The sequence below is a fragment of the Aegilops tauschii genome, chromosome 1 (assembly GCF_002575655.3).
Source record: "Aegilops tauschii subsp. strangulata cultivar AL8/78 chromosome 1, Aet v6.0, whole genome shotgun sequence".
NCBI lineage: Eukaryota > Viridiplantae > Streptophyta > Magnoliopsida > Poales > Poaceae > Aegilops > Aegilops tauschii.
In genome coordinates, this window is record NC_053035.3 from 265,899,479 (window position 1) to 265,971,567 (window position 72,089).

Here is a 72,089-nt window from a genome sequence, read left to right on the forward strand (position 1 = left end):
ATATGATATCACAATTGGTTGTTTAAATAGTGATCAATTGGTTGCTTAAATAGTAATATGACAACATGGAGAAAGTTGAAAGGACACTAACCTCGATCAGACTTTGATCGGCTGATGACGTTGGGGAAGTAAACATCCATGTTAATTAGACCAGGATGTGGTGCATGCACTAGAATTTTATTGCGAGCTTTCAGTTCATAACACTTAGACATTTTTCTCCAAAGGTCCGCATTAAAATAGGAGTGACCATCTGTATCAAGTTTTACGCTAACCGTCATTGTAAATCCATGTTGTGTTGTCAATATGACATCCTGGGAGTCATCAGCAAAGTAAAGCCCAAGATTTCCTTCTACTCCTGTTCTTGCAAAGCAACGGGTGTACTGCTTAAAATGAAAATTAAGATCGTAAATTAGATATATTGAAATAACTGAGCAAGATGCAAATATGGGAGTAACTGATAGAACATATCCATATATAGATGCAAGCAAAGTACAAAAAATGTAGAATAAAAAATAGATAATGTAACAAAGTTTTGATGCAAATATATAGATAATGTAGCAACAGACGGTATATGTTCACAAATTTAGGCCATGCCGACCGTGGTAGGTTGAGATTGAACATACCGAGCGCTCCCTGAAGTCATCCGGAATGGTGAGATAGAACTTCGTTTTCGACTGGCCACGACCACAGTTGCCCGATTTGTGCTCGTACTGTGCACACATGAATGAACACCCACGAATCACCTAGAAAAAAAATGATTCTATGGTGATTTCCGCCGGTTGATTAAGAGCGACGGACGGATTGCGATAAGAGATGAGTGAATATTTCGCTAATTAAGTTGATTACCTTCTCCATGAGAAAAATCCCCGGCCCAATCCCGCAGAAAACCCCAGTCGACCAGAGTCTAGAATGTCGGTGCAGATAGGCGGCGGAAAGCGGTGGAGGCGAAATCCGGTGCCGTTTGGAGCGCGACCTACGCCCGCCGCCAACAGCCGTCGAGCTTAGGGTGCAGAGTTGCGGAGGAGTCCGCGGCGAGTGAGTGGGGACGAAGTGGGCGAGGGTTTTCTTTTCCTTTTGCATCTGTGAGTGAACACACACGGTTCGCAGAGGCGACGAAGATGAATCGTGTGCGATAGTAAATCACCGAGATTGAATGGGAATCCAAATTTCCTTTGTCCTTCATCCATGAGTTTTTTTCTACGATGAACATAAACCGTGCTAATCACCGTGTTCAAATTTGACACTTTTCCGGATTCATTTACAATATTTAGGGGATTATGTGCATTTTGTAAGCATTAATGCACGTAATTCAAATTCAAACAATTGGTGCATGAAAGGGTGCACAAGAATGGTATGGAAAAACCATACTCGTGGTATTTAGTAATTTCTCAAGCCTTTTACAAGGAATGGGCAGTGATTTCAATGGAATGCATGGCAATAGTCAACCACAAACGCGTCATTTACTGGGTTATCAACTATAGAACAATGAAATATGTGCTTGAAAAACATGACGGGTTTGTCATTCAGTTTTATTCCAACGATCAACATACCGCCTCAAATGCAACGTGTTCAAATTTGACATTTTCCCGGGCTCATTTACCATATTTAGGGGATTATGTGCATTTTCTAGGCATTAATGGACATAATTCAAATTCGAACAATCAGTGCATGAAAAGGTGCACAAGAACGGTCTGGAAAGCCATGCTCGTGTTATTTAGCACATTCTCATGCCTTTTACAAGGAATGGGCAGATATTTCAAGGAAATGTGTGGCAATAGTCAACCATAAACGCGTCGTTTACTCGGTTAACAACTATACAAAAATGAAACACATGGTTGGAAAACATGACGCCTGGCGTGGTGCCATGGTATGGCCTCACCATGCTCTGGTAAAAATTGGAGAATGTTTTCCTTATGTCGTGATGCGCGCCTTTCATAAATCGAACCATCACCGAGGAAGTTTCATGGTTTCAAGGGGGAAATCACCAAGATTGAAGGGGGGGTCCAAATTTCCTTTGTCCTTTGTCCACGAGTTTTTTTCTACGATGAACATACAACCTGCAAATCACCGTGTTCAAATTTGGCACTTTTCCGGCTTCATTTGCCATATTTAGGGGATTATGTGCATTTCCTAGGCATTAATGCGCATAATTCAAGTTCAAACAATCGATGCATGAAAGGGTCCACAAGAACGGCCTAGAAAACCATGCTCGTGCCATTTAGTAAATTATCATGCCTTTTACAAGGAATGGATAGATATTTTGATGAAATGTGTGGCAATAGTGAACCACAAATGTCTGTTTGTTGGGTTTTCAACATAGAAAAAAAATGAAATAAATGCTTAAAAAACATGACGCCTGGCATGGTGCCATGGTATGACCTCACTATGCCTTGGTAAAAAATTGAGAAGGTTTGGCTTATGTTGTCATGCATGCCCTTCATAAATCAAACCATCACCGAGGAAGTTCCATGCTTTCAAAAGGGAAATCCTCAAGATTGAAGGGGAATCCAAATTTTATTCGTTCTTTGCCCTAGAGTTTTTTTCTACGACGAACATACACCCTACAAATCACCATGTTCAAATTTGGCATTTTTCCGGGCTCATTTACCATATTTAGGGGATTATGTGCATTTTCTAGGCATTTAGCGCATATAAATCCAATCCAACTACAGGTGCACGGGTGTGATGTGAGGGACGTGGATTGCCGTTCGATCGCGGCGCATCCAACGGTGCACACGCGCGATCCGCGTGGCTGGGGTTCTGACCAATCATAATGCAACACACAATAGGCTCAGCGCACACTGTTTCCAGAAGCGACGGGGATGAACCGTGTGCGATAATGAACGAGCAAAATTGTAAGGGAAGCCAAATTTTTGTTGTCGTTTGTGGTTGAGCTCTTGGATACCACCGCACTGTACGGCTGCCCGGCCCCTCCATCCCAGAGCTCTCTCCAGGCGTCGTCCATGGCACTGTGACGCACAGTAACTGGTAAGGAAGCGATGGCATACCGCCACGCCGCGTTCCTCGCCGCCCGACCGCACACATGGTAAGGAAGCGATGGCATCTTGCCGCGCCGAGTTCATCACCGGCGACGGCTAGATAGTTACATGGGCGGACTTTGAGGCTGCCATGGCAGAATGGGTGGTGGATCTAGAGGCGGCCAAAGCCGCACAAAAGGAGCGGAAAAGGCAGAAAGCAGTCAAGAAAAGAGAGTCCCGTCGCCGCAAGAAAAAAGAGGCCGCACGCCGTGGTGAGGAGAGCTTGGCGGAGATCGAAGCACGGTGGGCTGCCGCCTACAAGGCCGGGAAGGAGAACGCCGGTGTCTGGCCAGCATGCCCTGATGGCAGCATGTGAGTAGCAGTTTAAGTTTGTAGTATTAGAGCAAATTACCAGTAGTACTTTAAGTTTGTAGTATTAACGTACAATGTCGGTAAGAGCATCCTTTGAGGGCTTTGAGCGTTGATTAGCATGTGTGCCCGTGTGCGGTTTTTTGCATTAATCATTAGAAGATCACAAAACACACGGTTTCTATGCCGTACCCGTCTGCGTTTTTTGCGTTATTGACCCATAAGTCAGTTACCTGTGCGATATTTCCTAATAAACTAGGCGTACCATTGATAAAAAAATCAAGTACACATGTACATTTTTTGGAGACGGGATCTACCAACTTTATTTTTTCTCGCACACGAGTATTTTATGCGCTTCGTCTGTGTTGTGTGTTTCCCCCACCCAAGTTTCAAATTTCGCACCGAAATTTTCATTAGGCGCGCGATTTCAGGATTTATTCCTCCAACCACATCCCCTTCCCCTCAGTATCCCCCCTCCCTCGCGCCTCCCCCTACCGGCATCTCAAACCGCCGCCGCCGCAACCACAACTTCAACCCCATCTACGTTCTGCTCGGATCCAGTCAGGTAACCCACCAATCTCTATCACGTCCCCGCCCTGATTTCTCAAATGGCGCCTGCGAAACATCCTCATGCCTCCAAATCCCCCCCGCCAAGAGCTGATGGCGGTCCATGGCGTGATGGCCGCTGTGCGTGTTGACCCGGAGGAACACCTCGCCTCCGCCGCCACCGCCGACATGGTGCAGGCTCTGGCTCAGATGAAGTCCCCCAGCGACTACCCCCCAGGACTTAACAGGTAAGATCTGACCAGCTAAATCTTACCAATACCACTTGCAACGGCTATGATTTGTACGGTTGATGTATTAAGCATGTTCGTGCCTTGTTTATTTGAGTACTACACACTGTGTGATGTTCAAATATTACCGTGTCTAGCTCAATTTCACCAATACCAGAAACAAACTTACAATACATGACTCAGGATATCACTAGAGATGCTGCCCATTTGCTATTTTTAGTGGATGCTAACCCTGTTGCACTTAACATGCATGTCCATGTACTTACGCAGGGTCATAACGGCCGATGCTTTTGTTTGACGTCGAGGTGAGCTGCATCCCATGTCTTACAGTATTTCACATAATTTGCGCAATTGCAGTTTAACTTCTACCCATTTACTGGTTGCCTGTAGGCACACATGTCAGTGGCACAGATCCACGCTTCAACCTGGAGGAACAGCTCGCCTCCGCCGTCGCTGACTTTGGGTGAGCTCTGGCCAAGATGAAGTGCCCCAGCAACTACCTCTCAGGACTTACCAAGTATGTACTCACTAGTTCAATCTTACCAATACCAGTTGCAATTAATGGCTATGTTCTGTATGGTCGATGTATTAAGCAGGTTCTAGTAAACATGCCTAACACATTTTTGCTACTTTCCCTACCTTTTTATAGACATCTGGGCCATTCTCTGCTCTGCAGCACCTGCCTTGTGATGTTTAACTCTGCCAATTGCATTTTTATCAGTACCGGTTTCAATGTCTATTAAGCCTGTTGCAATTAACAGTTGAATCCATTTCTAAATAGTTGCATTTCAATGGCTACAAACTTACAAAACATGACTTAGGATGTTGTTAAGCCTGTTGCAATTAACAGCTGTATCCATTTTTTAATCTGTCCATTTGCTACCATGCTACTCTCCACAATGAAGATGTACTAGAGATGCCGCCCATTTGCTATTTTTGGTGGATGCTAAGTTGCTAACCCTGTTGTACTTAACATGCCTGTCCATGTACTTACGCAGGGTCATAACGGCCGATGCTGTTGTTTGCCGTCAAGGTTAGCTGCATCCCATGTCTTACAGTATTTCACATCATTTGTGCAATTGTAGTTTAACTTCTACCATTTACTGGTTGCCTGTAGGTACACATGTCAGTGGCACTGATCCACGCTTCGACCCGGAGGAATAGCTCGCCTCCGCCGTCGCTGACTTTGGGTGGGCTCTGGCCAAGATGAAGTGCCCCAGCAACTACCTCTCAGGACTTACCAAGTATGTACCCACCAGTTCAATCTTACCAATACCAGTTGCAATTAATGGCTATATTTTGTACTGTCAATGTATTAAGCATGTTGTATTAAACATGCCTAACACATTTGAGCTATTTTCCCTACCTTTTTCTAGACATCTGGGCCATTATCTGCTCTGGCAGCACCTGCCATGTGATGTTTAACTCTGCCAATTGCATTTTTATCAGTACCGGTTTCAATGGCCATTAAACCTGTTGCAATTAACAGTTGTATCCATTTTTAAAGAGTTGTATTTCAATGGCTACAAACTTACAAAACATGAACTAGGATGTTGTTAAGCCTGTTGCAATTAATAGTTGAATCCATTTTTTAATCCGTCCCTTTGCTACCGTGCTACTCTTTCGAAATGAAGGTATCACTATAGATGCTGCCGTTTTATTACCATTTGCTATTTTTGGTGGATGTTAACCCTATTGTAGTTAACATTGGCTTTCCATGTACTTACACAGGGCTACAATGGGCGATGTTGTTGTTTGCCCTCGAGGTTAGTTGCATCCCATGTCTTATACACCATCTATTCCTAAATATAAGTATTTTTAGAGATTCCAATATAGACTACAGAAGGAGCAAAATGAGTGAATCTAGATTCTAATCTAAACTATATCTATAATTCTATATACATCCGTATGTAGTTCATATTGAAATATCAAAAAAAACTTGTACTTAGGAACATAGGTAGTTGTATTTTTCATCATTTGTGCAATCTCAGTTTAGCTCCTAACATTTACTGGTTGCTTGTAGGTACATATATGAGGGGTACTGATCCACACTTCGATCCCTTTTGCGTATGGGGCAATGAGATATTCATGAACAAACGTCAAGTGAGGAAACTAAGAAAGATTGTTAGGCGAAAGAAACGGGTGATTGGAATTAAGCTCTTTATTTACACTTTGTCGAAGACAACAGTGAACTTTAGGATGGTAAGTAATGTTTTGCCTATTCCCCCTGCCCACAACAAGTTACTCTATTAGACCTCAGTATCTAATATTTTTCTCTTTTCAGTGGTTTTTGAAGCTATTTACTATTGATTACCTTGCAAACTACATGACCGGAGTGGAGGCAACTAAGGTTAAAGTATATAATTCATGCTACCATGAGAATGCTCTAGAAGTCTTCCTGAAGGCGGTGAAGGATGGGCGGGCGATCGTCACAAGGGGTTGGACAAAAGTGGTTCGTGCCTATGGCATGCAGGAAGGCACATTATGGGCATTCCGCTTCTTCAACACCGTCGATAGTCAAAATGATTTACACTTGTCTCTTCACCTTTACCGCCTTTAAATACTGCGGTTCATCATAGTTAATTGCCGCCTAATCCTGTAATTACTGAACATATTGTACTGGCAATTTTATTTATGGATTCGTTGAACCATTGTGCTTTGAATTTGAATTGCACGTTTCGTATTTCAAAATTTCCAATTAGAATAATAAATTACAGGCAAAAATAAAAATAGAACAGACGGTCATGGACCTTTGCAAACGGTTCTAGCAGTAAAAGCGCTTGCGATGGATAGCCCAATGCCACACAGTTTTCTACATCAAATCGTGTGTGATGTAGTTAATGAAAGCAAACAGTTAACCAAGGCAGAGCGTGTGTGATAGTTACACCTTTCACACACAAGCGTATACATAAAACCGCGTGGGATGTACATCCGAACGGAAACGTTTTCCCTGGTTTGATTGTGTGGGATGTATATAAGAACGGAAACGTATTCCTTGGATTGACTGTGTGTGATATACATACGAACGGAAATGTTTTTCTGGGATGCACCGTGTGGGATGTACATACCTACGAAAATTATTTTCTCGGATTACCGTGTGGGATGTACATACCTACGGAAATGATTTGCTCGGATTACCGTGTGGGATGTACATACCTACGGAAATGATTGGGTTTCGATGCCTCGCTCGATCACACACGGCCCCAACCTGGGTCCCAGGAGGGCCTATCCCCGACGATTTCTGGGTCGTGTGGGAAGGACACCCTATCGCACACACTCACTTGGCGACGGTTCCAAACGCCATCGCGGAAAGGGATAAAAAACCATTTGTTTAGGACCGACGTGCACCAGTGATTGCCAACGAATTGGCCTTGGCTCAGAAAATCGTCGAGCTCAAGAACAAGATTGATCATGAGAAGGCGCATTTCAAGAAGCATATGGCCAAGCTCAGCGTGGCAGATGTGCAAATCTTCAAGAAGATGCTACATGATCTTAAGGAAGAGTTCCACAAGAAGAGGGAAGAAGCCAAAGGCTCTCGCGAGCGCATGAAGTATTATGCGCAGAAGTGTGTTCAAGCCCACAATGAAGCTGAAAAACGAAAGGCTCTTGGCGTCCTGGCATCGACCCCAGGATGGCTGCCAAGCAAAAGAAGAAGTCTGCTGCGGCCCAAACTGAAGCACCAAGGCAGGAAGAACCTCGCATTGTCTTCCCTGCCAGTATGACTGGCTCGAAGCCTAAGGTAAGCTCAGCAGCTTCAGAGCTGAAGAAAACAAGGGCAGCAGAAGCCGAAGCCAGGAAGCGTAAGCACAAAGACACTTCTGATAGTGCTCTATCCAAGAAGAAATTGAACACAAAGTCTTCAAAGAAAGATCATGCTACTGCCCCAGAGCCCCTCATTGTTGAACCTATCTCCGTCGTTCTTCCTGCCTCGACCAACCAAGAGCGTCGTCTTGTGATCCATGAGCCTGCTTCCATAGAGGCTCATGCTAGTGCAGACGTTCCAGCTGCTGACCCCAACACAGCTAAAGACATTGGTCAGGAAGACAATGTTGATGATGATGTAGTCCTTCCTCAGCTCCAGTCCCAGTCGGTATCACCGCCTGCTCTAACGAGCAGTGAACTCATAAGCATTGGTTGTCCATTGACGCCAATCGCTCAAGATGACTCATGGGCGGAGTGCCAACAGCAAGACACCCCAGTACATGATGAGACACCAAGAACACCACCACCTCAAGTCACCACTCCGGTGCTTGACGACGACGACAACTACATGGTACAGACCACTCCCTCACCAAAGGCGTCGCCAGCGTTTCACAGGCTTCGCAAAGGCCCCAGGCTCCAGGTCACCATGTCAAGCATTCCAGAAGGGGAAGTGCAACAAAGCTCAGTCGCACGTCAAGTGTTTCCTGAAGCCACCCCTGCTGCGAATGCCTCTGAGTCCGAAGCCAAAGTTGCTGAAGACATTCCGGTTGCATCAGCCGATGAAGACAAAGAAGAAGAAAGAGTTGCCACTCCTCCAGCTAGTGATCAAGTCATTCTCGAGGAGAATGTGATTGTGCCCGACCCTCTAGTTCTTGAACAAATGGAGGTTGAAAACCCTGAGGCTGACACCAACAATGTCATTCAAGCCAATGACTCAGTCATGGCTGAAGACAATGTGGAGCCTAAAGCTAATGAGAATGCTGAAGTCACCTTGATGCCAATCATCTCGGATGGCACTGTTCCTCCTCAAGGCCTCACACCATGGAATAGGCATTCAATCGTGAAGGTCAGCTTGTTATAGTCATATGGCCAGTCATGGTTCCACCCACTGCTCCCGGGCCACAATATGATTACCATGTGGAGCAGAGGCCTGAAGTTCAGAAGCCCAAGCCTAGGCTGCCAAGGCTTCCAAGTGCTACAACTAGACATGGTTCTTTCAGCGTGCATAGCTTCAGAGAGCACAATACTTTCTTTAACAGCGCTAAGAATCCTTATTCAAAGCCAAAGATCTCCTCCGACAGATTCTGGAGTTATCAGCAGTGAAGCTATTACTCATGCATCCTCTACAACCAAGAGCGGATCTTTCCACACATGCGTCTGGATTGTGAAGCTATAGCTGGGCTACTGCTACCTCTTGAGCACTGCGTTGGTTTTCCCTTGAAGAGGAAAGGGTGATGCAGTAAAGTAGCGTAAGTATTTCCCTTCGTTTTTGAGAACCAAGGTATCAATCCAGTAGGAGACCACGCTCGAGTCCCACGAACCTACACAAACAAATAAGAACCTCACAACCAACGCGATAAAGGGGTTGTCAATCCCTTCACGGTCACTTACGAGAGTGAGATCTGATAGAGATGATAAGATAAATTTTTTGGTATTTTTATGATAAAGAGTAAAAGTAAAGATTGCAAAATAAACAAAGATAGAAATAGCTTGTTGATGGAAGATTAATATGATGGAAAATAGACCCGGGGGCCATAGGTTTCACCAGTGGCTTCTCTCAAGATAGCATAAGTATTACGGTGGGTAAACGAATTACTGTCGAGCAATTGATAGAATTGAGCATAGTTATGAGAATATCTAGGTATCATCATGTATATAGGCATCACGTCCATGACAAGTAGACCGACTCCTGCCTGCATCTACTACTATTACTCCACACATCGACCGCTATCCAGCATGCATCTAGAGTATTAAGTTCATAAGAACAGAGTAAGGCTTTAAGCAAGATGACATGATGTAGAGGGATAAACTCATGCAATATGATATAAACCCCATCTTCTTATCCTCGATGGCAACAATACAATACGTGTTGTTTCCCCTACTGTCACTGGGATCGAGCACCGCAAGATGGAACCCAAAGCTAAGCACTTCTCCCATTGCAAGAAAGGTCAATCTAGTAGGCCAAACCAAACTGATAATTCGAAGAGACTTGCAAAGATAACCAATCATACATAAAAGAATTCAGAGGAGATTCAAATATTGTTCAAAGATAATCTTGATCATAAACCCACAATTCATCGGATCTCGACAAACACACCGCAAAGAAGAGTTACATCAAATAGATCTCCAAGAGAATCGAGGAGAACTTTGTATTGAGATCCAAAGAGAGAGAAGAAGCCATGTAGTTATTAACTATGGACCCGAAGGTCTGAGGTAAACTACTCACACATCATCGGAGAGGCTACGGTTTTGATGTAGACGCCCTCTGTGATCAATGCCCCCTCCGGCAGAGCGCCGGAAAAGGCTCCAAGATGGGACCTCACGGGTACAGAAGGTTGTGGCGGTGGAAATAGGGTTTTGGCTCCTGTTCTGATGGTTCGTGGGTACATAGGTATATATAGGAGGAAGAAGTAGGTCGATGGAGCAACGAGGGGCCCACGAGGGTGGAGGGTGCGCCCAGGGGGGTAGGCGCGCGCCCTGCCTTGTGGCTTCCTCATTCGTTTCTTGACGTCCACTCCAAGTCCTCTGGATCATGTTTGTTTCGAAAATCACGTTCCCGAAGGTTTCATTCCGTTTGGACTCCGTTTGATATCCTTTTCCTTCGAAACACTGAAATAGGCAAAAAAACAACAATTTGGGCTGGGCCTCCGGTTAATAGGTTAGTCCCAAAAATAATATAAATGTGTATAAATAAGCCCATTAAACATCCAAAACAGAATATATAATAGCATGGAACAATCAAAAATTATAGATACGTTGGAGACGTATCAAGCATCCCCAAGCTTAATTCCTGCTCGTCCTCGAGTAGGTAAATTATAAAAACAGAATTTTTGATGTGGAATGCTACTTGGCATAATTTTCAATGTGATTCTCTTATTTGTGGTATGAATATTCAGATCCGAAAGATTCAAGATAAAAGTTCAATATTGACGTAAAAGTAATAATACTTCAAGCATACTAACTAAGCAATTATGTCTTCTGAAAATAACATGGTCAAAGAAAGTTCATCCCTACAAAATCATATAGTTTGTTCATGCTCCATTTTCGTCACACAAGAATGCTCTCATCATGCACAACCCCCATGACAAGCCAAGCAATTGTTTCATACTTTAGTAATCTCAAACTTTTTTCAACTTTCACGCGATATATGAGCGTGAGCCATGGATATAGCACTATGGGTGGAATAGAATATGATGATGGGGGTTATGTGGAGAAGACAAAAAAGGAGAAAGTCTTACATTGACGCGGCTAATCAACGAGCTAGGGAGATGCCCATCGATTGATGTCAATGCAAGGAGTAGGGATTGCCATGCAACAAATGCACTTAGAGCTATAAATGTATGAAAGCTCAACAAAAGAAACTAAGTGGGTGTGCATCCAACTTGCTTGCTCACGAAGACCTAGGGCATTTGAGGAAGCCCATTGTTGGAATATACAAGCCAAGTTCTATAATGAAAAATTCCCACTAGTATATGAAAGTGACAAAACAAGAGACTCTCTATCATAAAGATAATGGTGCTACTTTGAAGCACAAGTGTGGAAAAAGGATAGTAGCATTGCCCCTTTTTTGGGGGGCCTTCTTTTTTTGGCCTTTCTCTCTCTTTTTTTGGGACAATGCTCTATGAATGATGATCATCACACTTCTATTTATTTACAACTCGATACTAGAACAAAGTATGACTCTATATGAATGCCTCCGGTGGTGTACCGGGATGGGCAATGAATCAAGAGTGACATGTATGAAATAATATGCATGGTGGCTTTGCCACAAATACGATGTGAACTACATGATCATGCAAAGCAATATGACAATGATGAAGCGTGTCATGATAAACGGAACGGTGGAAAGTTGCATGGCAATATATCTCGGAATGGCTATGGAAATGCCATAATAGGTAGGTATGGTGGCTGTTTTGAGGAAGATATAAGGAGGTTTATGTGTGATAGAGCGTATCGTATCACGGGGTTTGGATGCACCGGCGAAGTTTGCACCAACTCTCAAGGAGAGAAAGGGCAATGCGTGGTACCGAAGAGGCTAGCAATGATGGAAGGATAAGAGTGCGTATAATCCATGGACTCAACATTAGTCATAAAGAACTTACATACTTATTGCAAAAATATACAAGTCATAAAAAACCAAGCACTACACGCATGCTCCTAGGGGGATAGATTGGTAGGAAAAGACCATCGCTCGTCCCCGACCGCCACTCATAAGGAGGACAATCAAAGAACACCTCATGTTTCAAATTTGTTACACAACGTTTACCATACGTGCATGCTACGGGACTTGCAAACTTCAACACAAGTATTTCTCAAATTCACAATTAATCAACTAGCACAACTTTAATATCATTACCTCCATATCTCAAAACAATCATCAAGCATCAAACTTTTCTTAGTATTCAACGCACTTATAAGAAAGTTTTTACTAATCTTGGATGCCTATTATATTAGGACTAATTTCATAATTTAAGCAAATTACCATGCTGCTTTATAGTACTCTCAAAATGATATAAGTGAAGCACAAGAGAACAATAGTTTCTATAAAACAAAACCACTACCGTGCTCTAAAAGATATAAGTGAAGCACTAGAGCAAAAACTATATAGCTCAAAAGATATAAGTGAAGCACATAGAGTATTCTAATAAATTCCGAATCATGTGTGTCTCTCTCCAAAGTGTATTCAGCGAGGATGATTGTGGTAAGCTCAAAACAAAGACTCAAATCATACAAGACACTCCAAGCAAAACACATATCATGTGGTGAATAAAAATATAGCTCCAAGTAAAGTTACCGATGGACGAAGACGAAAGAGGGGATGCCTTCCGGGGCATCCCCAAGCTTTGGCTTTTTGGTGTCCTTGAATTACGTTGGGGTGCCTTGGGCATCCCCAAGCTTAGGCTCTTGCCACTCCTTGTTCCATAATCCATCAAATCTTTACCCAAAACTTGAAAACTTCACAACACAAAACTTAACAGAAAATCTCGTGAGCTCCGTTAGCGAAAGAAAACAAAACACCACTTTAAAGTACTGTATTGAACTCATTCTTTATTTATATTGGTGTTAAACCTACTGTATTCCAACTTCTCTATGGTTTATAAACTATTTTACTAGCCATAGATTCATCAAAATAAGCAAACAACAGGCGAAAAACAGAATCTGCCAAAAACAGAACTGTCTGTAGTAATCTGTAACTAATGCAAACTTCTGGAACTCCAAAAATTCTACCAAAATAGGACGACCTAAATAATTTGTTTTGATCTGCTGCAATTGGAATCAGTATTTTATCACGTTCTGGTGATTTTTAACAATTGTTTTCGTGAACAGAAAGTTTCTGGAATTTTCAGCAAGATCAAATAACTATCATCCAAGAAGATCCTATAGGTTTAACTTGGCACAAACACTAATTAAAACACAAAACCACATCTAACCAGAAGCTAGATGGATTAATTATTACTAAACAGAACCAAAAAGCAAGAAAATAAAATAAAATTGGGTTGCCTCCCAACAAGCGCTATCGTTTAATGCCCTTAGCTAGGCACAAAAACAAAGATAGATCTAGGTATTGCCATCTTTGGTAGGCACTCCATAAGTGGCTCTCATAATAGATTCATAAGGTAGTTTAATCTTCTTTCTAGGGAAGTGTTCCATGCCTTTCCTTAACGGAAATTGGAATCTAATATTCCCTTCCTTCATATCAATAATTGCACCAATCGTTCTAAGGAAAGGTCTACCAAGAATAATAGGACATGAAGGATTGCAATCTATATCAAGAACAATAAAATCAACGGGCACATAATTCCTATTTTCAACAATAAGAACATCATTAATTTTCCCCATAGGTTTCTTAATAGTGGAATCCGCAAGATGCAAGTTTAAAGAACAATCATCAAATTCGCGGAAGCCTAACAAATCACACAAGGCTTTTGGAATCGTGGAAACACTAGCACCCAAATCACACAAAGCATAGCATTCATGATCCTTAATTTTAATTTTAATAGTAGGTTCCCACTCATCATAAAGTTTCCTAGGGATAGAAACTTCCAACTCAAGTTTTTCTTCATAAGATTGCATTAAAGCATCAGCGATATGTTTGGTAAAAGCTTTATTTTGACTATAAGCATGAGGAGAATTTAGCACGGATTGCAACAAGGAAATACAATCTATCAAAGAGCAATTATCATAATTAAATTCCTTGAAATCCAAAATAGTGGGTTCATTGATATCTAAAGTTTTGACCTCTTCAATCCCACTTTTACCAATTTTAGCATCAAGATCTAAAAACTCTGAATTTTTGGGACGCCTTCTAACTAAAGTTGACTCATCTCCACTCCCATCATTATCAAAATTCATATTGCAAAACAAAGGTTTAATAGGAGACACATCAATAACTTTTAGATCTTCATCTTTATTCTCATAAAAACTAGAGGAACACGCTTTCACAAAGCAATCTTTCTTAGCACGCATCCTAGCGGTTCTTTCTTTGCACTCATCAATGGAAATTCTCATGGCTTTGAGAGACTCATTGATATCATGCTTAGGTGAAGTAGATCTAAGTTTCAAAGAATCAACATCAAGAGAAATTCTATCCACGTTCCTAGCCAATTCATCAATCTTAGGCAATTTCTCTTCAAGGAAAGCATTAAAATTCTTTTGAGAAATCATAAATTCTTTAACACTAGTCTCAAAATCAGAGGGCATCTTATTAAAATTTCCATAAGATTTGTTGTAGGAATTACCATAATTATTAGAGGAATTACTAGGATACGGCCTAGGATTAAAGTTTCCTCTATAAGCGTTGTTACCAAAATTGTTCCTACCAACAAAATTCACATCCATAGATTCATTATAATTCTCAATCAAAGTAGACAAAGGCATATCATTAGGATCAGAAGAAACACTCCTATTAGCAAACAATTTCATAAGTTCATCCATCTTTCCACTCAAAACATTAATTTCTTCTATCGCATGCACTTTTTTACTAGTAGATCTTTCAGTGTGCCATTGAGAATAATTAACCATAATATTATCTAGGAGTTTGGTAGCTTCTCCTAACGTGATTTCCATAAAAGTGCCTCCCACGGCCGAATCTAAAAGATTTCTAGAAGCAAAATTCAATCCGGCATAAAAATTTTGTATAATCATCCACAAATTCAAACCATGAGTAGGGCAATTACGTATCATTAATTTCATCCTCTCCCAAGCTTGTGCAACATGTTCGTGATCAAGTTGCTTTAAATTCATAATATCGTTTCTAAGGGAGATGATTTTAGCGGGAGGAAAATACTTAGAGATAAAAGCATCTTTGCACTTATTCCAAGAATCAATACTATTTTTGGGCAAAGACGAAAACCAAGTTTTAGCACGATCTCTAAGCGAAAAGGGAAATAACTTCAATTTAACAATATCATTGTCCACATCTTTCTTCTTTTGCATATCACACAAATCAACAAAGCTATTAAGATGGGTAGCGGCATCTTCACTGGAAGGCCGGCGAATTGATCTTTCATGACAAGATTCAACAAAGCAGCATTAATTCACAAGATTCAGCATCGGTAAGAGGAGCAATCGGAGTGCTAAGAAAATCATTGTTGTTGGTATTGGTAAAGTCACACAATTTAGTATTGTCTTGAGCCATCGTGACAAGCAAGCAATCCAACACACAAGCAAACAAGAGGCAAGCAAAAAAGAGGCGAACGGAAAAAGAGGGCGAATAAAACGGCAAGGGTGAAGTGGGGGAGAGGAAAACGAGAGGCAAATGGCAAATAATGTAATGCGAGGGATAAGAGTTTGTGATGGGTACTTGGTATGTCTTGACTTGTGGGTAGACTCCCCGGCAACGGCGCCAGAAATGGCTCGTTGACGGGAGCTCAAATCTTGACTTCACTTGGTGTAAGCCTCCCCGGCAACGGCGCCAGAAATCCTTCTTGCTACCTCTTGAGCACTGCGTTGGTTTTCCCTTGAAGAGGAAAGGGTGATGCAGTAAAGTAGCGTAAGTATTTCCCTCAGTTTTTGAGAACCAAGGTATCAATCCAGTAGGAGACCACGCTCGAGTCCCACGCACCTACACAAACAAATAAGAACCTCGCAACCAACGCGATAAAGGGGTTGTCAATCCCTTCACGGTCACTTACGAGAGTGAGATCTGATAGAGATGATAAGATAATATTTTTGGTATTTTTATGATAAAGAGTAAAAGTAAAGATTGCAAAATAAACAAAGATAGAAATAGCTTGTTGATGGAAGATTAGTATGATGGAAAATAGACCCGAGGGCCATAGGTTTCACTAGTGGCTTCTCTCAAGATAACATAAGTATTACGGTGGGTAAACGAATTACTGTCGAGCAATTGATAGAATTGAGCATAGATATGAGAATATCTAGGTATCATCATGTATATAGGCATCACGTCCGTGACAAGTAGACCGACTCCTGCCTGCATCTACTACTATTACTCCACACATCGACCGCTATCCAACATGCATCTAGAGTATTAAGTTCATAAGAACAGAGTAACGCTTTAAGCAAGATGACATGATGTAGAGGGATAAACTCATGCAATATGATATAAACCCCATCTTTTTATCCTCGATGGCAACAATACAATACGTGTCGTTTCCCCTACTGTCACTGGGATCGAGCACCGCAAGATTGAACCCAAAGCTAAGCACTTCTCCCATTGCAAGAAAGATCAATCTAGTAGGCCAAACCAAACTGATAATTTGAAGAGACTTGCAAAGATAACCAATCATACATAAAAGAATTCAGAGGAGATTCAAATATTGTTCATAGATAATGTTGATCATAAACCCACAATTCATCGGATCTCGACAAACACACCGCAAAGGAAGAGTTACATCAAATAGATCTCCAAGAGAATCGAGGAGAACTTTGTATTGAGATCCAAAGAGAGAGAAGAAGCCATCTAGCTAATAACTATGGACCCAAAGATCTGAGGTAAACTACTCACACATCATCGGAGAGGCTATGGTGTTGATGTAGAAGCCCTTCGTGATCAATGCCCCATCCGGCGGAGCGCCGGAAAAGGCCCCAAGATGGGATATCACGGGTACAGAAGGTTGCGGCGGTGGAAATAGGGTTTTGGCTCCTGTTCTGATGGTTCGGGGGTACGTAGGTATATATAGGGGGAAGAAGTAGGTCGGTGGAGCAACAAGAGGCCCACGAGGGTGGAGGGCGCGCCCCCTGCCTCGTGGCTTCCTCATTCGTTTCTTGACGTCCACTCCAAGTCCTCTGGATCACGTTTGTTCCGAAAATCATGTTCCCGAAGGTTTCATTCCGTTTGGACTTCGTTTGATATCCTTTTCCTTCGAAACACTGAAATAGGCAAAAAAACAACAATTTGGGCTAGGCCTCCGGTTAATAGGTTAGTCCCAAAAATAATATAAAAGTGTATAAATAAGCCCATTAAACATCCAAAACAGAATATGTAATAGCATGGAACAATAAAAAATTATAGATACGTTGGAGACGTATCAGCTGCCCTGTCTTGAAGAAGCTCTTGACTGCTTTAGGGATGTTGGTCTTCTACCTTTCGTGACTGATAAAGAACACTGGAATGAAGAGCTTCTGCTGCAGTTCTATGCCACCCTCCATATTCGCGGCTACAACAGGGATCCGAAGACTTGGATCCTTGAGTGGATGACAGGTGATGTACATCACGAAGCCAAAGCTCAAGACATCATCGAGCTTACTTCCCTTCCCACTCCAGGCGAATTATATGAACCTGGTTGTCAGCTTCATAGAGATGAGCTGCAGAGCATTTTTCAGAGGCCTGAGCCAAACATGAGCCAGTTGCTTAGCATGATGAAGCCATTGCCTCAAGACGCTGAATACCCCAAGGAGTTCTTTGTGAAGGACCTCGAGTACTGTTGGGGAACGTAGTAATTTCAAAAAAAAAATCCTACGCACACGCAAGATCATGGTGATGCATAGCAACGAGAGGGGAGAGTGTGTCCACGTACCCTCGTAGACCGAAAGCGGAAGCGTTAGCACAACACGGTTGATGTAGTTGTACGTCTTCACGATCCGACCGATCAAGTACCGAACGCACGGCACCTCCGAGTTCAGCACACGTTCAACTCGATGATGTCCCTCGAACTCCGATCCAGCCGAGCTTTGAGGGAGAGTTCCGTCAGCACGACGGCGTGGTGACGATGATGATGTTCTACCAACGCAGGGCTTCGCCTAAGCACCGCTACAATATGACCGAGGTGGATTATGGTGGAGGGAGGCACCGCACACGGCTAAGAGATCCAAGGGATCAATTGTTGTGTATCTAGGGGGTGCCTCCCTCCCCGTATATAAAGGAGTGGAGGAGAGGGAGGGGGCCGGCCACCCTTGGCGCGCCCCATGAGGAATCCTACTCCCACCGGGAGTTGGAATAGGAGAGGAGAAGGAAGGAGAGAGAGGGGGAAAGGAAAGGGGTCGCCGCCCCCCTCCTTGTCCAATTCGGACTTGGGGGGAGGGGCGCGCGGCTGCCCCTTGGCCGCCTTTCCTCTTCCACCACTTGGGCCCATGAGGCCCAATAACCTCCGGGGGGTTCCGGTAACCCCCTGGTACTCCGGTATATATCTGATAACTCCCGGAACCATTCCGGTGTCCGAATATGTCGTCCAATATATCAATCTTCATGTCTCGACCATTTCGAGACTACTCGTCATGTACGTGATCACATCCGGGACTCCGAACTACCTTCGGTACATAAAAACACATAAACTCATAATATAACTGTCATCGAACTTTAGGCGTGCGGACCCTACGGGTTCGAGAACTATGTAGACATGACCGAGACACGTCTCCGGTCAATAACCAATAGCGGAACCTGGATGCTCATATTGGCTCCCACATGTTCTACGAAGATCTTTATCGGTCAAACCGCATAACAACATACGTTGTTCCCTTTGTCATCGGTATGTTACTTGCCCGAGATTCGATCGTCGGTATCTCAATACCTAGTTCAATCTCGTTACCGGCAAGTCTCTTTACTCGTTCCATAATACATCATCCCGTAACTAACTCATTAGTTGCAATGCTTGCAAGGCTTAAGTGATGTGCATTACCGAGTGGGCCCAGAGATACCTCTCCGACAATCAGAGTGACAAATCGTAATCTCGAAATACGCCAACCCAACAAGTACCTTCGGAGACACCTGTAGAGCACCTTTATAATCACCCAGTTACGTTGTGACGTTTGGTAGCACACAAAGTGTTCCTCCAGTAAACGGGAGTTGCATAATCTCATAGTCATAGGAACATGTATAAGTCATGAAGAAAGCAATAGCAACATACTAAACGATCAAGTGCTAAGCTAACGGAATGGGTCAAGTCAATCACATCGTTCTCCTAATGATGTGATCCCGTTAATCAAATGACAACTCTTTGTCTATGGCTAGGAAACATAACCATCTTTAATTAACGAGCTAGTCAAGTAGAGGCATACTAGTGACACTCTGTTTGCCTATGTATTCGCACATGTATTATGTTTCCGGTTAATACAATTCTAGCATGAATAATAAACATTTATCATGATATAAGGAAATAAATAATAACTTTATTATTGCCTCTAGGGCATATTTCCTTCAAGTACTTGCCACGCACAGTATACCATATTTTGAGGCGTACTATATGGCTGATCAAGGGACATTCTTCTAAAGCTAAGCTTGAAGGAGCCATGAAGACTTTGGTATTCTATATCATCAATGGCATCAGATTCAACACCCAGGATTTTTTCATCAGACAACTTGCTGCTTCTGGGATTGATCTATTTGGCCTGAAGTTATATGCTCCATGGGTGATGCGCCTGATTAAATTTCATTCCACTATAGACTATCAGCCCTCAGCGCGCAACCACATTGTTTTTCTGCCTGAGGTTGATCTGTCGATTGAAGCCATCTACCCTGAGCATGCCAAGAAGCCCCTACATCTTCAGAATGCTGAACATCAAAGCTTCTCGCAGCCAATTGAAGTAATTCTTATCCCCGATGGTGCAACCCCCATTTATCCTCTGGCTGGAAACATGAGAGTGCCACACCGTGCTAACACTGAAGCCACTGCAAGTACTATTGCCCAAAGGCCTTGGAAGCGATCTCGTGTACTCAATGACCAAGAGCTTCTTGTGACATTGCATCATAAGCAGGATAAGCATCATGACTGGCTGAAGCGTCAGATGCAGAGTCTCTTGGTGGATGTCAATCGCATCTATAACTTGGCCACCAAGAACTCGTTTGTTGCACATGAAGCCTGTCGGCGGTCCTGGAAGAGCCTCACAATGCTCTGCCATGAAGACGATCTTCGCAAAGATGGCTTCACAGAGAACTTCAAGTTTCATTCCAGGCCTCCACCAAAGGCAAGTTGGTGTCGCACGCCGTCTATTGAAGATTCTGAGCATTCGTCTTCGGCTGCAACTGTTGTTGCGAGAGTCGTCGATGAATAAGACGACGCCACTTCACCGACCATGGCTGCACTGCATCTGGATTCTGCGTCGGGCCCGTCTGCACTACTAAACTCCAACGATGACCCTGCTCTATCATCTACTCCAATTGGGAACGAGTAGATACTCTATGTCTTCAAACCTTTTTGGTCATTACCGACAAAAGGGGGAGAAGCATATGAGTTGATAGTCTTCAAGCGGGTCCTTATGGGTGGTTGCATTAATTTTTGCTAAGTCTTTACAACTCTTGTCTTTTGAAACAATTTGGTTCTTTGAGTTGTAACACTTAAACTCGATGGTCGTCTGCTACTTTTTTCTGCTACCTTGTGATGCGATGATAAATCCCACATAAAGCCATTCCGCAAACGTCCATTTTTCATTATGCATGTCATTATCTTCGTTATCTCTTTATAGGCATGATGAATTGTCTTCATAAGTTGAAGAGGAACTCCACAAAGTAAAACCTGCCATGTGCATTTGCATTCAAAAGAAAAACTACTTATATGCACATCTTCAGGGGGAGCCTTTTGCTACTTATAAAGACAATGCCTTAGTCCTTAACTTTCACATACTTTTATCCCCGTTGAAAACTTCAACCAGTTTGTCACCAATCACCAAAAAGGGGGAGATTGTAAGTGCATCTAGTGCCACCCATAGTTGGTTTTGGAGTATTGACGACAAACTTGGTTGAGGGACTAATGTGTTTGTGAGAATTGCAGGATAACACGGGTAGTAGTCACTTATTGATTCGGTTTACCTACCAGAGATGACCCCTAAAATTGTGTGAAGACATTGATGACAATGGTGGTTTGTGAAGATATTCACAGTGAAGATTATGACATGAGAAGACATTCATGTGAAGACTATGGAGTGCGAAGACATAGTTGTTTTGTAGTTTCCTTTTCTTCTTTGTTGAGTCATAGGAACCACCGTACTGTTAAGTGGGGTCCAAGTGAACAAAGTCAGAGTGACTGATGTGATGCTCAACCAAATCCTATGTCTTCGAGCGAAGACAATGAGAGCAAATCTTATCCAGAGCTGGACGAGTTAGCTTTACTTGTAGCCCAAGTCAAGCTGCCGCATGTGTTTGAAATCCGACCGTTGGACACGTGTCGGTTCCTTAGTGACCCAGGGTCATTTCAGACAAATCAGGTCGGGTTACCTCCTGGCTATAAATAGCCCACCCCTACACCATAAATTGGTGGCTGCTCAGAGTTAGTGCACAACTTTTGTCGTTTGAGAGCAGCCCACCTCCGAAGCATTTGGGAGAGAGAGAGAGATCTTTGCGAGGACAAAGCCCAAAACACCCAGAGCCAAAGAGTGTTAGGCATCACTGAAGTCTTTCTTTCCGTGTGACCTGAAGACTTGTTACACTTGAGGACTGTGAATCCTCCAGCCGGTTAGGCGTCGCGTTCTGAGCATCCAAGAGCCATTGTGGATTGCCAGTGAACAAAGTCTGTGAAGGTTTGGAAGTCTACCTTGAAGACTTACCAGAGTGATTGGGCGAGGACTAAGTGTTCTTAGCTCAAGGGGAATAAGGTGAAGACACCGTCTTCTGAGTTAAATCTCAGCCTCCCTAACCAGACGTACAGTTGTCACAACAACTGGAACTGGTCTACCAAATCCTTGTCTTCACCAAGCAACTGGTTCTATCCTTCACTTCCCCTTACATTACTGTTTGTCTTCGTGAAGTCATTGCCTGCTTGCTTGATCTGATTGTCTTCACTGTGTGAGGACTGTTTACTGTTTGGCTTCATACTATCTTCCATCCTGATCCATACTACCTAGCTTCTGATAGTCTTCGTGCTTTCACTTCATTGCTTACTTGACTATGGCTTGTCTAGTGTAGTCTACCTTCTGCTGCCTAGCAATAGGTTCATTTCTACTGTTTGTCTTCAAAGCCCCCATGTATAGAAGACTTTCATAAAAATCGCCTATTCACCCCCTCTAGTCGATAACTAGCACTTTCAGCCTCAAGCCATTTCGCGGAATCTGGGCTCATCATCGCTTCCTCATAGTTCATAGGTTCGTCATGGTCTAGTAACATGACTTCCAGAACAGGATTACCGTACCACTCTGGTGCGGATCGTACTCTGGTTGACCTACGAGGTTCGGTAGTAACTTGATATGATGTTTCATGATCATAATCATTAGCTTCCTCACTAATTGGTGTCGGCATCACTGGAACTGATTTCTGTGATGAACTACTTTCCAATTCGAGAGAAGGTACAACTACCTCATCAAGTTCTACTTTCCTCCAACTCACTTCTTTCGAGAGAAACTCCTTCTCTAGAAAGGATCCATTCTTAGCAATAAAGATCTTGTCTTTGGATATGTGATAGAAGGTTTAACCAACAGTTTCTTGTGGGTGTCCTATGAAGACGCACTTCTCCGATTTGGGTTCGAGCTTATCAGGCTGAAGATTTTTCACATAAGCATCGCAACCCCAAACTTTAAGAAACAACAACTTAGGTTTCTTCCCAAACCACGGTTCATATGGTGTCGTCTCAACGGATTTAGATAATGCCCTATTAACGTGAACGCAGAAGTCTCTAAAGCATAACCTCAAAACGATAGCGGTAAATAAGTAAGAGACATGATGGGTCGCACCATATCTAATAAAGTATGGTTACAACGTTCGGACACACCATTACGCTGTGGTGTTCCATGTGGCGTGAGTTGTGAAACTATTCCACATTGTTTCAAATGAAGGCCAAACACGTAACTCAAATATTCGCCTCTGCGATCAAATCGTAGAAACTTTATTTTCTTGTTACGATGATTCTCCACTTCACTCTGAAATTCTTTGAACTTTTCAAACGTTTCAGACTTGTGTTTCATTAAGTAGATATACTCATATCTGCTCAAATCATCTGTGAAGGTCAGAAAATAACGATACCCGCTGCGAGCCTAAACACTCATTGGACCGCATACATCGGTATGTATTATTTCCAATAAGTCATTGGCTCGCTCCATTGTTCCAGAGAATGGAGTTTTAGTCATCTTGCCCATGGTTCGCAAGTATCAAATGATCCATAATAAAGTCATTCCAAAAGTTCATCTGAATGAAGTTCCTTCATGCGCTTTACACCAATATGACCTAAACAGCAGTGCCACTAACATGTTGCACTATCATTATTAACTTTGCATCTTTTGGCATCAATATTATCAATATGTGTATCACCGCGATCGAGATTCAGTAAACCACTTACATTGGATGTAAGACCATAGACGGTTTTATTCATGTAAACAGAACAACAATTATTCTCTGACTTAAATGAATAACCGTATCGCAGTAAACATGATCCAATCATATTCATGCTCAACGCAAACACCAAATAACATTTATTTAGGTCCAATACGAATCCCGAAGGTAGAGGGAGTATGCGATGGTGATCTTATCAACCTTGGAATCACTTCCAAAAACACATCGTCACCTCGCCCTTAACTAGTCTCTGTTCATTTTGCAACTCCTGTTTCGAGTTACTAATCTTAGCAACTAAACCGGTATCAAATACCCTGGGGTTACTATGAACACTAGTAAAGTACACATCAATAACATGTATATCAAATATACCTTTGTTCACTTTACCATCCTTCTTATCCGCCAAGTATTTGGGGTAGTTCCACTTCCAGTGACCATTCCCTTTGCAGTAGAAGCACTTAGTTTTAGGCTTAAGTCTAGCTTTGGGTTTCTTCAAGGGAGAGGAAACTTGCTTGCCATTCTTTCTTGAAGTTCCCTTTTTCCTTTACCCCTTTTCTTGAAACTAGTGGTCTTGTTAACCATCAACACTTGATGCTCTTTCTTGATTTCTACCTTCGCCGATTTTAGCACCGCGAAGAGCTCGGGAATCATTTTCGTCATCCCTTGGATATTATAGTTCATCACGAAGTTCCAGTAAATTGGTGATAGTGACTAGAGAACTCTGTCAATCACTATCTTATCTAGAAGATTAACTCCCACTTGATTCAAGCGATTATAGTACTCAGACATTCTGAGCACATGCTCACTGGTTGAGCTATTCTCCTCCATCTTGTAGGCAAAGTACTTGTCAAAGGTATCATACCTCTCGACACGGGCATATGTCTAAATACCAATTTCAACTCTTGGAACATCTCATATGATCCATGGCATTCAAAACATTATTGAAGTCCTGGTTCTAAGCTGTAAAGCATGGCGCACTAAACTATCAAGTAGTCATCATACCGAGCTTGCCAAACGTTCATAACGTCTGCATCTGCTCCAGCAATAGGTCCGTCACCTAGCGGTGCATCAAGGACATAATTATTGTGTGCAGCAATGAGGATGATCCTCAAATCATGGACCCAGTCCGCATCATTGCTACTGTCATCTTTCAACTTATTTTTCTCTAGGAACATATCAAAAAACAAACGGGGAGCTACATCATAAGCTATTGATCTACAACATAGATATGCAAATACTATCAGGACTAAGTTCATGATAAATTAAGTTTAATTAATCATATTACTTAAGAACTCCCACTTAGATAGACTTTCCTCTAGTCATCTAAATGATCGTGTGATCCATATCAACTAAACCATGTCCGATCATCACATGAGATGGAGTAGTTTTGAATGGTGAACATCACTATGTTGATCATATCTGCTATATGATTCACGTTCGACCTTTCAGGCTCAGTGTTCCGAGGCCATATCTGCATATTCTAGGCTCGTCAAGGTTAACCCGAGTATTCTGCACGTGCAAAATTGGCTTGCACCCGTTGTATGTGAACGTAGAGCTTATCGCACCCGATCATCACGTGGTGTCTCGGCACGACGAACTATAGCAATGGTGCATACTCAGGGAGGACACTTATACCTTGAAATTTAGTGAGGGATCATCTTATGATGCTACCGCCGTACTAAGCAAAATAAGATGCATAAAGGATAAAGATCACATGCAATCAAAATATGTGACATGATATGGCCATCATCATCATGTGCCTTTGATCTCCATCTCCACAACACCGTCATGATCTCCATTGTCACCGGCTTGACACCTTGATCTCCATCGTAGCATCGTTGTCGTCTCGCCAACTATTGCTTATACGACTATTGCAACCACTTAGTGATAAAGTAAAGCAATTACAAGGCGATTGCATTTTACACAATAAAGCGACAACCATAAGGCTCCTGCCAGTTGCCGATAACTTCTACAAAACATGATCATCTCATACAACAATTTATATCTCATCACGTCTTGACCATATCACATCACAACATGCCCTGCAAAACAAGTTAGACGTCCTCTACTTTGTTGTTGCAAGTTTTACGTGGCTGCTACGGGCTTCTAGCAAGAACTGTTCTTACCTACGCATCAAAACCACAACAATTTTTCGTCAAGTGTGCTGTTTTAACCTTCAACAAGGACCGGCCGTAGTCAAACTCGATTCAACTAAAGTTGGAGAAACAGACACCCGCCAGCCACCTGTGTGCGAAGCACATCGGTAGAACCAGTCTCCTGAGCGTGGTCATGTAATGTCGGTCCGGGCCGCTTCATCCAACAATACCGTCGAATCAAAGTAAGACGTTGGTGGTAAGCAGTATGACTATTATGGCCCACAAATCATTGTGTTCTCCCGTGCATATAACATCTATGCATAGATCTGGCTCGAATGCCACTGTTGGGGAACGTAGTAATCCAAAAAATTCCTACAATCAGGCAAGATCTATCTAGGAGATGCATAGCAATGAGACGGGAGAGTGTGTCCATGTACCCTCATAGACCGAAAGCGGAAGTGTTTAGTAATGCCGTTGATGTAGTCGAACATCTTCACGATCCAACCGATCCAAGTACCGAACGTACGTCACCTCCGTGTTCAGCACACGTTTAGCATGATGACGTCCCTCGAGCTCTTGATCCAGTAGAGGGGTCGAGGGAGAGTTCCGTCAGCACGACGGCATGGCGACGATGATGATGAAGTTACCAGCGCAGGGCTTCGCCTAAGCACTACGACGATATGCCCGATGTGTTAAACTATGGAGGGGGGCACCACACACGGCTAAGAAACAACTATTGTGCTTTGGGTGCCCCTGGCCACGTATATAAAGGAGGGGGGAGAGAGGCCGGGGGCCAAGAGGGGCGCGCCATGGGGGGAGTCCTACTTGGACTCCTATTCCAAGTAGGATTCTCCCCCCTTTTCCTTTCTTCCACCGGAGGGAATAGGAAGGAGAGGGAGAGGGAAAGGGAAGGGGGGCGCCGCCCCCTCCTCCTTGTCCTATTCGGACACTGTCGTGGAATTGTCACGGCAGATGTCCTCGAGTTAGGACTTATTCGTGGAGCCATCGCAACTAGGAAGCTTGAAGGGGTTATGCGGGACAAGGAACACGAGGGGTTATACTGGTTCGGCCCCTTGCGGTGAAGGTAAAAGCCTACGTCCAGTTTGAGGTGGTATTGATTAGGGTTACGATCACCAGGGAGCTAAACAGCTATGCCCGGCTCTCGATGAGATTGTTCTCGCCCCTAAACCGCTGCTGGGTCACCCCTTTATATAGGGAGGCTGACGCCCAGCAGCCCTTAGAGTCCCGGCCGGCTCATAAGAGTGTCCGGCTCGGACTCTCAACTATACCTGTCTTACACTACAAGTTCTACCATAACAATGATTGTAACTACGTGCCTTAAGCCATATCCGGGTCTCAGCCCATCTCTGGCCCATTGTCTTCAAACTTGGCTCTGGGCTTCTGGCAATGACCACGCGAGTAACCCGGCCCCTCCTGGCGGGTGACTCTAAGGTCTATATCCTCAACAGACACCCAAAGAGGGGGGCGCGCGGCCACCTCCCGTGGGCTTCCGTCTCTCTCCCTTAGGCCCATGTTGGCCCTACATTTCACCGGGGGGTTCCGGTAACCCCTCGGTACTCCGGAAAAGTTCCCGGATCACTTAGAACCATTCCGATGTCTGAATGTAACCTTCCAATATATGAATCTTTACCTCTCGACCATTTCGACACCCCTCGTCATGTCCGTGATCTCATCCGTGACTCCAAACAAACTTCGGTCATCAAATCACATAACTCATAATACAAATCGTCATCGAACGTTAAGCGTGCGGACCCTACGGGTTCGAGAACTATGTAGACATGACCGAGACATGTCTCTGGTCAATAACCAATAGCGGAACGTGGATGCCCATATTGGCTCCTACATATTCTACGAAGATCTTTATCGGTCAAACCGCATAACAACATACGTCATTCCCTTTGTCATCGGTATGTTACTTGCCCGAGATTCGATCGTTGGTATCCTCATACCTAGTGCAATCTCGTTACCGGCAAGTCTCTTTACTCATTCTGTAATGCATCATCCCGTTACTAACTCATTAGTCACATTGCTTGCGAGGCTTATAGTGATGTGCATTACCAAGAGGGCCCAGAGATACCTCTCGGATACATGGAGTGACAAATCCTAATCTCGATCTATGCCAACTCAACAAACACCTTCGGAGACACCTGTAGAGCATCTTCATAATCACCCAGTTATGTTGTGACGTTTGATAGCACACAAAGTGTTCCTCGCATATTCGAGAGTTGCATAATCTTATAGTTAGAGGAATATGTATAAGTCATGAAGAAAGCAATAGCAATAAAACTAAACGATCATTATGATAAGCTAATGGATGGGTCTTGTCCCTCACATCATTCTCTAATGATGTGATCCCGTTCATCAAATGACAACACATGTCTATGGCCAGGAAACTTAACCATCTTTGATTAACGAGCTAGTCAAGTAGAGGCATACTAGGGACACTCTGTTTGTCTATGTATTCACACGTGTACTAAGTTTCCGGTTAATACAATTCTAGCATGAATAATAAACATTTATCATGATATAAGGAAATATAAATAACAACTTTATTATTACGTCTAGGGCATATTTCCTTCAGTCTCCCACTTGCACTAGAGTCAATAATCTAGTTCACATCGCCATGTGATTCAACACCAATAGTTCACATCACCATGTGATTAACACCCATAGTTCACATCGCCACGTGACCAACACCCAAAGGGTTTACTAGAGTCAATAATCTAGTCCACATCGCGATGTGATTAACACCCAAAGAGTACTAAGGTGTGATCATGTTTTGCTTGTGAGAGAAGTTTAGTCAATGGGTCTGCCACATTCAGATCCGTATGTATTTTGCAAATTTCTTTGTCTACAATGCTCTGGATGGAGCTACTCTAGCTAATTGCTCCCACTTTGAATATGTATCCAGATTGACACTCAGAGTCATCTAGATCGGTGTTAAACCTTGCATCGACGTAACTCTTTACGATGAACTCTTTATCACCTCCATAACCGAGAAATATTTCCTTAGTCCTCTAAGGATAATTTTGACCGCTGTCCAGTGATCTATTCCTGGATCACTATTGTACCCCTTTGCCAAATTCATGGCAAGGTACACAATAGATCTGGTATACAGCATGGCATACTTTATAGAACTTATGGCTGAGGCATAGGGAATGACTTTCATTCTCTCTCTATCTTCTGCCGTGGTTGGGTTTTGAGTCTTACTCAACTTCATACCTTATAACTCAGGCAAGAACTCCTTATTTGACTGATCCATTTTGAACTCCTTCAAAATCTTATCAAGGTATGTACTCATCAAAAGTCTTATCAAGTGTCTTGATCTATCTTTATAGATCTTGATGCCTAATATGTAAGTAGCTTCACCAAGGTCTTTCTTTGAAAAACTCCTTTCAAACACTGCTTTATGCTTTCCAGAAAATTCTACATCATTTTAGATCAACATTATGTCATTCACATATATTTATCAGAAAGGCTGTAGTGCTCCCACTCACTTTCTTGTAAATACAGGCTTCACCGCAAGTTTGTGTAAAACTATATGCTTTCATCAACTCATCAAAGCGTATATTCCAACTCTGAGATGCTTGCACCAGTCCATAAATGGATCGCTGGAGCTTGCACACTTTGTTAGCACCTTTAGGATCGACAAAACCTTCTGGTTGCATCATATACAACTCTTCTTTAAGAAAGCCATTAAGGAATGCAGTTTTGACATCCATTTGCCAAATTTCATAATCATAAAATGAGGCAATTGCTAACATGATTCGGACAGACTTAAGCATCGCTACGGGTGATAAGGTCTCATCATAGTCAACTCCTCGAACTTGTCAAAAACCTTTCGCAACAAGTCGAGTTTTGTAGATAGTAACATTACCGTTGGCATTAATCTTCTTATTGAATATCCATTTATTCTCTATGGCTTGCCGATCATCGGGCAAGTCAACCAGAGTCCACACTTTGTTCTCATACATGGACCCCATCTCAGATTTCATGGCCTCAAGCCATCTCGCGGAATCTGGGCTCATCATCGCTTCCTCATAGTTCGTAGGTTCGTCATGGTCTAGTAACATGACCTCCGGAAAAGGATTACAGTACCACTCTGGTGTGGATCGTACTCTGTTTGACCTACGAGGTTCGGCAGTAACTTGATCTGAAGTTTCATGATCATAATCATTAGCTTCCTCACTAATTGGTGTCGGCATCACCGGAACTGATTTCTGTGATGAACTACTTTCCAATTCGAGAGAAGGTACAGCTACCTCATCAAGTTCTACTTTCCTCCAACTCACTTCTTTCGAGAGAAACTCCTTCTCTAGAAAGGATCCATTCTTAGCAACAAAGATCTTGCCTAAGGATCTGAGATAGAAGGTTTACCCAACAGTTTCTTTTGGGTATCCTATGAAGACGCACTTCTCCGATTTGGGTTCGAGCTTATCAGGCAGAAGCTTTTTCACATAAGCATCGCAACCCCAAACTTTAAGAAACGACAACTTAGGTTTCTTCCCAAACCACAATTCCTATGGTGTCATCTCAATGGATTTAGATGGTGCCCTATTAACGTGAATGCAGCCGTCACTAAAGCATAACCCCAAAACGATAGCGGTAAATTAGTAAGAGACATCATAGATCGCGCCATATCCAATAAAGTACGGTTACGACTTTCGGACACACCATTACGCTGTGGTGTTCCATGTGGCGTGAGTTGTGAAACTATTCCACATTGTTTCAAATGAAGGCCAAACTCGTAACTCAAATATTCGCCTCTGCGATCAGATCGTAGAAACTTTATTTTCTTGTTACGATGAGTCTCCACTTCACTCTGAAATTCTTTGAACTTTTCAAATGTTTCAGACTTGTGTTTCATTAAGTAGATATACTCATATCTGCTCAAATCATCTGTGAAGGTCAGAAAATAACGATACCCGCCGCGAGCCTCAATACTCATTGGACCGCACACATCGGTATGGATTATTTCCAATAAGTCATTGGCTCGCTCCATTGTTCCGGAGAACGGAGTTTTAGTCATCTTGCCCATGGTTCACAAGTATCAAATGATTCATAATCAAGTGATTCCAAAAGTTCATCTGAATGAAGTTTCTTCATGCGCTTTACACCAATATGACCTAAACGGCAGTGCCAGAAACATGTTGCACTATCATTATTAACTTTGCATCTTTTGGCATAATATTATCAATATGTGTATCACTGCGATCGAGATTCAATAAACCATTTACATTGGATGTAAGATGTGACGCCCGGATATTTAAGCTACAGTGAACCTCTGCTAATGATGCCATGTCACCTCGATTACTGTTGCTAATCTCACGTTAGTTCGAAACCGGTTCGAATTCAAATTCAAAACAAGCAAACAATAAACGTTTTTAAATATTAAAACTAAATTGTTCGGAGAGAACCAAATATCGCATAGGTAATTATGGTGGAGAAACAACACTTTTATAGAATGCTTAATAAATACTCTAAGATGAATAACAGTAGCAAAAACTATTATTTAAATACTTTTAAATAATAATTAATTACAAAACTATTTTACTTGGGTAGAAAAATTAATGTGGCAGTGGCATAATTGGTGGCATCCATTTAGGTGCCACTTTGGTATATGGTTAACACTAGAATAAACAGCAACTAAAAGAGAAAACAAACAAAAAAAGAGGAAAGAAAACCCCACCCCGGGCCCCGGGCCAGCACACCATTGGGCCAAACCACCTGGCCGGCCCACCCCGCACCCCATAACCTCCCCCCACTCCCCCACTCACCCACCGACACCCCCACACCCCCCCCCCCCCCCGCAAAATATCCCCCCTCTTCCCCCGATTGGATCGGGATCAAGGAGGGGGGACCGTTCGTCGCCGCCGCCCGAGGACCGCCCCGCCGTCGCCGGACGCCTTCGCCGGACTGCTTCCCCCGTCGCCCGGTCTTCCCCGTCGTCCTCCCCACGCCCCGCTGCCCAGTCCCCTACAATCCCCCGTGAGGACCCCCCTCCTTTTGCTCTTCCTCGCGCTCCGTCCGCGCACTTGCTCGCCCGCGCCGTCCGCGCCCGGCGTGTGGCCGCGCCCGCACTTGCCCGCCAACCTCCCCGCCGTTGCAGCTGCTTCTGTTGCCGCTCCGACCTCGCCCCTCACTGCCCCGACGCGGCCCTGCTGCCTCTGCATCACCCGTACGCGCCGGCCGCGTCCAGCGCCACCGCTCGCGCCCGCGGCCCCCTCCCCGTTCTACTGCCTGCGGCTGCACATACGCTGCCGCGCCCCCCCTCTTCTCGCCGCTGCTGGGTAGCTCCTACTGGCCCGCGCGCCGCTGGTGGCGCCCTGCTGCCCTCACGCTGGCGTCCCCCTCCGGCGACCGCCCGACCTCGCCGGCCTCGTTCGCCGTGGCGCCCCAGGGCGTGCGCCCGATCGGGTCGCGCCCGAAACCCGCTAGCGCCCGTGCCCGTTCGGCCCCTGGGCCTATAACAAACGGGCCCCAGCGCACCAGAACAGTTTTATAAAAAGGGAATTTAAAGATAATAATAATAATAAATAAAACAAAAATTAATTAATTAATTATACAAATTATTTAACTTAATTAATTATGTATTAGTTTAACCTAATCATTTTAGTTAACTAATTAAGCCTAATTAGTTTAACCTAAAACCTAATCAACCTAACAAAGAATGACAGGTGGGTCCCACTGGACCCACACGTCAGTTTGACCAGTCAACACCTCTGTTGACTGCTGACGTCATGCTGACGTCAGCAAACACTATTCTGGATAATGTTGAATTAAATAAATTCTAAAAATGGTTTAAAACTTTAGAAAATCATATAAAATAAACCGTAGCTCAGATGAAAATACTTTCTACATGAAAGTTGCTTAGAATGACGAGACGAATCCGTATACACAGGACGTTCGTCCGCCACACACCCCTAGCATATCAAACACGCAACTTTCCCCCTCCGATACATCTGTCCAAAAACGCGAAACACCGGGGATACTTTCCCGGATGTTTCCCCCCCTTGCCGGTATCACCTCTTACCGCGTTAGGGCACACCTAACACCGATGTTTGCTTTGTCATGCATCCTTATGCATCTGTTTGCATTGTATTCATTGTTTCTTCCCCCTCTTCTCTCCGGTAGAGTACGAGACCGACGCCACTGGTGGTGCCCCGACCGACTACGTTGTTGACGACCCCTACTTGCCAGAGCAACCAGGCAAGCCCCCCCTTGATCACCAGATATCGCCTATTCTTCTCTCTACTGCTTGCATTAGAGTAGTGTAGCATGTTACTGCTTTCCGTTTATCCTATCCTGATGCATAGCCTGTCCTTGCTACTACTGTTGTTACCTTTACCTGCAATCCTAAATGCTTAGTATAGGATGCTAGTATTCCATCAGTGGCCCTACATTCTTGTCCGTCTGCTATGCTATACTATTGGGCCGTGATCACTCGGGAGGTGATCACGGGTATATACTATATACTTTATATACATGACACATGTGGTGACTAAAGTCGGGTCAGCTCGTTGAGTACCCACAAGTGATTCTGATGAGGGGGTTGAAAGGACAGGTGGCTCAATCCCGGTAGAGGTGGGCCTGGGTTCCCGACGGCCCCTGACTATTACTTTGTGGCGGAGCGACAGGGCAAGTTGAGACCACCTAGGAGAGAGGTGGGCCTGGCCCTGGTCGGCGTCCGCGGTTACTTCATAATAACACGCTTAACGAGATCCTGGTATTTGATCTGAGTCTGGCCACTGACCTATACGCACTAACCAACTACGCGGGAACAGTTATGGGCACTCGACGTCGTGGTATCAGCCGAAGCCTTCGTGACGTCAGCGACTGAGCGGCGCGCGCCGGATTGGAACGTAAGCCTGCTCTTGTATTAAGGGGGCTAGTTCTGCTTCCGGCCGCCCACGCAACATGCAGGTGTGCAATGGGTGATGGGCCCAGACCCCTGCGCCATAGGATTTAGACTGGCGTGCTGACCTCTCTGTTGTGCCTAGGTAGGGCTGCGACGTGTTGATCTTCCGAGGCCGGGCATGACCCAGGAAAGTGTGTCCGGCCAAATGGGATCGAGCGTTTTGGCTTATGTGGTGCACCCCTGCAGGGAAGTTTATCTATTCGAATAGCCGTGATCTTCAGTAATAGGACGACTTCGAGTTGTACCTTGACCTTATGACAACTAGAACCGGATACTTAATAAAACACACCCTTCCAAGTGCCAGATATAACCCGGTGATCGCTCTCACACAGGGCGACGAGGGGAGGATCGCCGGGTAGGATTATGCTATGCGATCATACTTGGTGAACTTACCATCTACTCTCTTCTACATGCTGCAAGATGGAGGCTGCCAGAAGCGTAGTCTTCGACAGGACTAGCTATCCCCCTCTTATTCTGGCCTTTTGCAGTTTAGTCCACCGATATTGCCCCTTTACACAGATACCCATGCATATGTAGTGTAGATCCTTGCTTGCGAGTACTTTGGATAGTACTCACGGTTGCTTTTCTCCCTCTTTTCCCCCTTTCCCTTCTACCTGGTTGTCGCAACCAGATGTTGGAGCCCAGGAGCCAGACGCCACCATTGACGACGACTCCTACTACACCGGAGGTGCCTACTACTACGTGTAGGCCGCAGACAACGACCAGGAGTAGTTTAGGAGGATCCCAGGCAGGAGGCCTGCGCCTCTTTCGATCTGTATCCCAGTTTGTGCTAGCCATCTTATGGCAACTTGTTTAACTTATGTCTGTACTCAGATATTGTTGCTTCCGTTGACTCGTCTATGATCGAGCACTTGTATTCGAGCCCTCGAGGCCCCTGGCTTGTATTATGATGCTTGTATGACTTATTTTATTTTTAGAGTTGTGTTGTGATATCTTCCCGCGAGTCCCTGATTTTGATCGTACACGTTTGCGTGTATGATTAGTGTACGATTGAATCGGGGGCGTCACATAAGATCATAGAAGGTTTTATTCACGTAAACAGAACAACAATTATTCTCTAACTTAAATGAATAACCGTATCACAATAAACATGATCCAATCATATTCATGCTCAACGCAAACACGAAATAACATTTATTTAGGTCCAATACTAATCCCGAAGGTAGAGGGACTATGCAATGGTGATCTTATCAACCTTGGAATCACTTCCAACACACATCATCACCTCGCCCTTAACTAATCTCTGTTCATTTTGCAACTCCTGTTTCGAGTTACTAATCTTAGCAACTGAACCGGTATCAAATACCCTCGGGTTACTATGAACACTAGTAAAGTACACATCAATAACATGTATATCAAATATACCTTTGTTCACTTCGCCATCCTTCTTATCCGCCAAGTATTTGGGGTAGTTCCGCTTCAAGTGACCATTCCCTTTGCAGTAGAAGCACTCAGTTTCAGGCTTAAGTCTAGCTTTGGGTTTCTTCACGGGAGTGGCAACTTGCTTGCCATTCTTTCTTGAAGTTCCCTTTCTTTTCCTTTGCCCCTTTTCTTGAAACTAGTGGTCTTGTTAACCATCAACACTTGATGCTCTTTCTTGATTTCTACCTTCGCCGATTTTAGCATCGCGAAGAGCTCGGGAATCATTTTCGTCATCCCTTGCATATTATAGTTCATCATGAAGTTCCAGTAACTTGGTGATAGTGACTAGAGAACTCTGTCAATCACTATCTTATCTGGAAGATTAACTCCCAGTTGATTCAAGCGATTGTAGTACTCATACATTCTGAGCACATGCTCACTGGTTGAGCTATTCTCCTCCATCTTGTAGGCAAAGTACTTGTCAAAGGTCTCATACCTCTCGACACGGGCATGAGTCTGAAATACCAATTTCAACTCTTGGAACATCTCATATGCTCTGTGGCGTTCAAAACATTTTTAAGTCCCGGTTCTAAGCTGTAAAGCATGGCGCACTAAACTATCAAGTATTCATCATACCAAGCTTGCTAAACGTTCATAACGTCTGCATCTGCTCCTGCAATAGGTCCGTCACCTAGCGGTGCATCAAGGACATAATTCTTCTGTGCAACAATGAGGATAATCCTCAGATCACGGACCAAGTCCGCATCATTGCTACTGACATCTTTCAACTTATTTTTATCTAGGAACATATCAAAAAATAAACGGGGAGCTACATCGCAAGCTATTGATCTACAACATAGATATGCAAATACTATCAGGACTAAGTTCATGATAAATTAAGTTCAATTAATCATATTACTTAAGAACTCCCACTTAGATAGACATCCCTCTAGTCATCTAAATAATCACGTGATCCATATCAACTAAACCATGTCTGATCATCACGTTAGATGGAGTAGTTTTCAATGGTGAACATCACTATGTTGATCATATCTCCTATATGATTCACATCCGACCTTTCGGTCTGAGTGTTCCGAGGCCATATCTGCATATGCTAGGCTCGTCAAGTTTAACCCAAGTATTCTCCACGTGCAAAACCGGCTTGCACCCGTTGTATGTGAACGTAGAGCTTATCACACCCGATCATCACGTGGTGTCTCGGCACGACGAACTGTAGCAATGGTGCATACTCTGGGAGAACACTTATACCTCGAAATTTAGTGAGGGGTCATCTTATAATGATACCGCCGTACTAAGCAAAATATGATGCATAAAGGATAAACATCACATGCAATCAAAATATGTGACATGATATGGCCATCATCATCTTGTGCCTTTGATCTCCATCTCCAAAGCACCATCATGATCTCCATCGTCACCGGCTTGACACCTTGATCTCCATCGTAGCATCATTGTCGTCTCGCCAACTATTGCTTCTATGACTATCGCTACCGCTTAGTGATAAAGTAAGGCAATTACATGGCGATTGCATTTCATACAATAAAGCGACAACCATAAGGCTCCTGCCTGTTGCCGATGACTTTTACAAAACATGATCATCTCATACAACAATTTATATCTCATCACGTCTTGACCATATCACATCACAACATGCCCTGCAAAAACAAGTTAGACGTCCTCTACTTTGTTGTTGCAAGTTTTACGTGGCTGCTACGGGCTTCTAGCAAGAACCGTTCTTACCTACTCATCAAAACCACAACAATTTTTTATCAAGTGTGTTGTTTTAACCTTCAACAAGGATCGGCTGTAGTCAAACTCGATTCAACTAAAGTTGGAGAAATAGACACCCGCCAGCCACCTGTGTGCGAAGCACGTCGGTAGAACCAGTCTCCTGAATGCGGTCATGTAATGTCGGTCGGGGCCGCTTCATCCAATAATACCGTCGAATCAAAGTAAGACGTTGGTGGTAAGCAGTATGACTATTATCGCCCACAACTCATTGTGTTCTCCTCGTGCATATAACATCTACGCATAGACCTGGCTCGGATGCCACTGTTGGGGAACGTAGTAATTCAAAAAAAATCCTACAATCACGCAAGATCTATCTAGGAGATGCATAGCAATGAGACGGGAGAGTGTGTCCATGTACCCTCATAGACCAAAAGCGGAAGAGTTTGGTAACGTGGTTTATGTAGTCGAACGTCTTCACGATCCAACCGATCCAAGTACCGAACGTACGTCACCTCCGTGTTCAACACACATTCAGCATGATGACGTCCCTCGAGCTCTTGATCCAGTAGAGGGTCGAGGGAGAGTTCCGTCAGCACGACGGCGTGGCGACGGTGATGATGAAGTTACCAGCGCAGGGCTTCGCCTAAGCACTATGAAGATATGACCGAGGTGCTTTGGGGTGCCCCCTGACCACGTATATAAAGGAGGGGGAGAGAGGCCTGGGCCAGGAGGTGCGCGCCATGGGGGGAGTCCTACTTGGACTCCTAGTCCAAGTAGGATTCGCCCCCCCCTTTTCCTTTCTTCCATCGAAGGGAATAGGAAGGAGGGGAGAGGGAAAGGGAAGGGGGCCCAGCCCCTCCTCCTTGTCCTATTCGGACTCCCAAGGAGGGGCCGCGCGGCCACCTCCCGTGGGCTTTCCTCTCTCTCTCTCCCTTAGGCCCATGTTGGCCCAACACTTCACCGGGGGGTTCCGGTAACCCCTCGGCACTCCGGAAAAATACCCGGATCACTCGGAACCATTCAGATGTCCGAATATAACCTTCCAATATATGAATCTTTACCTCTCGACCATTTCGAGAATCCTCATCATGTACGTGATCTCATCCGGGACTCCGAACAAACTTCGGTCATCAAATCACATAACTCATAATACAAATCGTCATCGAACGTTAAGCGTGCGGACCCTACGGGTTCGAGAACTATGTAGACATGACCGACACACCTTTCTGGTCAATAACCAATAGCGGAAACTGGATGCTCATATTGGCTCGTACATATTCTACGAAGATCTTTATCGATCAAACCGCATAACAACATATGTCATTCCCTTTGTCATCGCTATGTTACTTACCCGAGATTCGATCGTCGGTATCCTCATACCTAGTTCAATCTCGTTACCGGAAAGTCTCTTTACTCGTTCCGTAATGCATCATCCTGTAACTAACTCATTAGTCACATTGCTTGCAAGGCTTATAGTGATGCGGATTACCGAGAGGGCCCAGAGATACCTCTCCGATACATAGAGTGACTAATCCTAATCTCGATCTATGCCAACTCAACAAACACCTACGGAGACACCTGTAGAGCATCTTTATAATCACCCAGTTACGTTGTGACGTTTGATAGCACACAAAGTGTTCCTCCGGTATTCGGGAGTTGCATAATCTCATAGTCAGAGGAATATGTATAAGTCATGAAGAAAGTAATAACAATAAAACTAAACGATCATTATGCTAAGCTAATGGATGGGTCTTGTCCATCACATCACTCTCTAATGATGTGATCCCGTTCATCAAATGAAAACACATGTCTATGGTCAGGAAACTTAACCATCTTTGATTAACGAGCTAGTCAAGTAGAGGCATACTAGGGACACTCTATTTGTCTATGTATTCACACATGTACTAAGTTTCCGGTTAATAGAATTCTAGCATGAATAATAAACATTTATCATGATATAACAAAATATAAATAACAACTTTATTATTGCCTCTAGGGCATATTTCCTTCAGTCTCCCACTTGCACTAGAGTCAATAATCTAGTTCACATCGCCATGTGATTCAACACCAATAGTTCACATCACCATGTCATTAACACCCATAGTTCACATCGCCATGTGACCAACACCCAAAGGGTTTACTAGAGTCAATAATCTTGTTCACAATGCCATGTGATTAACACCCAAAGAGTACTAAGGTGTGATCATGTTTTGGTCGTGAGAGAAGTTTAGTCAACGGGTCTGCCACATTCAAATCCGTATGTATTTTGCAAATTTCTATGTCTACAATGCTCTACATGGAGCTACTCTAGCTAATTGCTCCCACTTTCAATATGTATCCAGATTGAGACTCAGTGTCATCATGATCGGTGTTAAAGCTTGCATCAACGTAACTCTTTACGATGAACTCTTTATCACCTCCATAACCGAGAAATATTTCCTCAGTCCCCTAAGGATAATTTTGACCGCTGTCCAGTGATCTATTCCTGGATCACTATTGTACCCCTTTGCCAAACTCATGGCAAGGTACACAATAGATCTGGTATACAGCATGGCATACTTTATAGAACCTATGGCTGAGGCATAGGGAATGACTTTCCTTCTCTCTCTATCTTCTGCCGTGGTCGGGTTTTGAGTCTTACTCAACTTCATACCTTATAACTCAGGCAAGAACTCCTTCTTTGACTGATCCATTTTGAACTCCTTCAAAATCTTATCAAGGTATGCACCCATTAAAAGTCTTATCAAGCATCTTGCTCAACTTTATAGATCTTGATGCCCAATATGTAAGTAGCTTAACCAAGGTCTTTCTTTGAAAAACTCCTTTCAAACACTCCTTTATGCTTTCCAGAAAATTCTACATCATTTCCGATCAACAATATGTCATTCACATATATTTATCAGAAAGGCTGTAGTGCTCCCACTCACTTTCTTGTAAATACAGGCTTCACCACAAGTCTGTGTAAAACTATATGCTTTGATCAACTCATCAAAGCGTATATTCCAACTCTGAGATGCTTGCACCAGTCCATAAATGGATCGCTGGAGCTTGCACAATTTGTTAGCACCTTTAGGATCGACAAAACCTTCTGGTTGCATCATATACAACTCTTCTTTAAGAAACCCATTAAGGAATATAGTTTTGACATCCATTTGCCAAATTTCATAGTCATAAAATGCGGCAATTGCTAACATGATTCGGACAGACTTAAGCATCGCTACGGGTGAGAAGGTCTCATCGTAGTCAACTCCTTGAACTTGTCAAAAACCTTTCGCAACAAGTCGAGCTTTGTAGACAGTAACATTACCTTCAGCGTCAGTCTTCTTCTTGAAGATCCATTTATTCTCTATGGCTTGCCGATCATCAGGCAAGTCAACCAGAGTCCACACTTTGTTCTCATACATGGATCCCATCTCAGATTTCATGGCCTCTGTAAGTGCATCTAGTGCCACCCCTAGTTGGTTTTGGAGTATTGATGACAAACTTGGTTGAGGGACTAATGTGTTTGTGAGAATTGCAGGATAACATAGGTAGTAGTCCCTTATTGATTCGGTTTACCTACCAGAGATGACCCCTAAAAATGTGTGAAGACATTGAAGACAATGGTGGTTTGTGAAGATATTCAAAGTGAAGATTATGACATGAGAAGACATTCACGTGAAGACTATGGAGTGCGAAGACATAGTTGTTCCTAGTTTCCTTTTCTTATTTGTTGAGTCATAGGAACCACCGTACTGTTAAGTGGGGTCCAAGTGAACAAAGTCAGAGTGACTTATGTGATGCTCAACCAAATCCTATGTCTTCGAGCAAAGACAATGAGAGAAAATCTTATCCAGAGCTGGATGAGTCAGCTTTACTTGTAGCCCAAGTCAAGCTGCCGCATGTGTGTGAAATCCGACCGTTGGACACGTGTCGGTTCCTTAGTGACCCAGGGTCATTTCAGACAAATCAGGTCGGGTTGCCTCCTGGCTATAAATAGCCCACCCCTACACCATAAATTGGTGGCTGCTCAGAGTTAGTGCACAGCTTTTTTCGTTTGAGAGAAACCCACCTCCAAAGCATTTGAGAGAGAGATCCTTGCAAGGACAAAGCCCAAAACACCCAGAGCCAAAGAGTGTTAGGCATCACTGAAGTCTTTCTGTCCGCGTGACCTGAAGACTTGTTATACTTGAGGACTGTGAATCCTCCAGTCGGTTAGGCATCGCGTTCTGAGCATCCAAGAGCCATTGTGGATTGCCAATGAACGAAGTCTATGAAGGTTTGGAAGTCTACCTTGAAGACTTACCAGAGTGATTGGGCAAGGACTAAGTGTTGTTAGCTCAAGGGGAATAAGGTGAGGTCGCGGTCTTCTGAGTTTAATCTCAGCCTCCCTATCCGGACGTATAGTTGTCACAGCAACTGGAACTGGTCTACCAAATCCTTGTCTTCACAAAGCAACTGGTTCTATCCTTCACTTCCCCTTACATTACTGTTTGTCTTCGTGAAGTCATTGCCTGCTTGCTTGATCTGATTGTCTTCACTGTGTGAGGACTGTTTACTATTTGGCTTCATACTGTCTTCCATCCTGATCCATACTACCTAGCTGCTGATAGTCTTCGTGCTTTCACTTCATTGCTTACTTGACTATGGCTTGTCTAGTGTAGTCTACCTTCCGCTGCATATTAACAGAGAGAGAGAGAGATCCAATCTCAGAGGGGCTCTCGCCCCTCCGCAGCCATGGAGGCCAAGGACCAGAGGGGAAAACCTCCTCCCATCTAGGGGGAGGCCAAGGAAGAAGAAGGCGGAGGGGGTTCTCTCCCATCTCTCCCGGTGGCGCCGAAACGTCGCCGGAGCCACCATCATGACGGTGATCTGCACCAACGACTTTGCCGCCGTCACCACCAACTCTCTCCCTCTCTATGCGGCGGTGTAACACCTCTTCTCCCCATTGTAATCTCTACTTAAACATGGTGCTCAATGCTATATATTATTTCCTAATGATGTATGGCTATCCTATGATGTTTCAGTAGATCTGTTTTGTCCTATGGGTTAATTGATGATCGTGATTGGTTTGAGTTGTATGTTTTATTATTGGTGTTTTCCTATGGTGCTCTCCGTGTCGCGCAAGCATGAGGGATCCTCGCTGTAGGGTTTGCAATATGTTCATGATTAGCTTATGGTGGGTTGCTAGACTGACAGAAGCTTAAACTCGAGTAAGTAGGTTGTTTGCGTATGGGAGTAAAGAGGACTTGATACTTTAATGCTATGGTTGGGTTTTAACTTAATGATCTTTAGTAGTTATGGATGTTTGCTAGAGTTCCAATCATAAGTGCATATGATCCAAGGAGAGAAAGTATGTTAGCTTATGCCTCTTCCTCATATAAAATTGCAATAATGATTACCGGTCTAGTTATCGATTGCCTAGGGACAAATAACTTTCTTGCGTGACAAAAAGCTCTCTATTAAAAATAACTTAGTTGTTTCTTTATCTAAACAGCTCATAGTTTTTATTTACGTGCTCTTTATTATCTTGCAAACCTATCCTACAACACCTTCAAAGTACTTCTAGTTTCATACTTGTTCTAGGTAAAGCGGACGTAAAGCATGCATAGAGTTGTATCGGTGGTCGATAGAACTTGAGGGAATATTTGTTCTACCTTTAGCTCCTTGTTGGGTTCAACACTCTTACTTATCGAAAGAAGCTACAACCGATCCCCTATAATTGTGGGTTATATAGACCTTTTTCTGGAGCCGTTGCCGGGGAGCAATAGCGTGGGGTGAATATTTCGTGTGTGCTTGTTTGCTTTATCACTAAGTAGATTTTGTTTTCTGTTCTAAGTTGTTATTTATCTTTAGTTATGGATATGGAACACGAAATACCAAAAAAAATTAGGTCTACTTGTTACTCAAGGAGATGGGGAACCTCCTAAAACCCTCGATGCTCATTATGTGAAAGATATTGTGCACTATTTTAATAATCCTGAGAAACCCCACTGATAAGTCTCCAACGTATCTATAATTTTTGATTGTTCCACGCTGTTATATTATCATTCTTCGATGTTTTATAATCATTTTATATCATTTTTTAGTACTAACCTATTGACATAGTGCCCAGTGCCAGTTGCTGTTTTCTTCTTGTTTTTTACATCGCAGGAAATCAATACCAAACGGAGTCCAAACGCAGCGAAACTTTTTGTGGAATTTTTATGGACCAGAAGAAACCTAGTGGGCCGGAGAAGCACCTGGGGGTGCCTCGAGGGTGGCACAACCCACCAGGGCGCGCCTTGGCCCCCAGGCGTGCCCAGGTGGGTTGTGCCCACCTCGCTGGCCTCCCGCACCGCCTGTTTGCTCTATAAATACCCCAATATTCCAGAAACCCTGGGGGAGTCGACGAAAATCAATTCCAGCCGCCGCAAGTTCCAGAACCACGATATCCATTCTAGACACCATCACGGAGGGGTTCATCATCCTCATTGGTGCCTCTCCAATGATGCGTGAGTAGTTCATTGTAGACCTATGGGTCTTTAGTTAGTAGCTAGATGGCTTCATCTCTCTCTTTTGATTCTCAATACAATGGGTCTCTTGGAGATCCATATGATGTAACTCTTTTTTGCGGTGTGTTTGTTGGGATCCGATGAACTTTGAGTTGATGATCAGATCTATGTTTTTATCCATGAAAGTTATTTGAGTCTTCTTTGATCTCTTATATGCATGATTGCTTATAGCCTCATATTTCTTCTTTGATATTTGGTTTCGTTTGGACAACTTGATCTATTTATCTTGCAATGGGAAGAGGTGCTTTGTGATGGGTTCGATCTTACGGTGCTTGATCCTAGTGACAGAAGGGGAACCGACACGTATGTATTGTTGCTATTAAGGATAACAAGATGGGGTTATTTCTACATAGATAGATCTTGTCTACATCATGTCATCGTTCTTATTGCATTACTCCGTTTCTCCATGAACTTAATACACTAGATGCATGCTAGATAGCGGTCGATGTGTGGAGAAATAGTAGTAGATCCAGGCAGGAGTCGGTCTACTAATCTTGGATGTGATGCCTATATAATGATCATTGCCCGGATATCGTCATGATTATTTGAAGTTCTATCAATTGCCCAACAGTAATTCGTTTACCCACCGTTTGCTATTTTTCTCGAGAGAAGCCACTAGTGAAATCTACGGCCCCGGGTCTCTTCTTTATTATATTTTCCTTCGCGATCTATTTTTATTTTATTTTTAGATCTATTAAACCAAAAATACAAAAATACCTGGCTGCAATTTATTTTTATTTATTTTATCTTGCGTTCCCGCGAGATCTATTTATCCAATCTACTACAATTTTATCTATCTTTTTACCCGTGAGGGATTGACAACCCCTCTCTTATGTCGTGTTGCAAGTGTTTGTTCTTTGTGTGCAGGAGCTATTTACGTGGTGTTGCATGGTTCTCCTACTGGTTCGATAACCTTGGTCTCATCACTGAGGGAAATAACTACCGTTGCTGTGCTGCATCATCCCTTCCTCTTTGGGGAAATACCGACGTAGTTCAAGCAAACATCAAAAGGAATTTCTGGCGCCGTTGCCGGGGAGACATCATCAACATCTACCAGGTTCCTAATCACAAATCTCATCTCCTTGAAATTTACATTATTTTCCATTTGCCTCTCGTTTTCCTCTCCCCCACTTCACAAAAATTTGTCATTTTATTCACCCTCTTTTTCGTTGGTCGTTTTCTCGTCAGATCTATCTTTTTGCTTGCAATCATGAGTGATTTAGGTATGGAAGAAACAGATGATGGCCTAACTCTTAAAATTGGACGACCTGGCAATCTGGATGCTAAAACTTTTGTTTTGGGGCAAGGGAATTTTATAGGAAAAGAACATATCCAAGAATTTTTCAATTGTGTTGGAAATTTAAGTCTTGGTGATGTTCCTATACTTAAGAGGACTAAATCTTATGCGGAAGCTATTTCAGCACTAGTTCTGAAACTTGAAAATAAATTTATCCGTACTCATCCTACCTTGCAAAGATTCTTTTTTAAGTTGCCTATTATAAAGAATCCCAAAGCTAATAGTTGGTCACCCTTATTCTTATGAATGAATTTGGTTACATTGTTCGGGAAGCAAGGGAAATCTTTGATTTCCAAGGTATGAATCATGAAAAACCGGTGATAGATGAAATTCTTTATAATAGTGATTATGCGTTAAGACATTTGCTTGGGGATAATCAAATCTTTGATGATAATCTTAAAAAGGAAGTTCCTATTTTAGATATAATCCAACAAGTTTTAATGATGTTAACCAACAGTATTCTTGGATTGTTGCCGGAAATCAAAGGGGTTATGATGATAAGCAACTTGATAGTGCTAAGGTTTCCATGGATAATATATTTTATGTTGTCTTTGCAAATCCTCTTGACAAGAACACCTCTAAGGAAATCAAGAAAGTTGACAACACTTAGATCCTTTGCTTTATGCCTAGCTAGGGGTGTAAAATGATAGCGCTTGTTGGGAGGCAACCCAATGAATAAAATTTATTTTTGTTTTTGCTTTCTGTTCTTGAGTGTTTGCACAATCATGCTACTGCTATGATTCTATTTTTTTTGTGTTTTAGTCAGTGTTTGTGTCAAGCAAAGCCTTTGGGATCATGTTGGGTGATAGTTGATTTGATCTTGCTGAAAAATAGAAACTTTTGCGCTCATGAAAATAATTCTTGTTTTTAACAAAAGAGTGATAAAATACCAATTCTTTTTGAAGAAGATTAATATACAAATTTCTCACATGGTCCTAAGTTTTCAGAATTTTTGGAGTTACAGAAGTATTTGAAATATTCAAATTGCTACAGACTGCTCTGTTTTTGACAGATTCTGTTCTCTTTGCGTTGTGTGCTTGTTTTGATGATTCTATGGTTTTCTTTGAAGAGTTTTTGCCATAGAAAAGTTGGAATACAGTAGATATAATGCAAGAATAAAATATGAATGGGTTTGCAACAATACTTATAGTAGTGATTTGCTTTCTTATACTAGCGGATCTCACGAAGGTTTAATTGAGTTTTGTGTGATTGAAGTTTTCAAGTTTTGGGTGATATTATGATGGGTGAAGGAATAAGGAGTAGAAGAGCCCAAGCTTGGGTATGCCCATGGCATCCCAAGCTATTATCCAAAGAGAAGCAAGCAACTAAGCTTGGGGATGCTCGAGTGGTATCCCCTCTTTCTTCTAACGACCATCGGTATTTTACTTGGAACTATATTTTTATTCGTCACATATTATGAGTTTTGCTTGGAGCGTCTTGTATGATATGATTCTTTGCTTGTTTTGATTTTTGTTTTAAGTCTTGAATCCTTGCTGGACACACCTATTTTAGAGAGCCAAAAGTATGCTATGACTTGTTAGAATTGCTCTCTATGCTTCACTTAAATATTTATGAGCTATGGAATTGCTCTAGTGCTTCACTTATATCTTTCTGAGCACGGTGTGTGCTTTGTTATTTTTGAAGAAATGCTCTCATGATTCACTTAGATCTATCTGAGAGTTAGTAATTTTTTTAGAAATTCTCTCTTGCTTCACTTAAATTATTTTGAGAGAAAGAAATATGATGCTCATGATCTTCACTTATATTTGTTTGAGCTTATTAAAAGCAACATATGAAATTTAGTCCCAAAGTGATAGATATCCAAGGAGGATATAATGAAAACTTTCATGAAGATCATTGGACAAAATAAACTTGATTCTTAGTAATAGTTTTGAGATATCATGGTAGTGATACGTGAGTCATGTTGATGAGTAATTATGCTTTAGTAAGAATATTGGTGTTAAGGTTTGTGATTCCCTATGCTAGCATGAAAGTCAATAGTTATGCAATGAAATTACATCCTACTTGTGGTGCATTATTCGGTGTTAATTATGCTTAATGCTCGCTTATGAGATTTTTTGTTTCTTGGTTGGATGCTTCTCAACCTTTCGCTAGCCTTCATTTGCACTAAGTATGATCACTACTTGTCCATCCAAAATCCTTTAAACCAGTTTTGCCACATGAGTCCACCATACCTACCTATATGCGGTATTCTATTTCTGTTCTAAGCAAATTTGTATGTGCCATCTCTAATTTTCAAAATAAATTTCTCTTTTGTGTGCAAGTACCGCTCATGAAACAGTAGGGGGTGGCTAATATATTTCCATGCTAGATGTGTTATTCTCAAGATGAGTGTTTATTCACTTGTCCACGAGAGTGCGGCAAAGGTATTAGGGATGCCCAGTCCCGAAATGAAAAATGAATTTATTTATGTTGTCAAATAATAAATTCCTTGGAAAGTGTTAGTATGGAAGGCACCCGTGAATACGGCTAGCCATGGAAAGTGAAAGTACGGTTGAAAAAGGAATAAACTTTATTTTCTGTTTGGGAACCGCCTTTGATATATCTAGCATGGAAAGTATTGGGAACTACTCGGTCATTTTCATTGACAGGAAAAGCATGCCTCCCAAGATCTTTTATCTCTATCTTTTTCGCTTTGAGCTCTGGCACCTCTACAAATCCCTACTTCCCTCCGCGAAGGGCCTTTCTTTTATGTTATGCAATTTTTGTTTCTATTTTGAGTCTCCATCTTCTCTTATAAAGCACCAAATAAGGGGCACTATGATCATACTTGAGCATTGGGTGTAGCTAATATGCGAGTGTGTTTCATGAATGGATCAATGATTGAGCATAGTGGGCTAGGGATAACTTACTTTAGTGTTGATATTTTGAAAGACATGGTTGCTTGTTGATATGCTTGAGTATTAAAGTCATCATGTCAAAATTAGACTATTGCTTTGAACCATATAAAAGTCCTAATGTCCATGCTACAAAGAAAATAATATGTGATGAACATGTTAGGCAGCATTCCACAACAAAAATTCTGTTTTTATCATTTACCTACTCGAGGGCAAGCAGGAATTAAGCTTGGGGATGCTAATACGTCTCCAACGTATCTATAATTTTTGATTGTTCCATGCTATTATATTATCATTCTTGCATGTTTTACAATCATTTTATATCATTTTGGTACTAACCTATTGACATAGTGCCCAGTGTCAGTTGTTGTTTTCTGCTTATTTTTTACATCGCAGGAAATCAATACTAAACAGAGTCCAAACGTAGCGAAACTTTTTGCGGAATTTTTATGGACCAGAAGACACCCGATGGGCCGGAGAAGCACCTGGGGGGTGCCCCGAGGTGGGCACAACCCACCAGGGCGCACCTGGGCCCCCAGGCGCGCCCACGTGGGTTGTGCCCACCTTGGTGGCCTCCCGCACCACCTCTTTGCTCTATAAATACCCCAATATTCCAGAAACCCTAGAGGAGTCGACAAAAATAAATTCCAGCCGCCGCAAGTTCCAGAACCACCAGATCCAATCTAGACACAATCACGGAGGGGTTCATCATCCTCATTGATGCCTCTCTGGTGATGCGTGAGTAGTTCATTGTAGACCTACGGGTCCGTAGTTAGTAGCTAGATGGCTTCCTCTCTCTCTCTTGATTCTCAATACATCAAATAGATCTCCAAGAGACCATTGTATTGAGAATCAAAAGAGAGAGAGGACGCCATCTAGCTACTAACAACGGACCCGTAGGTCTACAATGAACTACTCACGCATCATCGGAGAGGCACCAATGAGGATGATGAACCCCTCCGTGATGGTGTCTAGATTGGATCTGTGGTTTCTGGAACTTGCGACGACTGGAATTGATTTTCGTCGACTCCCCTAGGGTTTCTGGAATATTGGGGTATTTATAGAGAAAAGAGGTAGGGCACAACCCACCTGGGCGCGCCTGGGCCCCCAGGCGCGCCCTGGTGGGTTGTGCTCCCCTCGGAGCCCCCCTCTGGTACTTCTTTGGCCCAACAGGTGTCTTCTAGTCCAAAAAAATCTCCAAAAAGTTTCGCTACGTTTGGACTCCGTTTGGTATTGATTTCTGCAAAGTACTCCCTCCGTTCGGATTTAGATGCCGTGGGGGTTCTAAAATTTGAACTACGAAACATTTACAAGAAACCCCTTGCGCATTTTCAAATTGTACAAAAATAGACGACGACAGGCGTGCGCGGCTCGCGCGTGAAGAATCGGCCGCCGGCGAGGCTACATGCCAGTGGAGCTCCGGCCGCCGGCCTGATCCCAATCCTTATCCCCCGCCAAAAATCTCCTGAAGCTCCTCCGCTGCCTCCGGCCGTGGATCAACGGAATCGAGGCCATCTCCTCCCACCACGACCGCCGCTGCCCCCACGAGCTCGACGTCGATGGGCGACATCAGTCCTCCCCGAGCCAGTCCGAGCTCCACCGCGCCGAGAGCTACGCCCGCCTCGAGCCACGCTTGTCGGAAAGCCACGAAACAACTGAATCACCGCCGTCCCCTCCCAATCTGGTTGCTGCTTGCCGCCGCTGAAGCTCGTCACGGTAGCTCCTCCGGTGAACAAAAAACGGCGGCACTCGTGCTTCTGCAGCCGGTCGAGCTTGTGCTTCTGCTTCTCCCCTGCAGCCGGTGGAGCTCGAGCTGCTGCTGCTTCCCTGCCTTCGAGTTCTTCTCTGAAGAAGTTGCGGGTTGCTGCTGCTGCTCCTTGCTCTGAAATTTTGTTTCTGTCTCAAATTGAATCAGAGAAAGTAGTTTGATATTAATCTGGTGTGATGCACACATAACGCAATGAAGCAAGAAAAGGTTTTGTTGACTAAAAATGCAAGCACACCTAGAAAGTGTTCATAATCAGAGAAAGTTTGCTATAGCAGTTTTACATGGGCCAGATTTTGCCTTGGATGATTGTTTCAGACTGCAACAAATTCAAACTAAACTCCTTAGTAAGTGTATGAACAATGAACAATGTTTTGAATGTGTTTTAGATGCATGGATGGGCACTGCGTCTGCATCTTCATCTTGATTAATCTGAACAATGAACTCTTTTGGCATTTGAGATGCGGTCTGGAACTGGTTGATGCAACTGGAGTGTTTTGGTGTATGATGCTGTAGCGTTTCCTTTCTGTTCCAGGATTTCTTCTCTTCAACTCTCACTAGAATGATGTTGTAGCGTTTACAATATGTTTTCCTCACAACTTGAACTGATTGGTTGACACAGAAAGAAAGGAGTACATGAGATATTTTCTGAAACAAAATGACCACCTAACAGACAATTGAAAGTGCCAGAATATTATATCCACCTCCAATATTGACTCTAAACAACTGAGAATACAAACACAGAGCAGTTGGAAATGATTTGCAGCAGAGCAGTCTAGTGCAGCAGAGCATCTGCTGCTTACGGTTCAGAGTTATAGGCGCCCTGAATTTGTTGGTCATCGCAGCAGAGTATGTTCTGGAGTCAATCAATTTGTCTAGTAGAAACTCTATACATTACCAGCCAAACTGACGTCCAAGCAAAGAATTTAGAGTAGGTTCAGATAAAGCACACCACAACACAAACAGACAGTGACGATGATTCATCACCTCCAAGCAACACAAGACAAAACAAACACCAAATTAATACCAAGTCTGAACCCTGCAAGCTAAATTGTTTTCATACTTCTCAGATAAACCCCACTGTCTTAAAAAAGATGTCCTACTAGAAGTAAGCTAAATAGAAGTACACTAGCCCTACTGCTCAGGCTACAGGAGTAGCTTGGTTGAAGTTTGGAATAGATAATTATGATTGCTGTTCTCACCTGTTTAGCTCTGAAATTAAACATGTTAATCCAGAAACTCACCTGTTTATGTCGTGATAGTAGATAAGTCTGAACTGGAGGAATATTGTTATCTCCTCATTTCTGGATCATGTATCTTATGTTTCACTAATTTCTGCAAAATTACTCTAGTAAGAGAGGTGCAATGTTTTTTACATCATTGCTCTCTAATGAACAGTTACCTGAGCAAGTGCTCCACCGCCGCAATGATGTTTGGGATTGATCTCAACATGAGTCCTCAACAAGATGATGCCTCAGAACCTGCAGATCAATAGGAAGAACACAACAGTCAACAACGATACAACAATGAAGAACCAGTCAATAATGAAGCAACAGGTACTACCTCCAAAACTTTTGCATTTTCATTTTCATGATCTACTCCTATTATTTGCAATAGCTACATGACTTATCTTTTGCTCCTTATTTGACAGGGGAAGAAGCAAGTGGTGTAGAGGAACCAATTCATGAAGAAGCAAGTGGTGTAGAGGAAGCAATTCATGAGGAAGCAAGTGATGTACAAAAACCAATTCATGGGGAACTCACAAATGAGGAGAGATATGGTATTTATTTTGCACTCATGGTGATCAAGACCCAGAATGGACAAGTTCTGAAAAAAAAGACAAGGAGGTCATTGCTAGCCTACTCAATACAACCATAAGAACTGTTGAGAGAATATGGGAAAGAGCTCTTAAACAGATTGAAAAAGGGGACAAAGTTGATGTCTCAAATCAAAAGCCAGGTAGAGTTGGCCGCAAGCGGAAAGATTTGGATCTGTCGAGGGTGGTGACAATCCCATTGAATAGAAGGATAACATTGCGAGGTCCGTAAAAGGCATTGGGTGTAAGCTGCACGACCTTACACTCAAGGTTCGAGTGGGGTCATTTGAGGCGTCATAGTAATAAGTTGAGGCCCCACTTAAACCTATCCAACATTGTAAAGAGATTGAAATGGTGCTTGGCTATGTGTGAAGATTATTGGTCTGCGACACGGGAATTAGACAACATAGCCTACATGGATGAAAAGTGGTTCAACATGACTGGGGAGGTGAACAACTACTATTTGCTTCCCGAAGAACCCGACCCCTTGCGCACCTTGCATCATAAGGATAGCATCGCCAAGGTGATGTTTCTCGCAGCCGTGGCTAAACCAAGATACGGCAAAGGTGGTGAGGTCACTTTTGATGGAAAGCTCGGCATTTGGGCTTTTGTCACAGAGTCTCCTGCTCAAAGAACCAGTGATAATAGAGATAAAGGGACGCTCGAGCTCAAATCACACGAGATGTAATGAGGTATTACATGTGTGAGAAACTTATTCCTGCGATCCAAGAGCGCTGGCCGGACGAAGATGAAGGACGGACAATCTATATCCAACAAGATAATGCCACGCCACATCTTCTTCCCGATGACCCGGTTTTCTGACAAGTCATAGAACAGACTGATTTGGATATTAAGTTGCTTCAACAGCCTCCAAACAGTCCCGACATGAACATTCTTGATCTCTGCATATTCAGGTCTCTCCAGTCCCACACCGATAGCAGAGCACCTCAAAGCATCAGGGAACTGATAGAAGGTGTGGAGGAGGAATATCGAAACTACCCGGTTGATAAGCTAGCTAGAAGCTTCGTGACGCCGCAGTCATGCATCCGAGAAGTAATGAGAAACAAGGGAGCGATAAACTACTCGATCCCTCACATGAAAAAGGAACGTCGGCAGGCAGAAGGACGGCTTCCTATAGCTCTATCTATTGATCGTGAGCTAGTTGGACAGACCATAGCCTTTATAGAAGAGGCAGAAGCAATCTTAGCAGCAGAAAAGAGCAGAAGCAGCAGGAAAAGAGCAGCAAGACAAGAGCCGCAGCAGCCTTGAAGAAGCAGAAACACCCTTCGAATACCAGCAGCCTCCAAGCAGCAGGAAAAGAGAACCAGGAGCCTTCAAGCAGTAGGAAAAGAGTACCAGCAGTCTCCAAGAAGCAGGAAAGGAGCAGCAACAGCCTTCAAGCAGCAAGAAAAGAGCACGAGTAGCCTCCGAGCAGCAGGAAAAGAGCCGCCACCTCCTTCAAGCGGCAGAAACACCCTTCGAGTACCAATAGCCTCCAAGCAGCAGGAAAAGAGAACCAGGAGCCTTCAAGCAGCAAGAACAGAGCACCAGTAGCCTCCAAGCAGCAGGGAAAGAGCAGCTCTTCTTTACTTGGGGTCAGCTAGTGCTAGAATCAACTGACAATCGATTCATCTATTCTCTACTATTGGTTATATTGTGTATTCTGAAGGTACTCCCAATGTTGTCACTCAAATCACCAGCATCACCCCCATTTGAGATGCCCAGGACTCGATTGGGGAATTAAGCAAGGGTAGTCAGATGATTACCCTTGACTCGATTGGAGTAACTCTGTTTTGTCAATAATTATATCTACTCAAGTTTCTCAACTTACTCCTGGAGTGCATATACTCAAGTTTCTCAACTTACTGGATAACATCTGACTAATTATATATACTCCAAACAGAGAGCATGACTAAATTTAGGAGCATCTCTGAATTTAACTGAATTAACATCTGACTAATTATATCTACTCCAAACAGAGAGCATGACTGCAGCGTGACCTTGAGTTACCTAAAACATGGATGATACTACCTAATTTAAGTTCAGTTTTTCTGTACTAATTCTACCATAAATTCATGGATGATGCTACCTAAAACATGAAAGCAGAGATCTACTCCAATTCATGAACAGTAAACTGTCCCAGTGGTGCACACAATTGAGCACACAGAAAACTGAATTCATAGACTGAATTTGGTAATTTTACTGAGCACACAATTGAAGTGCTTGTGCAATCTAAGAAATCTCATCTTTGTTATCAATTTGTGTACCGTAGAACCTAAGAAATCTGATCTTCTATTCTAACCACTTAACATACTAACATCAATTCATTTTGAGATGATTCAGTGTAAAATGTTCATCTCATTCAGACTTGAGATGAAAAATAGTGTCGCCCTCCTTGCTTACTTGAGATGCAGGGCGACCAACCGATCGACCTCGCCAACGTGGTCCTCGTGGCCTCCCTATGCCGGCGCTACCCGCAAGGCGGCGACCAGAAAATGCTTCAGTTCAGTGGCAATGCAGAACTTTTATCCAGTCTGAAACATCGAGTACAACATAGAGCATGGCATCATCATCTAGCAGCAGCACTACCACAACGAGTAGAACAAAATTCAGAATATGCAATGGTTCATAACTTAAATGATTCCTGGATGCACTAGTAATCATTTCGTTTAAAACTTACTAACTCCAAAGAATAAATGATTACAGCAGATTGACAAAACAGAGAGACCATAGTACAGAACACAAATTAAAAAACTCGCTTTTAAATTCTGAAATACTCCATGGAGTAGCAGCTTGATGCAGCAGGAGCATTCAACATTCAGAGATGGAAGCCAACATTCAGAGATGAACAGTGGCGCAGGAGTGGAGTATTTCAGAGATGAACAGCGGCGTAGCGGCACAACATTCAAAAGCAGCTCCATGGTTGTTCCTTCAGGCTTGAGCAGGGGTGGAGTACCTTGAGGTTGAAGCAGGGGTGGAGCGGCGTCCTCCATAGCATCGGGGGCACGGAGCGGAGCAGGGGTGGAGCAGCATCCTCCATGGCGTCGGCATCCCGGCGCGCGAGCGAGCTGCGTGGTGGATCTGGGAGGGAGAGAGGATGGGGTCTCCCATGAAGCTCGCGGCCACCGGCTCCACGAGCTTGGCGGCGGTGAAGGCCTCGCATCGACGGAATCCGTCGCCGGCTTGAACTCAAAGGTCCAAGCTTGAACTCAATCCATCACCGCGGGAAGGAGGAGAGGAGCGCGGCGAGGCCACCGAAGGTGGGGGAGGAGAGCGCGGCGACGCGATAGAAGGTGGGGAGGGGAGGGGGAGGGGGGAGAGCACGGCGGCAGTGCGGCGGCAAGACGGAGAAGAGCATCGAGCGGACCGCGGCGGCCAGCCGGAGAAGAGAGTGAGGGCGAGGACCGCGGGTTCGGTCAGAAATAGATGGAGGGGTTTTTCACAAAAAAACATCGCAAGATGTAAATCTGAACGAAGGGTGTAAAAACAAGCAAAAAGCAACAACTGGCACTAGGCATGATGTCAATAGGTTAGTCCCAAAAAAGATATAAAGTTGCTATAAAATGATTGTAAAACATCCAAGAATGATAATATAATAGCATGAAACAATAAAAAATTATAGATACGTTGGAGACGTATCAGCATCCCCAAGCTTAATTCTTGCTCGTCCTCGAGTAGGTAAATGATAAAAACAGAATTTTTGATGTGGAATGCTGCCTAACATGTTCATCACATATTCTTTTGTTTATAGCATGGACATTTGGACTTTCATATGATTCAAAGCAATAGTCTAGTTTTGACATGAAGATTTCAATACTCAAGTATATCAGCAAGTAACCATGTCTTTCAAAATATCAACACTAAAGCAAGTTATCCCTAGCCCATTATGCTCAATCATTGATCCATTCATGAAACACACTCGCATATTAGCTACACCCAATGCTCAAGTACGATCATAGTGCCCCTTAGTTGGTGCTTTATAAGAGAAGATGGAGACTCGAGTAAAAATAAAAATTGCATAAAGTAAATAGAAAGGCCCTTCGCAGAGAGAAGTAGGGAATTGTAGAGGTGCCAGAGCTCAAAGCGAAAAAGATAGAGATAAAAACATTTTGGGTGGCATGCTTTTCCTCTCAATGAAAACGATAGAGTAGGTCCCAATACTTTCCATGCTAGATATATCATAGGTGGTTCCCAAACAGAAAATAAAGTTTATTCCTTTGTCCACCATACTTTCACTTTCAATAGCTAACCGTATCCACGGGTGCCTTCCATACCAACACTTTTCAACTAAATTCAGTTTTCATTTCAGGACTGGGCATCCCTAATACCTTTGCCGTACTCTCATGCAATGACAACTGAATAAACACTCATCTTGAGAATAACACATCTAGCATGGAAATATATCAGCCACCCCCTACCGTTTCATGAGTGGTACAGGCCCACAAAAGAGAAATTTATTTGAAAAATTAAAGATGGCACATACAAATTTGCTTAGAACGGCAAAAGAATATCGCATATAGGTAGGTATAGTGGACTCATATGGCAAAACTAGTTTAAAGGATTTTGGATGCACAAGTAGTGATCATACTTAGTGCAAATGAAGGCTAGCAAAAGATTCAGAAGCATCCAACCAAGAAACAAAAAATCTCATAAGCGAGCATTAAGTGTAACTAACACCGAATAATACACCATAAGTAGGATGTAATTTCATTGCTGTAGCGACCAGACCTCAAACAGTCTGATCTCTGTGCATCAGTGTCATCCCTGGATCGGTAATGCTGACACGCACAGTACTTGAAGGATTTATAACAGAGTAGCAATCACACACTTATTACATCGAGTGTCTCAAAAGAGAACTTATTACAATAAATATGGCTTAAGGCCATCTAATACGATAACAGCGGAAGGCTTGGAAGATAAAGTGAGTCCATCAACTCCAACGGCATCACTGAGTGAAAGACCACGACCTAAGGCTCCTTACTCGTCGTATGAAAAGTCTGCAACATGATACGTTGCAGCCCGAAAACGGGTCAGCACATGGAATATGCTGGCAATGTAACACAAGAGAGTAATGAACAGAATAAAGCTATCACTACATGCATATTTGGCTGGTGTAGGCTGTATGGTTAATATGTTTTGCGAAAAGCCAATTTTTCCCTACAACCAAGGAATATATTTTATTTAACTATCATGGTGGTTGTTAAGCATTGAGAATGGTAAACCCCATCTCAATCCCAATTAAAATAATCATTAACCCAATCAAATTATATAATTAAGAGTGATGACATCCACATGATAATCCAAGAACCAGATACTCAAGATGTCCATAACCGGGGACATGGCTAACCATGAGTAGTTTGTACACTCTGCAGAGGTTTGTGCACTTTTCCCCAAAAGACTCGATTTCCTCCGTTGGATTTCTCGCACTACATAATGTTTGAGAAACGGATGACCGAGACACAGTCTTTCCGAAGAGGTCCCCTTAACCGATAGATAGGCCGGTACACACCTACAATCCCCTACATCTGCTAGCCCATCATGGAAAGGTGTCCCACAACTTACTCAACTATGCCAGAGCCCATAATGGCATGTGGCTGCACACGGAAGTTTCTAGCATGAATAATCTTATGATCCCTTTGAGCCTGGGTGGCAGTCCATAGGAGAATCACACGGTACCCCGGGATTTCCAAAAATACAGGCAATCACTGGATACCCCAGGTGCCTCAATCCACCCAGATGTGTATTAAAGTTGCCACCTTAAGTTAACCATTAATTAAACAACCTCACATCTTTCATGAATACTCTCAAACCCAAACCGCATCTACGAGCATAGCATAGCAATATAAGCAACGTAGAAGTAACTCCCAGGGTTTGATAATAAAGAGGTGAATAGGTACTACCTCAACTACTTCCCAAAGCCACAATTTAAATCAGATCCTAACCATGCAATTGTTTGAGGATTGATCTAATGCAATAAAACTGGGTAGTAAAGAAGTATGATCAAAGTGTTACTTGCCTTGCTGATGATCCGCGAAACCTAGAGACTCGTAGTAGCACGCTTCACACTCTGGGTACTCTATCGCAAACAAACAAGCATACAATAAGCAATCAAGTAAGGGCACGGGTAAAACTCAATTAAGAAATCTAACCAGAAAGTTCAACTTAAGAACTCCGGTTTGCAAAAAGAATCAAATCAAATGAAGCAACGGAACTCAAACGGCGAAAAAACAAGCTTCGTTTACTAATCTGGACTAAAGTCAAATTTTACAGCAGCAAAAACTTGTTTAAGTTGTTTAAACAGAAAGAGGGTTTCGAGACGAAACTCTAGGCGCTTGAATCGCCTGATTCCGATAAACGAGCGAAAAGTTATACTAGAACGAAAATCGGATCAGAAATCGCGATCGAAAAATAATCGCGGAAAATCCGAGAAAAGAAAAACTGACGAACAGGCTAACGAATGAACGTTCGCTGTCTGCGGCTAAACGGTGAAAACCGTTCGTTAAAACAAACTAACGAATGGGCGTTCGCTAAATAACTAAACTAAAAAAATGTTAAACCGAACCGGATCTAAAAAACGGATCTAGGTTTAGAAAAAAAAACGATCGGTTTTTCTCGCGAAAACGAGGCGGCGGCTACCTCCAGGGAAAGTCCGGCGAGACGTCGGCGGCGGCGGGCGGCTACGGCGGCGGCGTCGGGCTAGGATTAGGGCGCGGGTGGCGGCGGGTTGGGCTGCTGGCGCTGCTGGGCTTCGGCGGCTCGGGGGTGGCGGCTTATAAAGGCCCCCCGGGCGGAGTCCCGCTCGGGTACGGCCCGGAGTCGGTTTGACTTTTTTTAAATAATTCCGACATGCAAAAAAAGAAAGAAAAGAAATACTAAACGGACTCCAAAAATCCCGAAATAAATTTTCCCCATCCTCTAAAAATAGGCCGGACAAGGTGAACATTTATTTGGGCCTAAAATGCAATTTTGAAAAACGCATATTTTTCCTAATTCAAATAAAATAGCAATAAAACTCCGAATAAAAATCTTATTTGATTTTAATATTAAATCTCCGATATTTCTTTATTTTGAGGAAGTCATTTTATCCTCTCTCTTTTATTTTTATAAAAGAAATATTCGAAGAGAAATAATTAAAATCAAACTATCCTCTTTTCAAAATTCAAGAAAAATTCGAATATGAAAATAATGAACTCCCCAACTCTCTCCGCGGGTCCTTGAGTTGAGTAGAATTTCTAGGATCAAACCGAAAATGCAATAAAATATTATATGCAATGATGATCTAATGTATAACATTCCAAATTGAAAATTTGGGATGTTACAAACCTACCCCCCTTAAGATGAATCTCGCCCTCGAGATTCGGGTTGGCTAGAAAATAGGTGTAGGTGATCTTTCCGTAGGTCTTCCTCTCATTCCCAGGTGGCTTCATCTTCGGTATGGTGACTCACTGAACTTTGCAGAACTTGATTACTTTGCTGCGTGTGACTCGGCTAGCAAACTCGAGTATCTTGACTGGCTTCTCCTCATAGGTCAAATCGCTATCCAACTGTATCGCTTCCAGCGGCACTCTATCTCTCAGAGGAATATCAGCCATCTCTGCGTGGCACTTCTTCAACTGAGAAACGTAGAACATATCGTGAACTCCTGACAATTCTTCGAGCAATACCAACTTGTAAGCAACTTCTCCCATACGTTCTAAAACTTTGTACGGTCCCACAAAACGTGGCGCCAACTTTCCCTTAACTCCAAAGCGCTTTACTCCTCCAAGTGGAGATACACGAAGATACTCTCTGTCTCCAACTTCGTAAACAGTCTCCTTGCGTTTAGAATCCGCATAGCTCTTCTGCCTGGACTGGGCTACCTTGAGTCTATCGCGAATCAGTTTAACCTTCTCTTCAGACTCTTTCATCAAATCAGGTCCACACAACTGTCGGTCCCCAACTTCGTCCCACAACAATGGTGTTCTGCACCTCCTTCCGTACAGTGCTTCGAAAGGGGCCATCTTCAAACTGGCTTGATAACTGCTGTTATAAGAGAACTCCGCATACGACAAATTATCGTCCCAACTAGATCCATAGTCTCGCGCACAAGCTCTCAACATGTCTTCCAGAATCTGATTGACTCTTTCAGTCTATCCATCTGTCTACAGGTGAAAAGCTGTACTGAACTCTAGCCTGGTTCCCAAAGTTTCATGCAACTGATTCCAAAACTTTGAAGTAAACTGGGTTCCTCTATCTGATACAATGGTCCTCAGAACTCCATGCAGACATACGATCCTGGTCATGTATATCTTTGCCAACTTAGCACTGGTGTAAGTGGTCTTCACTAGGATGAAGTGAGCTACCTTCGTCAAACGATCGACTACAACCCATATCGAGTCATAGCCTGAACAAGTCCTGGGTAATCCCGTGATAAAGTCCATGCCTAGTTTATCCCACTTCCATTCGGGTATAGGCAATGGTTGTAGCAATCCTGCTGGCTTCTGATGCTCTGCCTCCACTCTTTGACATACATCACAAACTGCTACATACTCTGCGATATCCTTCTTCATTCTGGTCCACCAGAAACTATCCTTCAAATCCAGATACATCTTGGCATTTCCTGGGTGAATCGAATATGGCGAATCATGGGCCTCTTGCAGAATCAACTTCCTGATCTCCTGGTCATTTGGCACATATACACGGTCCTCAAACCATAAGGTATCATGCTCATCCTCATGAAATCCTTTAGCCTTTCCTTTACTCGTTCTTTCCTTTATTTCGGCTATCTCCTTGTCCGTCTTCTGAGCTTCTCTGATCCTATCCATTAAAGTAGACTGAATCTCCAAAGCTGCTACATATCCTCTCGGAACTATCTCCAAACATAGCTCGCGAAGGTCTTCTGCCAACTCCTTGGGTAATTCTCCGGTCATGAGTGTATTGACATGACTTTTTCGGCTCAACACATCAGCTACTACGTTAGCCTTTCCGGGATGATAATGCAATCTCATATCATAATCCTTAATGAGCTCTAACCATCTCCTCCGCCTGAGATTCAACTCCTTCTGCATGAAGATATACTTCAAACTCTTGTGATCCGTGTATACCTCACAATGGTTTCCGATGAGAAAATGTCTCCATGTCTTCAACGCATGCACCACAGCTGCTAACTCTAAATCATGCATAACATAATTTAACTCATGGGGTTTAAGCTGTCGCGAGGCATATGAAACAACTCTTCCCTCCTGCATAAGTATGGCTCCAAGTCCTCGACGAGAAGCGTCGCAATACACTTCATAATCCTTGCGTTGATCTGGCAGAATCAACACTCGTGATGTAACCAAGCGTCTCTTCAACTCCTGAAAACTGGCCTCACATTCCTCAGTCCATTTGAATTTGGTGTCCTTCTTCAACAACTCCGTCATAGGCTTTGCAATCTTTGAGAAATTCTCAATGAACCTCCGGTAGTATCCTGCGAGTCCAAGGAAACTCCGGATCTCTCCAACTGTCGTGGGTGACTCCCAATTTGTCACAGTGACAACCTTGGTGGGGTCTACTGCTATTCCTTCTCCGGATATAACATGTCAAAGGAATCCAACTTCCTTCAGCCAAAACTCACACTTGCTGAACTTGGCGTATAACTGATGTTCCCTGAGCTTCCCAAGTACCAAACGCAAGTGCTCCTTATGTTCTTCTTCATTCTTTGAGTAGACCAGAATATCATCAATGAACACCACGACGAACTTATCCAAAAACTCCATAAACACCTTGTTCATCATGTTCATAAAATAGGCAGGTGCGTTAGTTAGGCCAAATGACATAACGGTATACTCATATAGCCCATACCTTGTGGTAAAAGCTGTCTTAGGTATATCCTGCTCTCGAATCTTCAGCTGGTGATACCCTGATCGCAAATCGATCTTGGAAAACACTTTAGCTCCTTGCAGCTAGTCAAACAAATCATTGATCATCGGCAGTGGGTACTTGTTCATGATCGTCACCTCATTCAGTCCTCGATAATCAACAACCATCCTTAACGATCCATCCTTCTTCTCCACTAGAAGTACTGGTGATCCCCAAGGTGATGAACTTGGGCGTAAATAACCTTTATCCAGTAACTCCTTAATCTGCTTCTTAATTTCCTCCAAATCCTTTGCGGGCATTCTGTATGGTCTCTTAGATATTGGCCCTATGCCTGGCAAAAGCTCAATTAAAAACTCAATGTCTCTATCCGGTGGCATGCCTGGCAACTCTTCTGGAAATACATCCAGAAAATCCTTCACCACTGGTATTTCCTCCTGCATAACTCCTGATAAGGAATTTACTTGAGTCCTATTCGGTACATGCCGGGATACATACTTGATTCTTCTTCCTTCTGGGGTGGTGAGCAAAATCGACTTACTGGCACAATTGATGTTTCCTCCATACATCGATAGCCAATCCATACCCAGTATCACATCCAGACCTTGCGACTCCAAAATTATCAAGTCAGAGGGGAAAACATGCCTACCTATGGTCAATGGCATCTGAAAACATCCATGGCTTGCCATATACTCTGCTCCGGGTGAGGTTACTAGCATGGGTGTCTTAAGAACTCGAGTGGGCAACTTATACTTATCCACAAATCCCCTTGATATGTATCAATGCGATGCACCAGTATCGAAAAGTACGACTGCAGTAAAGGACTTAACCAAAAACTTACCTATTACTGCATATGGTTGGGCTTCAACCTCCTCCACGTTAACGTGGTTCACTTGTCCCCTGTTGAAAGGGTTGGGCTTCTTCCCAGAGCTTCCATTGCCGTTTCCATTCTTGGCTTCAGGACATTCATTGGCATAATGTCCGGTCTTCTGGCACTTGTAGCAAGTAACGTGGCTTAGATCTTTCTTGGCGGGTGTTGCCGGGTTGGAACGGTTATGTCCGCTACTTCCTCCATTACCATTACCATTCTTGGGGCCACTATGGTTGTGTGAACTTCCTCCATTATGAGTGTGGCCTCCATGGTTATGAACAAGTCCTCCCGAGTTTGGGGTGAAACGGGGTCTCTGCTGAGCTCCAGAATTATACTTCCCTTGTCCATACTTCCTCTTGCGGCTGTCAATCTCTTGCTGCTTCCCTTCAAGCATGAGAGCTCTATCCACCAACTCCTGGTAGTTATTGAAATTTGCCACCATCAACTGCATGCTCAGCTCATCATTCAGTCCTTCTAGAAACTTCTCCTTCTTAGCTGCATCTGTAGCGACGTCATCTGGGGCATAACATGCTAGCTTACTAAATTCATCCACCTACTGGCCAACAGTGCGCCCTCCTTGGCGTAAGTTGCGAAACTCATGCTTCTTCATGGGCATAGCTCCGGCTGATACATGGGCAGTGCGAAAAGCCTGCTGGAACTGGTCCCATGTCACAGTGTCAATGGGGTAAGTGACTATGAAATTCTCCCACCATGATGCTGCGGGTCCATCAAGTTGATGTGCGGCAAAACGCACTCTCTCCGCATCTGTGCATCCTGCAGTAGTCAACTCCCTTTCAATCCTACGGAGCCAATCATCTGCAACAATCGGCTCGGTGCTACTGGAGAACACCGACGGATTCAGCCTAAGAAAACGGGCTAAATGATCAACTGGTGGTGGTGGTGGGTTGTTGTTGTTGTTCCCCTAGTTCTGATTCTGGACTAGTATCTGCATCAATGCATTCTGTTGCTGGATCAACTGAGTGAGCTCTGGTGGGAAAGCAAATCCATTGTCGCGTCTCGGAGGCATCTGCTGGGTTTAGAAGAGATGAGAAAACAGAAAAGAACGAGGTCTAGGGGGAAAACACCACCCATATGCACATGAGACAAACACAACCATATCACTCAATCAATCAAACAAAGGCTTACAATCAGTCTAGAACTATCGTTACAAAAGTGCTTGGACTATACTATATACATGGCGGAATACTACTACTGATATGATGGTCGACTAGAAAAATTGATCGATTGAAGACTCCATGATATCTGCTCTAGCTTCATCAACATAGTCATCATCGCTATCGCCAGGATCCGAGTCAGTGTCGTCGATGATGATGTAGTTCTCCGGGCAAGTGGAATCGTCATCTTCTCCTCCTGGCGCGGGATCTCCCATGAAAACTCTGATCTTCTTTATCAGGTCGTCATTCTTCTCCACTAGTACGACAATTTCCTCCATATAATCTTTGCGTGTAGCCTTGAGTTCTTCCTCCAGCTCCGTGATCCTTGTCATTGCCTTCTTCAAATCTGTCATGTCTGCGCACATCTGGTTATCCTGGCATCGAATGTGCTGGTTTAACTCCTGGATGAAAGCGGCAATCGATCTATCCTTCCTGGTGCTGATCATCTCCCATTGCTCATCTCGGCGCCCACAAATTTGGTAGATTGTATCCTTGAGATCTTTGTGGTAAACTTCTCCAATGCGTTCCATGGTAATGTGAGCTGCCATACTCTTTCCTAAACTCCAGGTTGGTGCATCAAAAGAAAACTCTATGGGCTCAGTGACTCGCGTGAATGTCCTTCCTGGAACTTGAACTCCAGCGCTCCTCTTCTGGTAAAGTGGCATTGTAAGTCCCTGTGAAGCTTGGTATTCCAATATTCAGGTACCTAGTAACTTCCTTCAAGTGGCGTCCAAAAGGGGTGTCTTCATCCGGTTACGTGAACTTGATCCTTGCATCCGCCATCCTAAAGAGTAGAAAATGGAGAGGAGTCGGAAATGAGAAGGGAGTAGTGATCTAGGGCTTTAGCTTAGTGGTCATGTCATACAGTCAGTGTGTGCTCTGATACCATTTTGTAGCGACCAGACCTCAAACAGTCTGATCTCTGTGCATCAGTGTCATCCCTGGATCGGTAATGCTGACACGCACAGTACTTGAAGGATTTATAACAGAGTAGCAATCACACACTTATTACATCGAGTGTCTCAAAAGAGAACTTATTACAATAAATATGGCTTAAAGCCATCTAATACGATAACAGCGAACGCTTGGAAGATAAAGTGAGTCCATCAACTCCAACGGCATCACTGAGTGAAAGACCACGACCTAAGGCTCCTTACTCGTCGTCTGAAAAGTCTGCAACATGATACGTTGCAGCCCGAAAACGGGTCAGCGCATGGAATATGCTGGCAATGTAACACAAGAGAGTAATGAACAACATAAAGCTATCACTACATGCATATTTGGCTGGTGTAGGCTGTATGGTTAATATGTTTTGCGAAAAGCCAATTTTTCCCTACAACAAAGGAATATATTTTATTTAACTATCATGTTGGTTGTTAAACATTGAGAATGGCAAACCCCATCTCAATCCCAATTAAAATAATCATTAACCTAATCAAATTATATAATTAAGAGTGATAAGATCCACATGATAATCCAAAACCAGATACTCAAGATGTCCATAACCCGGGACACGGCTAACCATGATTAGTTTGTACACTCTGCAGAGGTTTGTGCACTTTTCCCCACAAGACCCGATCTCCTCCGTTGGATTTCTCGCACTACATAATGTTTGAGAAACGGATGACCGAGACACAGTCTTTCCGAAGAGGTCCCCTTAACTGATAGATAGGCCGGTACACCTACAATCCCCTACATCTGCTAGCCCATCATGGAAAGGTTTCCCACAACTTACTCAACTATGCCAGAGCCCATAATGGCATGTGGCTGCACACGGAAGTTTCTAGCATGAATAATCTTATGATCCCTTTGAGCCTGGGTGGCAGTCCATAGGAGAATCACACGGTACCCCGGGATTTCCAAAAATACAGGCAATCACTGGATACCCCAGGTGCCTCAATCCACCCTGATGTGTATTAAAGTTGCCACCTTAAGTTAACCGTTAATTAAGCAACCTCACATATGTCATGAATACTCTCAAACCCAAACCACGTCTACGAGCATAGCATAGCAATATAAGCAACGTAGAAGTAACTCCCAGGGTTTGATAATAAACAGGTGAATAGGTACTACCTCAACTACTTCCCAAAGCCACAATTTAAATCAAATCCTAACCATGCAATTGTTTGAGGATTGATCTAATGCAATAAAACTGGGTAGTAAAGAAGTATGATCAAAGTCTTACTTGCCTTGCTGATGATCTGCGAAACCTAGAGACTCGTAGTAGCACGCTTCACACTCCGGGTACTCTATCGCAAACAAACAAGTATACAATAAGCAATCAAGCAAGGGCAAGGGTAAAACTCAAATAGGAAATCGAACCAGAAATTTCAACTTAAGAACTCCGGTTTGCAAAAAGAATCAAATCAAACGAAGCAATGGAACTCAAACGACGAAAGAAACAAGCTTCGTTTACTAATCTTGACTAAAGTCAAATTTTACAGTAGCAAAAACTTGTTTAAGTTGGTTAAACAGAAAGAGGGTTTCGAGACGAAACTCTAGGCGCTTGAATCGCCTGATTCCGATAAACGAGCAAAAAGTTATACTAGAACAAACATCGGATCAGAAATCACGATCGAAAAATAATCGCGGAAAATCCAAGAAAAAGAAAAACTGACGAACAGGCTAACGAACAAACGTTCGCTGTCTGCGGCTAAACGGTGAAAACCATTTGTTAAAACGAACTAACGAACGGGCGTTCGGTAAATAACTAAACCAAAAAAATATTAAACCGAACCGGATCTAGGTTTAGAAAAAAACCGATCGGTTTTTCTCGTGAAACCGAGGCGGCGGCGGCTACCTCCGGCGAAAGTCCGGCAAGACGGCGATGGCGGGGTGGGGCGGCGGCGAGGCGGCAGCGGCGGTGTCGGGCTAGCGTTAGGGCGCGGGTGGCGGCGGGTTGGGCTGGCGGCGCTGGTGGGCTTCGGCGGCTCGGGGGTGGCGGCTTATAAAGGCCCCCCGGGCGGAGTCCCGCTCGGGTACGGCCCGGAGTCGGTTTGACGTTTTTTTTAAATAATTCCGACGTGCAGAAAAAGAAAGTAAAGAAATACTAAACGGACTCCAAAAATCCTAAATAAAATTTCCCTGTCCTCTAAAAATAGGTCGGACAAGGTGAACATTTATTTGGGCCTAAACTGCAATTTTGAAAAACGCATATTTTTCCTAATTCAAATAAAATAGCGATAAAACCCCGAATAAAAATCTTATTTGATTTTAATATTAAATCTCCGATATTTCTTTATTTTGAGGAAGTCATTTTATCCTCTCTCTTTTATTTTTGTAAAAGAAATATTCGAAGAGAAATAATTAAAATCAAACGATCCTCTTTTTAAAATTCGAGTAAAATTCGAATACGAAAATAATGAAATCCCCAACTCTCTCCGCGGGTCCTTGAGTTGCGTAGAATTTCTAGGATCAAACCGAAAATGCAATAAAATATGATACGCAATGATGATCTAATGTATAACATTCCAAATTCAAAATTTGGGATGTTACAATTGCCTAACTATTGACTTTCGTGCTTCCATGGGGAATCACAAACCTTAACACCAATATTCTTACTAAAGCATAATTACTCATCAACATGACTCACATATTATATCATCATATCGCAAAACTATTACAAGGAATCAAGTTTATTTTGTCCAATGATCTTCATGAAAGTTTTTATTATATCCCTTTTGAATATCTATCACTTTGGGACTAGTTTTTTATGTTGCTTTTGATAGCTCAAACAAATCTAAGTGAAGAACATGAGCATAAAAAAATTCTTCTCTCAAAATAATTTAAGTGAAGCATGAGAGAATTTCTTAAAAAATACTAAAGCACACCATGCTCAAAAAGATATAAGTGAAGCACTAGAGCAATTCCATAGCTCAAAAAGAATTAAGTGAAGCATAGAGAGCAATTCTAACAAGTCATAGCATAATTTTGGTTCTCTCAAATAGGTGTGTCCAGCAAGGATAGATGACTAAAAATAAAAAGCAAAACAAGCAAAGACTCATATCATACAAGACGCTCCAAGCAAAACTCATGATATGTGACGAATAAAAATATAGCTCCAAATAAATACCGATGGTCGTTAGAAGAAAGAGGGGATGCCACTCGGGGCATCCCAAAGCTTAGTTGCTTGCTTCTCTTTTATATAATGGCTTGGGATGCCATGGGGCATATCCAAGATTAGGCTCTTCTTACTCCTTATTCCTTCATCCATCGTGATCTTGCCCAAAACTTGAAAACCTTCAATCACACAAAACTCAACAAAGCCTTTGTGAGATCCATTAGTGTAAGAAAGCAAATCACTACTATAAGTACTGTTGCAAACCCATTCATATTTTATTTTTGCATTATATCTACTGTATTCCAACTTTGGTACGGCTCAAACCCCCAAAAGAGTCCATAGATCAATCAAAATAAGCACACAACGCAAAGAAAACATAATCTGTCAAAAACAGAACAGTTTGTAGCAATCTGAATATTTCGAATACTTCTATAACTCCAAATATTCTGCAAAATTAGGAAAACGTGGGTAATGTGCATATTAACCTACTGCAAAAAGAATCAGTATTTTATCGCTCTTTAGTTAAAAATGAAAATTATTTTCGTGAGCGCAAAAGTTTCTATTTTTTAGCAAGATCAAATTAACTATCACCCAACATGATCCTAAAGGCTTTGCTTGGCACAAACACTAATTAAAACATGAAAAACACAATCATAACAGTAGCATAATTGTGCAAACACCTAAGAACAGATATAGAAAGACAAAATAAATTTTATTCATTGGGTTGCCTCCCAATAAGAGTTATCATTTTACGCCCCTAGCTAGGCATAATGCAAAGATTCAAGTATTGTCATCTTTATTTTCCAACTCTTCCATCAAACACTTGGAATTCTTTCAGGATTTAGCATACAAATTTTCAATGAAAAAACTCCTAGGAACAAGTTTAAGGAACTCATTTTTGCACAAAGGATCTCTTATAACGTCAACAAAATCCGGGTGAATACTAATCATCTTAAGATCTTCTCTGTTGCTATTGGAAGTTGCACCCTTGTTTTTAGTGGCTTGAGTAATGTTGCCAATTTTTCCTGGAGTTTTTGATAGTTTTGGTGGAAGCAAAAGCCGTACATGGATTATCAATCCGAGACGGGCTTTCTTCAATTCTTTCATTAATTACGGTCCCCTTTTCTTTTAAAAACTTAAAAACTTCTCCCGCTTTTGACCCAAATTTAGTAGCACAATTATGCATCTTTTTATCCAAGTTTTCAAAATGTTCTTCGATAAGCATTTTCTTTTCAATAGCATCTAGTCTTTCCATAACATGCTCGAGAGTCAAAGTTGTTTCATTAATCATAAGCGGTGGTGAACCCACTAAATTTCCCATAGCATGAAAAGCATCAAGAGAGGGATACATCAAGAAATTTCCACTGGTAATCGTATCAAGGACGAATCTACAACAAGTGGTGATGCCCTCAAAAAAATAACGAAGAAGAACAACGGTAGATTGCTTACGGATAGATCTATTATGAGCATTGCAAATCATATACCAAGCATCTTTTAAATTCTCCCCTCCCCTTTGTTGAAGGTTAAGGACCTCGTTCTCGGGAGTGCATGCAATAGAGGAAGAACTATCCACACAATAACAGATCCGACGAGAAAAACAACGAACGAAAAAGAGGGCGAATAAAACGACAATTGTTTTGTGAAGCGGGGGAGAGGACAACGAGAGGCAAATGGAAAATAATGTAAATTGCAAGGAGATGAGATTTGTGATTAGGAACTTGGTAGATGTTGATGATGTCTCCCCGGCAACTGCGCCAGAAATTCCTTTTGATGCGGCTTGAACTACGTCGATATTTCCCCAAAGAGGAAGGAGGATGCAGCACAACTACGGTAGGTATTTCCCTCGGTGATGAGACCAAGGTTATCGAACCAGTAGGAGAATCACGCAAGACCACGTAAACAGCTCCTGCACACAAAGAATAAATACTTGCAACCCGACGTAAGAGAGGGGTTGTCAATCCCTCATAGTAAAAAGATAGGTAAAATTGTAGTAGATTGGATAAATAGATCTCGTGGGAACGCGAGATAAAATAAATAATAATAAATTCCAGTAAGGTATTTTTGTATTTTTTTGGATTAATAGATCTGAAAATAAAAGCAAATAAAAATAGATCACGAAGGAAAATACAATAAAGAAGAGATCTGGGGGCCGTAGATTTCACTAGTGGCTTCTCTCGAGAAAAATAGCATACAGTGGGTAAACAAATTACTGTTGGGCAATTGATAGAACTACAAATAATCATGACGATATCCAGGCAGTGATCATTATATAGGCATCACGTCCAAGATGACAGATGCATCAAACACGGTTCAGAATTTAGTTGCGTGTGCGATGCAGGGCATACGGTTCAGCTCAATTAACTGTTTGGGATGAGAAGGAACAAAAGAAATGGGTAGCCAGATGAAGGCGTGTGTGATATACAACATACGGTTCACTAGGATGAACTGTGTGTGATTAGGCAACACAATGGAAACGGTCCAACTGAACAAGATGTGTGTGATACGCGGCAAACAGGTTCGTAATTAGAAATGTGTGCGAACACCAATAATAACACACACGATTGCTGCTAATAAGCCGTGTGAATTGCTCTGTCTACAGTAGAATAACATGTATATATATATAACTGAATATTAGATCCAATTACATAAGTGACTATACAGATCATTCGCACACACCTCAATAAACAATTGCATGCATTCTAAAGTAGGAGAAATGATCGTCTAGTCATCTATTTCTTGTGACGCTCCCGCCACTGCTATGTGGCTCGATCCCTCGTCCGGGTCAGGAAGAAGACAATTCCTTACCAAATTGTTTGTACGTGGTTGCACACGGGTCATCCAAAACAACCGTTTGCGTTGAAGGGATGCACAAATCCCGCGCTGCTCTCACTTTGCATACGGGTGTTCTATCTAAAACGTTTGCGATCAAGAGCTGCAGAAATCCTGCTCGGCACATTTTCTCTTGGCCTCCTGGGGAAGCTGACGGTTTGCATACGGGAGTTCTAACTAAAACGTTTGCGATGAGTGTTTTATATTTAAAAAGCGAATTAAACTGCGGCTTGGGAGCCATTAATGGAGAGGATGCGAGCAAGGCGGGCGGCCATGGAAGTCAAAGGGCCCGCTGCCCAGTGAGCCTGCGCATCGTACAGCTCGCACGCTTCTCGGTGAGCCTGCGCATTTGAGGATAACTTGCACGCCTCTCGGTCAGCCAGCGCACCGGACGACGCTCACACGACTCTCGTTCAGTCAAGGTCAAGGAGCTGTCCGCACGACACCTCCTACAGCCATTAAAACCAAGACACGTGGCGTCACGTGAATGGTTAACATAACGCACACGGTTTGAATTATGCAAATGTTTGAGATATTAAAGTGGCAGCTATTTTTTCAAAATTCCTTTGTAGGCTGTCATTATTCGAGTGCGCCTTCTCTCAAAATGGACACGAAAAATACCACAGCATGTCGGGTGCCATTCCATGATAGAATGCCAAGTTTCATGAAATTCAGACGACTTTTGGATTTACTAGAATTTAAAAATAAAGTACTCAACGTTTTGCCGGTAATCAACGGTGCCCTGGTGTTTGAAATTCATTCCCATTTCTTGCATGTCACCTAAGCATGCACCCAAGGACACAGATTTGATTTTCAACCAATTTATATGCACTGGAGCATGTGCATGTAGTTCAAATTTGAATTATGCACATAAATGCATTGAAAACTCAGTTAATGCATGAAAGTGTCCAAACGAACCCCAAAAAATCACAAAAATTCACACAACACTCCTGTTGTTCTATGTTGACACGACGTAACGCCCACGATGCGGCTATATCTCCCACGTGTCGAGGCACGACTTAGAGGCATAACCGCATTGTGGTCTTGTCGCAAGAAGGGTCATCTTCACACAATCCCATGTAATGAACAAGAATGGGATAAAGAATTGGCTTACAATCGCCACTTCACACAATACATAAATAAAACATACATCATTCAGAGATACACACATAGGTCCGACTACGGAACCAAAAGAAAAGAAGACAACCCAACTGCCAGATCCCTGATCGTCCCAACTGGGCTCCACTACTGATCAAAATGAAAAGAAACAACACAACGAACAAGATCTTCGTCGAGCTCCCACTTGAGCTCAGTTGCGTCATCCGCACTGGTCTCATCGGCCCCTGCAACTGTTTTGAAGTATCTGTGAGTCACAAGGACTCAGCAATCTCACACCCGCGAGATCAAGACTATTTAAGCTTATAGGAAGGATGGTGTAATGAGATGGAGCTGCAGCAGGCACCAAGCATGTATAGTGGCTAACATACGCAAATGAGAGCGAGAAGAGAAGCAAAGGAACGGTCGTGAACTAGCAATGAACAAGAAGTGATCCTGAACTCCTACTTACGTCAAACATAACCCAGAAACCGTGTTCACTTCCCGGACTCCGCCGAGAAGAGACCATCACGGCTACACACGCAGTTGATGCGTTTTAATTAAGGTCAAGTGTCAAGTTCTCTACAACCGGATATTAACAAATTCCCATCTGCCACATAATCGCGGGCACGGCTCTCGAAAGTTTATACCCTGCAGGGGTGTCCCAACTTAGCCCATTATAAGCTCTCACGGTCAACGAAGGATAAACCTTCTCCCAGGAAGACCCGATCAGCCTCGGAATCCCGGTTTACAAGACATTTCGACAATGGTAAAACAAGACCAGCAAAGCCGCCCGAATGTGCCGACAAATCCCGATAGGAGCTGCACATATCTCGTTCTCAGGGCACACCGGATTGTCCAAGCTTCCGGTAGGCCAGCCCAGAGTTGCCCCTGGTGGCCACCGGCGACTGACAGGTTGGACCAACACTCAGAGGAGCACTGGCCCGGGGGTTTAAAATAAAGATGACCCTTGAGTCTGCAGAACCCAAGGGAAAAAGGCTTAGGTAGGCAAATGGTAAAACCAAGGTTGGGCCTTGCTGGAGGAGTTTTATTCAAAGCGAACTGT